This window comes from Rutidosis leptorrhynchoides, chromosome 4 (genome assembly GCF_046630445.1).
Source record: "Rutidosis leptorrhynchoides isolate AG116_Rl617_1_P2 chromosome 4, CSIRO_AGI_Rlap_v1, whole genome shotgun sequence".
Lineage (NCBI taxonomy): Eukaryota > Viridiplantae > Streptophyta > Magnoliopsida > Asterales > Asteraceae > Rutidosis > Rutidosis leptorrhynchoides.
The window spans coordinates 539886484-539958572 of record NC_092336.1 but is presented as its reverse complement, the minus strand read 5'-3'; the positions used below and the strand labels follow the sequence as shown (position 1 = coordinate 539958572).

Genomic DNA, 72089 nt, shown 5'->3' with positions numbered 1-72089 from the left:
ATTGAAAAGTATTCTTTATTACGATTCTAACGATAGTTTATTCATCAAAAACGGAGTTACGTTTTGAAAGTTACGCCCGTTTCAATTTCATAAAAGGTACCGTAGCAAATAGTGGCACTGTAGCAACTCGGTACTGTAGCAAATAGCGACACTGTAGCAACTCGGTACTGTAGCAAATAGTGACACTGTACCAACTCTGTACTGTAGCAAATAGTGAGACTGTAGCAACTCGGTACTGTAGCAAAATACTGTAGCAACTGGGTTTCGAACAGTTGCTGATTTCGAACATTTTTCGCCCAAAACTCGATTTTTGGGCGATTTTGATCAAATTTTAAGCACATGGAAGCTACTAAACATATATACAACCTATTTCTAACATCAATTAAGCATAACAAACACCAAACATGAAGATTCAAGCTTAAAATCACACTTTTTATTCAAGAACACAAAACCCATTTAATCAAGAATCAAAACAAGGATTCAAGTAAACAAACATGATTAGATGATCACAGGGATACAAGAAATTAGTCACTTATGCTACTAGATCCAATTTCTAATCTTGAATTAAACTAGGGTTTGTGTAGGAGATGAAGTTAGGTACGAGCAAGTTTTGAGAAAAATTTAGAAATGGAAATAAAGAAGCAGTTTACACTCTTAAATGGGTATTAAAACTCATACTCCACAACCCACGGGTATTTATCAGTTATCTTATCTGATAACCTTTCGTATCTCCTTAGGCGGTCCTAACGGAGTCCAAATTAAATAAACTAACATGTTCTGGGACCCTTGTCACAAACTGGTCACCACACAAATATAATAAAACACTAATAAAATAATTAAAATAAAAGCACTTAAAACTAAGCACAAATCCTAAGAGCAAAATAGGCAACTTACAACTAGCCCGGGTTTCAGTCTGTTACACTAACACACATAGAATCGCCTCTGCATATAGCAACAAACGGAGTGCGTTAATGATTTGAGCATGAAGATTAGTATATAGTTATAATAGAAAGTAGTAGATTTATATAGCAAAAACTACATAATTTTTACTAAACAAGCTAGTGGGTTACATATGTTACAGAAAGACGAACCGTACAAATGAATTTTGTTACTTCAAAGAATAATAAGTATCAAAATGAAATACTGGTTAAATTAACTACAACTTTAAACGGTCAAAATGCGATGGCTTCCGGGATGCTTTGAAGAGCAGGCCTCCAATAACTCCGGCAATTTCCTTTTATCTGCCGGCCTCGAGTTCTTTTCATATCCTTAATCCGTTGTTCTAACGACGAATTTAATGCTGTCGATCTCGACAATCTTCCGAGTTTAACATGACTGTGTTTGTTATTATCTGATTTTTTCACCTTAACTTGTTCAAGAACTTGTTCCAGTTCTTGCCTCTTCATTAAAATTTTCATTCTCACCACTCCATTTTCTACCGTATGTGTAACTACTCCCCCTTGAGCCCTGATCTTGTTAAGAATTTCGACACTTTTTGTAGCCATTTGATTGATTTCAACCTTTTGATATATGAAGAAAAATAATTGTGAGTGTATGGTAATTAATAAGAACTGCGAGGTTTATATAGATGTGGGAATGTACCTAACTAGTGATTTATTTATGTTTGATTGATAAAAAAACTAAAGCACAGCACATGTGAGGTTGTTGATCAACGGAAAGGAAGAATGTCAAATCTATTAACTGTATAACTATTAAAAAACACATCAACCAAACTACACATATATACCTGTAGCAACAACGATATACAACATGTAATGGTTAATATATATGTTGTTGTTACCAGAACTCAGGCGCCATGCTAGGTCACTGATATATCATTTTCAGTCTTTATTTTTCCCTTAGAATGAACTTGTCTTAATCTATCTATAGTTTCTATTAAAAATGATGTCATTACTAGGCTAATTCCTTGGTTAAGAAAAAATTAAAAAAGAAAAAAGAAAAAAATCTAAGTCATTAAGGTGATGTCATTAATCTAATTAATGGCTAATTAAATTAAGGGTTAAGGCTATTCAAGGGCCATATACTTTTTGTTTTGTCCCGATGTAGTCCATATACCAAAAAAATAATATTATAGGCCATAAACTTTTAAAATGTGTATCGATGTAAACAAAAGGTAACCTGTTGCCGGCTAAATAGGTCACTTTTTGTTTACATCGATACACTTTTTGAAAATATGTGACCTACATCGATACACTTTTTGAGAGTATGTGAACTACATTAGTACTTTTTTTTTTGTATAAAGCTTACATTGGAACAAAAAAAAATTATACTTTTTTGAAGATCAACCTACAAGATCGATCAACCTTATTTATCAGGTCAACGGTTTACATTAACACATTTTTTTTAAGTTTATGGCCTATAATAGTATTTGTTTGGGTATATGGACTAAATCGGGACAAAATAAAAAGTATATGGCCCCTAATTAGCCTTAACCCTTAAATCAAATCTACTTATTTATTTATTTCACGTTTTTCGAGAAAAAAAATAACTTTCATTAATTATTAATTATTATTATATCATTATTCAAATTCAAATATGAGTTGTCTTTACTAGATTAATCACGTTATATATGTATACGAAATACATGTCTCAATAAAAGGTTCTAATGTAGGCTTTTATGACAAGGAAAATAGTAACTGTGATGAAAATTGGAAGATGATAGTGAGAGAATAAATGTAGTTCATTTATTCCGACCAAGTTAAGTATATCAATGTATTTGAAGAAACAACAAGAAGTTTCTTAGTCGGAATCCGACGGGTCATTAAACTAAACGATTTTAGCGTTTAAATTCACTTAATACCTAAAATATACCATTAAACTATTTCGTTTAAATAAACCCGGGGTTCCACGGGTCATTTCACTAGTAAATTCATATAAGCCATATATGTTTGAGACATATATATGAGCTGTTTAAACGTTAAAGCTTTTTATACATATAAAAAGATAATATTACAAAAAAGTTATCATTATAAATAGCAATATTGTTTTCGAGATTTGTCAATCAAAAATAGCAAAATTTGAGCCATGCTCAATATCATATCTTGCACACCCTTAGAGACAACCAATACAGAACTTTTTGTAATTATAAGGAAAATAGCGAATTTTCGAGTTGGAAACTAGTGACTTTTGGGTAAATACATTTTTTGAAGAAAATCAAAGGTGGCCATGAAAGTACCCATGTGGCCATGTATATATTAGTATATTACTGTATTATTTTTGGCCATGACCAGTTTTTCAGACAATTCACAAGGTCCTCTTGCGAAATGCGAGGACTTATTCACAATTTTGTTATTATTATTTTTTTTGCAAATTGTTAAATTTCGTTAAAAAAAAATGAGCATTTTGATGATTTGCCTCTGTTTTTTATTGGAATAATTCAGTAATACGGACTATTCTATAAAAAAAGATATAACACCCAAATTACCAAGCAGCAAGTGTTAGTTCATTTTTTTTTTCTCCCAATTTTGGTGAAGTAACGAAACTCAAGACTAATATAATTCTATATTTTTTTTTGCCCAATTTTGGTGAAGTAACGAAACTCAAGACTAATATAATTCTATATAGTGATATAATATTTATTTTTGAACAACAAACACACACCTTTTTTGTGCACGGTGGAACTCAAACTCACAAACTTAAGATTGATGAGTTTCTTTAATACAGCTAAACCAGAAACCCTTTTATTAACGATTACTGTCATTATCTTTATTCTCACAAACTTGTCCAAGAACTTGCTAGGGTTCTCGTGTCTTCATTAAGAGTTTTAATATCATCAACTGTTTGTGAAACGACTCCACCCTGAACACATATCCTGGGTGTTTGGATCAGACTGCACATTGATTATCGCCTTTCAAAATCACAAATTATTAGTGCAGAAGAAAGTATTACTCGGTTCAGTATCCTGTTACCAGGTGTTTTGCAAAGTACAGATTTAATATCCACGAATACCTAACAATCTAGTAATCTCCTTTAAATCACAATCTTTCAACAAATGGACTTATATAGATTAGTAACCTAGTAATTTTCTGCAAAAGAACATCCAGGTGCTTCAAAACAGAACGGGTCAAACTACAGTTGGTTTCTATAAAAATAGAACCGGTCAAACTATATTGATTAAGCCAAAATGTATTGATGAGTTCGGTCCGTTTAGAATAGAGTCGCGAGGTATTTCAATAGTCTATAAATAGTAAAAATCTGTTATATCCTACAGAGTTTTACATTATTCAACAGAAATTTGACTAATATAGCAGCCAAACAAAGACAGTTTTAGGTCAACCCAGAATTCCAAAAATGTCCTGTTATAGCAATTTACCCGACCAGTTCATTTTGCCACATCTATCGCCATCTTTAAGAACTTGCTGAAAAAGAAGAGAACAATAACAAAAAAAAAAACCCGATTAATATTGCTTTCACAACGAGAGTTTGAAGGTCAACCCAACATGGCTATTTTGACCCCTACCAAAAAACTACCTGTTTGACTAGTTGAGTAACTAGTCCACTTTGCCACCTCTACCTTTAACTTAAATCATATTCTCGGACACTAAAAAGCGTCTATATAGCAACAACCTGAACATGTTAATGATTTGAAATAGCTACCACATCATTCAACTAAACAAACAGAGTAATGAATATTATATTATATCTCAGAGTAACAATAAAAAACTTAAATTGATATAATTATTTTTGGCATGTATCAGTACATCATTAAACTAAATAAGTCATTTTTCATGCAACCAGGAATAATCATATGTCAGACCAATAGAGTATATGTAACTTATTCGGTACCGACTTGTTGCTCCTTCCTGAGCCGTTTTGGATCCCATCTTGTGATTGATCGTTCTTCAACACTAAGAGCATCTAAAAAGGAAGGAGACGAAGAATCAATCACATTTTCACAGTTTTTGTACACATATAGAACCAACAATGTCTTATTAACACCACCACAAAGTCGAACAGTGGATCGAATATCAGACCAAACTCTCAATCGATCATCCGCATACGGTTTAGAGGACACCAACACGGAGTACTCAGAATGAACCAACGAAGGATGATGGCGATAGGCAACAAAGTCACCACCATATTGACCTCCCGACTTCACAACCAAATCCATGCTTCGCAAATGAGAATACGCCTTAAATATATAAGGAAAAGATTCCCCTTCGTTGGTAATCATGTAGTTCCATAATAACTCATTATTTGTTTTTGTACTATCACCATCTATGATGATATTTAGACATTTTAGAGAAAAACATAGATAAAAAGTTTCCACTAGAGTCAACTCAAAGCACCGATAATCATCATCAAGTGTAATACTTGGTTGACCAAAACAAGTTCGACTCAGCAAGTCAGTTAATTCGGGATTACAGTAAAGACATACGGTGCAGCCTGAGACTAAGACTTCGGGATTCAATTTGATTAGTGAAGTTTGAAGCTCTGAAATCGACGTTATAATAGGATTTGCAATTGCTTTTGTTTTTGAATCATATCCTTTCCATCTTGGCCCCATCATAGAACATTTCAAAAAACGAAGCTTGACATTGTCAAAAGCAAAGAAATCAATATGTCCACCTTCGAGGTAACAAAACATTAAAGGAACACCATCACATTGTGCTTCTAAATCTTCAATCTGCTCCCTTGTTGGTGGATAGTGACTAAAATATAGATAAAACAAAACAAGGTAAATGTAAGAAAATTGAACTTTGAGGTGAACATTTGCTGCACAATTATTATAGTTAAGAAGATTACTACTAATCAATATCAAAATCTTATACAGTTAATCTTACGGGTTAAAGTTAATGCAGAGAACAAACATCGGATTGCCTGGATTTGACTTACTAAACTTGCTACTTGGTTGATAAACATCAAAAACTGGTTTAACTTGCTTAATCTGAAGCGTACTGAACGATTCAGTGATATCGGTAATCGAACCGACATCACAGATTCAGCACCAACGGTGTTGTTAGCATGCTTTACACTCCAAAAAATACCATGTCTTTTGATTTTGTAACCCAAAAGCTTGAGGTGCTTGTATACTTTATATGACTTTAAACAAGATCCACCTACACCTTTTACAACCTTCTTATGAATATCTTTCAATGGAATTAACTTATCCTCATCGTCTAACAAATGCAAAACCCCGATCTCAGCCAAAAACCTACACATTAATTGCAACACCTCTTTACAAAATTACATATCATGTTTAGCATAAATATTTACATCCTAGGTAGTGAGTCTTATATACTTACAGTGTATCTTCAAGAAAACAATATGTTTTCCCCTCACGTACTATTCCTGTTTTTGACCACGTTTGACCTTTACAAGGAAACATCTCAGCCATTCCCAACTCTTCCTTCCAACGAGCCTTGGAAATTTTTTCCCAAGATCTGAAAAATATTCTCCACATTTTAAGCAAACTAACTACAAATGTTATATGTATATATAAAGTTCCGAGAGTACCAGGGTTGTAATTTGGATAAATCATTAGTCATACCAAAGATATTCGTTTTTGCCATCAGGTGAAGATACCTCCGAACCACTTGATTTTGCCCGGCCTTCAGTTTCTATTATCGTTTTAATATGTGAAAGTAACACTCTTGAGAATATATGCCATGGATCGTGAAACCTAGACGATTAAACCAATACTTGACTTAATGTTTATCTTCTCATACACACACAAACACACGTACACTCTCCGCACGCAATAACATCACCATGTGAAATAAAATTGAAATATTTGAGAAAGACAATTACCCCCCATTTAAATTCTTGTTGAAGATTTTGTTGAAAGCACGACAAAGTTCCAAGATGGTATACAGCTGAGACTGAAAGAGAGCACTTAAACAAATTAAATACATTTAATTCATGTTTATTAGGGCATCCAAAGGTACAAATATACTTACTCCAGCATCAACTGCAACTGGCCTCCCAATACGGTCCAACTCGGCTTCCATCATATAAATATTTTTGTTTAACAAAGAACCGATATCCGGTACTTTTTCTTTGATTACAGGTTCCAAATGCTGCGTATATAGACACATCGTATTATTGTTAAAATAATAATCATTATTTAACGGAAAAGAGCATTTAATCTCTTCTAACAAAAAACATTATAGTTAACCAAATACACATGATAACTATATAGTCCTGTAGACTGAACGTCAAGATGTGTATTAATTGGACGATAACTGAAAATAAGTATACGTCATACCAGTTTGCCGAACGTCATTGAAGTTAAAGTACCTACTAGAGGTGACTCCTTTAACCCATTCAGTTATAACTATTGATTTGAGACATGTTTTTATCTCTGAAGAGTCACAAGTGTAACATTAAAAAGAGTAACTTAAAAGAAAACCGGTTGAATATTTAGATGATTTTAGATAATCACCCAGAGAATATTTTTAAAGCATAAAACCTCCAAATTTGGATGTAATCAAAAACTTAATTATGAATATAATTGGAGTATATAAATGTTTATCGTACACAATTGAATACTGAGTTATTATTTGATTGATGCTGGAACATGATACATACAGACCATATATAGGCTAAAACCCTAACAATAATAAATTAGCTGAGCCCAAATAATGTAATACATAGGCTAATAATCACTAGGCTAACAATAAATTCCTAATCGCAAAATACTCAATATTTCTATTTAAGAAACAGTAAACAATTAAAAAAAAAAAAAAACACGCATAATAAAGAAAGAAATAAAATAAAATCTCACATCCAAACCATTAATTCCTTTGTCCATCGGATGTCACAACCCCAAATGCCCGTTCACCTAGTGTTGTTGTTGAATGTTGAGATAAAAAAAAAAAAAAAAAAAAAAAAAAACAAAAACAAAAAAACAAACTAGGCTTGTCTGAGTGGCCACTCTCGGTGACTAGAGGGTGCGCATAATGCAATTCACCCGGTATCAAGTCTCGCGCTCGGGGGCTTGATTACCCGAGTTTTTACCTTCTACGGGAGCCAATGTGATCTATGGTTCCTAGTAGAGTTTCCTCGCTTACCAAAAAAAAAAATATGTTGAGATAAAAAAAGAGATTACTAGAAAAATCACGAAATCTTTGTATACGATTGTCCTTAGTTGCCGTGATGATTAATAAATTAAATGGTAAGTAAATACTCCGTAGAAAATAATTTACAAACCCTAAAATATGAGAAAGGATCTTTAGTATACGACTTCGGATGCACAAAAATCAGAAACGAATAGAAACCCCACGAACTCAGAAGTTGACTTCTCCGATTCGTACGGTTCCTCCGATCAAAAGAGATGCTGTAACAAACGTTAAAACTAAATTGAGTGAATGAATGAATGGTAACTATTGTTAAGTGCTCGTAAAATAGATATATAAAAAAATAGAACGTGCAGGACAGCTTGGGGCTTAAGAAATGTTCGGCCCAATAATCAGCTAACTGCCACAGCTCGCGTTATTTAATGGGCTAACAACTCCCATAGTTATGGGCTAACCGATTGCAGTACATGACTTGGTAGATGCTTCATGCTTGTAAACATTCATAAAATCATCACGAGTATCTTTTTCCTTGCTAGAAAAAACTCCCTAAGACTATCGCAGCCTTCTTGCTATTCTTTTATAACATAGTACCGTTGTCCACATTAGGTCATTTCTAGCTGCTGCTAGCTTTTTACTGGCCCCTTAGTTCAGAATTACATGAAACCATCAACATAAAAGTTTTACTCCTTTTCGATACGAACAACTGACATTTTGAATCAACTCAATCCGAGTCTAGATAAAAAAGACTTGGACAAAATGATGACAACTCACAAAATCAAAGTATCCATTAAAAGTTCTCACATATGTCACCTCTTAGAGAAATTCACTTAAAATCAATTTCAAGCTATTTAAGTATTAAAAGTTCATGAAATTAACGTTGTTGATTTACAATTCTATACGAAATTGTCACCAAAAATTAAGTATAAATATTATCAATATAGGCAATCAACATGTTATAATTATGCAAATTCGTGGATTATAATCTGATTACTTGATAAAAAAAATCTTTAGTCAAACACCCCAGACACCCCAAAAGTAAAGTGCCAATATCTCACAAACTAGATTTGAATGGACAACATATGCACAAGAAGAACATATCAATCGATTTATTCCAATATCTGAATATGATCTAATTTAGTAATTAGTAATTTAGTAATAGTAATTAAAACTAGGATTTGAGAAATTCTATCATTATAAAATCTTTACAAATAAAAATTTACAAAATAACATGGATGTGTAAATCAACCAAATTATATTGGTTTTTGTTTTCAATTTCTTATTTCTCTCGTACATGTACAACTTTTTTTAAACATTTTGTAAGTATACAATTGTTGTTAGGATTTTGCATAATGACTTTTATAACTGTTATAAAAATTGCATGGTTAAATGGAAGGAAGTCCTTTTACCCTCTAAGGGGGGGGGGGGAGGGGGGGGGGGGGGGGGGGGTGTTAGCTTGAGTTCTTTAAAAAGTAAAAATATGACGTTGATCAACACGTGTTGGCAGTGGCGAAGCTTGAACATTAACATTGGGGGGACGGAATAATTCATACAAAATATGTGGTCTCTTATATATAGATAAAGCATACTTGAAGTTCAAAATAAACAAATATAATGCTTAATGTTGAGCACACAAATATTACAACTGAGCTCGACGACCCTTAAGGTCTTTAAACTCATCCATTAGACTCTGAATCAAACAATTCTGCAATTTCTTTTTCGATGTAAACCACCAAATTCGATGCAAGAAAATCATCAGACATCTTATTTCGAAGTCGATTCTTACATAACTTCATGGCTGAAAATGCTCCCTCGGTTGTAGCAGTGGAAACCGAAAGTGTCAAAATGAGTCGCGTTAATCTTTCAATCAAACCATATGCCTCACATTTATTACTTTTTACAAGGATTCTACATAGCTCAGAAATAGTAGAAATGTCAGATAGCTTTTGGTCATTTGACTTCTCAATATTGAACAACTCTAATTCATACCTCAACCGGATAATTTCTTGCTCAATAAAATCGAGGGGATAATACTTCTCAACAAGTGAGCAAATCTGATCAGTATTTAACATATCCGAGTCCTTTCTAGGGACTAAAGCAGAGCTAAGAGTTAATATCTCAGTGGCATTATTATTATTATCAAATCTAAAAGGCAACTCATGTGATTGTTTGTCCAGTGCACTAATAAATATATCTACTCGATAAAAATGCTCAACAGTAACATGATTGTCTTTTTGACGAGGGCGATATCGACCAGACTTATACATAGCACTAATATCAGGCATTTCAATATTTTGTTTGGCACATAAATCTTTTACATGTTTAAAGAAACATTCCCATCCATTCTTTCTGAAGTCGTTCAAGCTTACCTTTATTGTTGACACTAACTTAATGGCATTGCCAATATCTTGGGTTTTCTTTTGTAATTCTTGAGATAAAATATTAGTCCTTCCCATTATTTCCTTCATCAAGTGTAAGATAAAAACAAACTCAAACGATGTCAAATAAATGAAGGCCTCATCAGCATCAGCACGTTGAGAATATACGGAGCTGTCTTCAGTTATACCCTCCAAAACTACACGAGTAGCATTAAATGTGATGGCCCGCTAAAATCCATATTGACGCAGCACATCATTCATCGGTCACATTGCGAGGTTTGCCCTCTATATGATCCGTTTTACAAACATTGCATTCATTTCAAAAGTTTTTAGTGACACTTTTTCCAGTTTTGTTTAAATGTCTCCACACTCCAACAATCTCCCACTTGGAGACTTTGAACAAGCTCCATTCATATCAATGAATTTACCAAGAACATTAAACCACCTTCGATTACCGCCAAATATCATTTGGGACACGCACGCTCAACACATTCTTCGGATGAGTAGACTTTCGATAAAAGGTCTTCAATACTACTTGTTAAACTTGTAACACCATTCACATCTCTAGCTGGGGTCTTCTCTCATCAATTCATGAGAAGACCAATTGAGGTAATGCAAAACCTCAATTTCTCCGTTGTAACCACCTTAGTAAACATATCGGCAGGATTCTTCGTACCAAGGATTTTCTCCAAGAATAAAGTGCCATCATTTATATGTTGTCGAATAAAATGATACCTTATCTTGATGTGTTTCGTTCGACTATGAAACACCGGATTCTTCCCAAGATGAACCGCACTTTGATTATCACAATACAAGACGCAATAGTCTTGTCTTTTACCCAACTCGCCTAAGAAGTTCTTCAACCACACTAGCTCTTTAGAAGCTTCCGCAATAGCCATGTATTCGGCTTCGGTGGTTGACAAAGCAACACTCTTTTGCAATCGAGATAACCAACTAATCGCCGTCTTCCCCATTGTGAAAACATAACCCGTAGTGCTTTTCCCCGAATCATCACATCCATCCAAATTAGCATCCGCATAACCTCTAAGTATGAGATTGTTTTTGGAGAAACACAATCCCATATTAGAAGTACCTTTCAAATAACGAAGCAACCATTTGACCGCTTCCCAATGCTCTTTCCCCGGATTAGACATATAACGACTTACAACTCCCACTGCTTGAGCAATATCGGGTCTTGTACAAACCATGGCATACATAATACTACCCACGGCCGATGCATATGGAACCTTTTCCATATCCTTCTTGTCTCTTTCTGTTTTTGGTGATTGACTTTTCGATAACTTTAAGGTGCTTCCCAAAGGCATAGAACGAGCCTTTGAATCTTCCATGTTGAACCTCTCTATTACTTTCTCAATATATTTGGATTGAGACAAGTATAGAGTACCCTTCACACGATCACGCACAATACTCATGCCAAGTATTTGCTTAGCACCGCCAAGATCTTTCATCTCGAATTCTCGGGAAAGTAATCCCTTCAACTTGTTAATTTCGGACATGTTTGAACCTGCAAGTAACATGTCATCAACATACAACAATAAGATTATGTAAGAAGACTTGAATTTCTTCAAGTAGCAACAGTGATCCGCTTCACATCTTAAGAAACCAATCTTCTTCATAAACTCGTCAAACTTCAAGTACCATTGCCGAGGTGCTTGCTTCAACCCATACAAACTTTTCTTTAGCTTACAAACCCACTTCTCTTTACCCTTTACCTCAAAGCCCTCGGGTTGCCTCAAGTAGATCTCTTCAACAAGATCACCATGTAAGAATGCAGTTTTTACATCTAGTTGCTCAAGATGTAAGTCTTCGGATGCAACCATAGAAAGTACCAAACGGATAGTAGTCATTTTAACTACCGGTGAAAATATCTCTTTGTAGTCAACCCCTTCCTTTTGTTGAAAGCCTTTGACTACCAAACGAGCCTTGTACCTTTTCTTGCCATCCATCTCATTCTTGATTCTATATACCCATTTGCTTTGCAATGCCCTTTTATCATGAGGTAACTTCACTAGTGACCAAGTCTTGTTCTTCTCAAGTGATCCCATCTCTTCTTTCATGGCAAGTTCCCATTGTATGAATTCTTTTGTTTTTCTTGCCTCAAAGTAACTTTCGGGTTCACCATTCTCGGTATAGAGCAGGTAGTTTGCTGATGGAGAATACATAGGATTAGGTTTGGGCACTCTAGTCGAGCGTCTTAGTGTAGGATTAACCGAAATGGTTGGACCGGTTTCATTTGTAACCTCCTCATCACTAGAACTCGCACTATGTTCGGAATCATCACCGCTTTCCGAATCATCCCCATCATTAGCATTTCCCGACACCTCACCGTCATTCGGCAATTCATTGTTTCCCAAACTCCCACTAGAACCTGCAAGATCATCAATAGAAACATCGTCAAAAGTAACTTGACTCGGTTTAGGACTCCCCGTTTCCGGTTTGCCATAGACCGAATCTTCATAAAAAGTAACATCTCGCGAACGAATTACTTTTCTAGCTTGGTTGTCCCAACAACGATAGCCCATTTCATCCGACCCGTAGCCTATGAAAATACACTTCTTTAACTTAGCTTCAAGCTTGTCTTTATCCGCATCTTTGGTCTTCACATATGCATTACACCCAAAGATCCTAAGGTGACCATAACTCACCTTCTTGCCTTGCCATTCTTCCTCGGGAATTCGGAAACCCAACGGTGTTGAGGGTCCCCTATTTATCAAATAAGCCGCCGTGTTAACCGCATCCGCCCAAAACATTTTTGGGCAAACCGGCATGTAGTCTCATACTCTTAGCCCTTTCATTTAACGTACGATTCATACATTCGGTGACCCCATTGTGTTGCGGTGTCTCCGGTACCGTTTTCAACATTCTAATACCGAGCGTTGCACAATGGTCTTTAAACTCAAGACTACCATATTCTCCTCCATTATCCGACTTTAAGCACTTAACCTTTCGAGTGGAGTCGTCAATGAAGGTGACATAATAACGAGAACCTCCATGTGATTCTACATTAGTTGGACCAAACACATCCGTATGAACGAGCTCCAATTTCTCCAACTTAGGTGCATTCCCTGATTTCCCAAAAGTCACCTTCTTTTGCTTCCCATAAACACATGGTTCGCAAAACCCAAGTTCTACTTTCTTCAAATCCGGAATCCTCCCACTCGAAACAAGCATCTTCATACCCTTCTCACTCATATGCCCGAGTCTTCGGTGCCATAGAGTTGATTCGGACTCAACATTAACCGTAGCAACCACCGTGTCTTCATCAAACACTTCAACCATATAAAGTGTTCCCCTTTTATGTCCACGAGCCACAATACTACTACCCTTAACCACCTTCCATTGGCGGTTTTCAAAAGTAACCGCGTTACCTTCATCATCTAATTGACCAACCGAAATAAGTTTCCTTTTCAATTTAGGAATGTACCTTACGTTCTTCAAAGTCCAATTAGAACCAAGAGTAGTCTTCAAAACAACATCTCCAATGCCCTCTATGTTGAGTTGCTTGTTGTCCGCCAATCTCACCTTGCCTTGATATGAACGAAAATTCTTCATCATGCTTTTGATATGAGTAGCATGAAACAAAGCTCCCGAATCCAAGATCCAAGACTCCATAGAATTTTCAACACTACACAAAAGTGCATCATCACTTTCCCCTTCGGCCAAGTTTACACCTTTCGTGGAACCATTTTTGCAATTCCTTTGAAAGTGCCCTTTTTGATTGCAACCCCAACAAGTAACTTCACTTCTATCTTTCGATGGATGCCTCTTCTTAGACTTCTTCCTACCCTTCTTCTCACCGCGTTCAAATTTTCTACCACGGTTGTCGGTACTTAACAAAGAACCGGATGTCGATTCTTCCGAGTTTCTTCTACGAGTATCTTCACCAAGAATCAAATCCCTTATAGCTTCAAACGCTAGCTTAGTAGTTCCCGTAGAGCTACTAACTGCGGTAACCGTACCCGACCAACTTTCCGGTAATGATGAAAGCAAGATAAGTGCTTTTAGTTCATCATCAAACTTAATCTCTACCGATTCAAGTCTTGAAAAGATATTATTAAATTCATTGATATGATCCGTTGCACTCGTACCTTCCTTCATCTTAGTATTAAACAATTGACGCATGAGAAATACCTTATTTGCAGCTGTAGGTTTCTCATACATGTTAGAGAGTGCTTTCAAGCAAGCAAACGTCGTCTTCTCATTCACAACGTTGTATGCAACGTTCTTAGCAAGTGAAAGACGAATAGCACCCAAAGCTTGACGATCCAAAAGCGTCCAATCGGCATCGTCCATGCTTTCGGGCTTGGTCTCTAACAAGGGTTGGTGTAGCTTCTTTTGATACAAGTAATCTTCAATTTGCATCTTCCAAAAGCCAAAGTCTCTTCCATCGAATCGGTCGATTCTAAACTTCCCATCTTCCGCCATCGTTCCCTTAACGAAACCTTGTGCTCTAGATACCAGTTGTTAGGATATTAGGACCCAAACAACGCTAGTAATTCTACAAGATTACTAGCCGAGTAGTGATACTATCAAGATCACTCAACCCACTTAATGAATGAAAGATAATAAATGCGAAAATGTAAATCGACACAAGATATAACGTGGTTATATGCAATCGTTGTGATTGCTTTAGTCCACGGACCAACTAGAGATCGTTTATTTACTGAATATTTGAGAGTGGTGTGTTACAATGACTATGAATGAGCTCTATATATAGAGCAAACAAGAAACCAACCAAACTACAACTTGATCTTCAAGTGTGCTAGTAATCATGAAAGATAAACCAAGTAGCCATGCTTTACACCCACTAATGACATGATCACAGCCACAATTAGTGGTGTAAAGCAACCCACTAAGCACCTAAAGTGAAAGGAGAATCAATCAAGATCGGATCCCATGTGTGCAAGTTGCCCACTTGCTGCCAGACATCGTGCGCGCCGTGCACACTTAAACGTGCGCACCGTGCACACTCCCAAACTTCGAGCAAGCCTTCTGATCAAAACTTCTCTAGTGCGCGCAGGGAGCGCGCCGCGCACCATCACCGCGCACAATCAATTTGCTCTGTTTTTGATCTGTTTTTCTCTGTTTCACGCTTACCGAAATCTGCAAAATCCGTGTTTAAATGTCTCCACACTCCAACAGTTAATCTTACGTGTTAAAGTTAATGCAGAGAACAAACATCGGATTGCCTGGATTTGACTTACTAAACTTGCTACTTGGATGATAAACATCAAAAACTGGTTTAACTTGCTTAATCTGAAGCGTACTGAACGATTCAGTGATATCGGTAATCGAACCGACATCAACAGATTCAGCACCAGCGGTGTTGTTAGCATGCTTTACACTCCAAAAAATACCATGTCTTTTGATTTTGTAACCCAAAAGCTTGAGGTGCTTGTATACTTTATATGACTTTAAACAAGATCCACCTACACCTTTTACAACCTTCTTATGAATATCTTTCAATGGAATTAACTTATCCTCATCGTCTAACAAATGCAAAACCCCGATCTCAGCCAAAAACCTACACATTAATTGCAACACCTCTTTACAAAATTACATATCATGTTTAGCATAAAATTATTTACATCCTTGGTAGTGAATCTTATATACTTACAGTGTATCTTCAAGAAAACAATATGTTTTCCCCTCACGTACTATTCCTGTTTCTATTCCTGTTTTTGACCACGTTTGACCTTTACAAGGAAACATCTCAGCCATTCCCAACTCTTCCTTCCAACGAGCCTTGGAAATTTTTTCCCAAGATCTGAAAAATATTCTCCACATTTTAAGCAAACTAACTTTTTTTTTTTTTTTTTTTTTTGAAAGGCAAGGTTAGTTGTTAGTTGTTAGACTCGAACCTGGGTCACTCTCGAATCCATGAAACATGGATACCAATGAAGCAAGGCCTCATTGACTTTAAGCAAACTAACTACAAATGTTATATGTATATATAAAGTTCCGAGAGTACCAGGGCTGTAATTTGGATAAATCATTAGTCATACCAAAGATATTCGTTTTTGCCATCAGGTGAAGATACCTCCGAACCACTTGATTTTGCCCGGCCTTCAGTTTCTATTATCGTTTTAATATGTGAAAGTAACACTCTTGAGAATATATGCCATGGATCGTGAAACCTAGACGATTAAACCAATACTTGACTTAATGTTTATCTTCTCATACACACACAAACACACGTACACTCTCCGCACGCAATAACATCACCATGTGAAATAAAATTGAAATATTTGAGAAAGACAATTACCCCCCATTTAAATTCTTGTTGAAGATTTTGTTGAAAGCACGACAAAGTTCCAAGATGGTATACAGCTGAGACTGAAAGAGAGCACTTAAACAAATTAAATACATTTAATTCATGTTTATTAGGGCATCCAAAGGTACAAATATACTTACTCCAGCATCAACTGCAACTGGCCTCCCAATACGGTCCAACTCGGCTTCCATCATATAAATATTTTTGTTTAACAAAGAACCGATATCCGGTACTTTTTCTTTGATTACAGGTTCCAAATGCTGCGTATATAGACACATCGTATTATTGTTAAAATAATAATCATTATTTAACGGAAAAGAGCATTTAATCTCTTCTAACAAAAAACATTATAGTTAACCAAATACACATGATAACTATATAGTCCTGTAGACTGAACGTCAAGATGTGTATTAATTGGACGATAACTGAAAATAAGTATACGTCATACCAGTTTGCCGAACGTCATTGAAGTTAAAGTACCTACTAGAGGTGACTCCTTTAACCCATTCAGTTATAACTATTGATTTGAGACATGTTTTTATCTCTGAAGAGTCACAAGTGTAACATTAAAAAGAGTAACTTAAAAGAAAACCGGTTGAATATTTAGATGATTTTAGATAATCACCCAGAGAATATTTTTAAAGCATAAAACCTCCAAATTTGGATGTAATCAAAAACTTAATTATGAATATAATTGGAGTATATAAATGTTTATCGTACACAATTGAATACTGAGTTATTATTTGATTGATGCTGGAACATGATACATACAGACCATATATAGGCTAAAACCCTAACAATAATAAATTAGCTGAGCCCAAATAATGTAATACATAGGCTAATAATCACTAGGCTAACAATAAATTCCTAATCGCAAAATACTCAATATTTCTATTTAAGAAACAGTAAACAATTAAAAAAAAAAAAAAACACGCATAATAAAGAAAGAAATAAAATAAAATCTCACATCCAAACCATTAATTCCTTTGTCCATCGGATGTCACAACCCCAAATGCCCGTTCACCTAGTGTTGTTGTTGAATGTTGAGATAAAAAAAAAAAAAAAAAAAAAAAAAAACAAAAACAAAAAAACAAACTAGGCTTGTCTGAGTGGCCACTCTCGGTGACTAGAGGGTGCGCATAATGCAATTCACCCGGTATCAAGTCTCGCGCTCGGGGGCTTGATTACCCGAGTTTTTACCTTCTACGGGAGCCAATGTGATCTATGGTTCCTAGTAGAGTTTCCTCGCTTACCAAAAAAAAAAATATGTTGAGATAAAAAAAGAGATTACTAGAAAAATCACGAAATCTTTGTATACGATTGTCCTTAGTTGCCGTGATGATTAATAAATTAAATGGTAAGTAAATACTCCGTAGAAAATAATTTACAAACCCTAAAATATGAGAAAGGATCTTTAGTATACGACTTCGGATGCACAAAAATCAGAAACGAATAGAAACCCCACGAACTCAGAAGTTGACTTCTCCGATTCGTACGGTTCCTCCGATCAAAAGAGATGCTGTAACAAACGTTAAAACTAAATTGAGTGAATGAATGAATGGTAACTATTGTTAAGTGCTCGTAAAATAGATATATAAAAAAATAGAACGTGCAGGACAGCTTGGGGCTTAAGAAATGTTCGGCCCAATAATCAGCTAACTGCCACAGCTCGCGTTATTTAATGGGCTAACAACTCCCATAGTTATGGGCTAACCGATTGCAGTACATGACTTGGTAGATGCTTCATGCTTGTAAACATTCATAAAATCATCACGAGTATCTTTTTCCTTGCTAGAAAAAACTCCCTAAGACTATCGCAGCCTTCTTGCTATTCTTTTATAACATAGTACCGTTGTCCACATCTACGTCATTTCTAGCTGCTGCTAGCTTTTTACTGGCCCCTTAGTTCAGAATTACATGAAACCATCAACATAAAAGTTTTACTCCTTTTCGATACGAACAACTGACATTTTGAATCAACTCAATCCGAGTCTAGATAAAAAAGACTTGGACAAAATGATGACAACTCACAAAATCAAAGTATCCATTAAAAGTTCTCACATATGTCACCTCTTAGAGAAATTCACTTAAAATCAATTTCAAGCTATTTAAGTATTAAAAGTTCATGAAATTAACGTTGTTGATTTACAATTCTATACGAAATTGTCACCAAAAATTAAGTATAAATATTATCAATATAGGCAATCAACATGTTATAATTATGCAAATTCGTGGATTATAATCTGATTACTTGATAAAAAAAATCTTTAGTCAAACACCCCAGACACCCCAAAAGTAAAGTGCCAATATCTCACAAACTAGATTTGAATGGACAACATATGCACAAGAAGAACATATCAATCGATTTATTCCAATATCTGAATATGATCTAATTTAGTAATTAGTAATTTAGTAATAGTAATTAAAACTAGGATTTGAGAAATTCTATCAATATAAAATCTTTACAAATAAAAATTTACAAAATAACATGGATGTGTAAATCAACCAAATTATATTGGTTTTTGTTTTCAATTTCTTATTTCTCTGGTACATGTACAACTTTTTTTAAACATTTTGTAAGTATACAATTGTTGTTAGGATTTTGCCTAATGACTTTTATAACTGTTATATAAATTGCATGAGTTAAATGGAAGGAAGTCCTTTTACCCTCTAATGAGGGGGGGGGGGGGGGGGGGGGGGGGTAGCTTGAGTTCTTTAAAAAGTAAAAATATGACGTTGATCAACACGTGTTGGCAGTGGCGAAGCTTGAACATTAACATTGGGGGGACGGAATAATTCATACAAAATATGTGGTCTCTTATATATAGATAAAGCATACTTGAAGTTCAAAATAAACAAATATAATGCTTAATGTTGAGCACACAAATACTACAACTGAGCTCGACGACCCTTAAGGTCTTTAAACTCATCCATTAGAGACGTTGAATCAAACAATTCTGCAATTTCTTTTTCGATGTAAACCACCAAATTCGATGCAAGAAAATCATCAGACATCTTATTTCGAAGTCGATTCTTACATAACTTCATGGCTGAAAATGCTCTCTCGGTTGTAGCAGTGGAAACCGAAAGTGTCAAAATGAGTCGCGTTAATCTTTCAATCAAACCATATGCCTCACATTTATTACTTTTTACAAGGATTCTACATAGCTCAGAAATAGTAGAAATGTCAGATAGCTTTTGGTCATTTGACTTCTCAATATTGAACAACTCTAATTCATACCTCAACCGGATAATTTCTTGCTCAATAAAATCGAGGGGATAATACTTCTCAACAAGTGAGCAAATCTGATCAGTATTTAACATATCCGAGTCCTTTCTAGGGACTAAAGCAGAGCTAAGAGTTAATATCTCAGTGGCATTATTATTATCAAATCTAAAAGGCAACTCATGTGATTGTTTGTCCAGTGCACTAATAAATATATCTACTCGATAAAAATGCTCAACAGTAACATGATTGTCTTTTTGACGAGGGCGATATCGACCAGACTTATACATAGCACTAATATCAGGCATTTCAATATTTTGTTTGGCACAGAAATCTTTTACATGTTTAAAGAAATATTCCCATCCATTCTTTCTGAAGTCGTTCAAGCTTACCTTTATTGTTGACACTAACTTAATGGCATTGCCAATATCTTGGGTTTTCTTTTGTAATTCTTGAGATCAAATATTAGTCCTTCCCATTATTTCCTTCATCAAGTGTAAGATAAAAACAAACTCAAACGATGTCAAATAAATGAAGGCCTCATCAGCATCAGCACGTTGAGAATATACGGAGCTGTCTTCAGTTATACCCTCCAAAACTACATGAGTAGCATTAAATGTGATGGCCCGCTAAAATCCCTATTGACGCAGCACATCATTCATCGGTCACATTGCGAGGTTTTCCCTCTATATGATACGTTTTACAAACATTGCATTCATTTCAAAAGACGCGCTTTCTATATAAGAAAGTTTTAAAATCTGTATACATTTTTAAAACATGTATATAAATGTTTTCGACTTGTGGTGATTTCTACATATAGACAATCCCAATAAATGATAGTTCATAATAATACATCAATAGACTAAATAGTCAAAATATAATACATATTAATGCTTGAATGCAAAGTTTCCTTGAAAAATATGTCATGTAAGACTCCATGCACATAGCAGTTAAACAGCAGAAGCTTCTTTAATATCTGAGAATAAACATGCTTTAAAGTGTCAACCAAAAAGGTTGGTGAGTTCATAGTTTATCATAATCAATCATTTCCGTAATAGTAATAGACCACAAGATTTCAGTTTTCATAAATATCCGTACACTCGCAAGTGTATAAAAGTATTCTATAAGTTGTTGAGCGCTTTGGTAACCATACTTAACAATTAATGTGGCATATTCCCTTTATTATGAAATCTCCCTACAATGTACCAAGTGTAGTAAAAACGAAGTACTATGCAACCGTTTACGATACTAGAGCGACCAGCCCGGTTGGGGTTGTCAAACCCGATAGATCTATCAATAGGATTCGCGCTTACATTCTCTTACAACATGTAAATATTAGTTACCAAGCTATTAGGGAAAAATATGCAAAGTGGTACAACTCAACGTAGAATGTGTTTTTAGTACTTGTGTCCATTTCGTAAAACAGTTATAAAATACGCATGTATTCTCAGCCCCAAAAATATATATTGCAAAAGCATTTAAAAGGGAGCAAATGAAACTCACGTATCAATATTGTGGTTCAATATTGCAGGAAAAGTATGCAGACGCAACGGAAATGATAAATGCAAGGTTGACCTTTGATTCACGAACAATACCCCCGATCAATACCCATAACCTCTTTTTTTTAATACCCACGAATTCCTTAGCTTTAACCCATTTGAAAAATCCATTTTGAAATCACTTGAACATAACCCCGTCGTAGTATTTTATGTATATTACTAATACTAATATTAATGATACTACTTAATAATAATACTAATATTAATATTAAGAGTAATAATAATAAAAATAATAATAAGAATTTAGTACTACGGAGTAATATATCTATATCTATCTATGTGAATGAATTGAACCAGAAACATAATCGTTCCATATATATAGTATAAATATAATAATTTAATAATATTGAAATAAAATATAATATTATAATATTATAATAAAGTAATAATATAATAATACTAAAATAATATAATAATAAAAGGAATCAAACGTGTGAAATAGAATTCAATAATATCTAATAATTGACGGGTAAAAGTATGAGTAAAAGTATGAGTACTCTTGTTGCTAATAATTGACGGGTAAAAGTATGAGTAAAAATTCCACTTTTTATATTTGAATACATATATATCTGTTTTGGTCTTAAGCTTTATGAAATTAGTTGTAAAAAGGTTCATTTATAAAGTTTATAAGCGTAATATGTGTTTTTCTAGTTTTTGACTGGACAAAGATATATAATATAATATAAATTTTAATATAATAATATAATAAATATAATAATATAATAAATATAATAATATTGAAATAAAATATAATAATATAATAATAAATTTAGAATCAAATTTGAATCGTAAACTTTTAAAAAGTCGTATTTATTAAATACTTCAGGGGTATATTATGTAACTTATAATTAATAATTTCTATCATGTCACTTTCATGTGAATAGTAAATTAATTATTTCATTTCATTTACTATTCATATGAATAGTAAATGAATTAATTTCGATTCAACTATTTAAGCTACACGTTGTTGTACGTTGTGCTTTACAAATTGTACATTTTTAATTTAACTTCGTTTCTTAAAAAAATTACAAAAATTATATCATAAAAATAAAATGACTTAATGCTTAAAATTTTTAATTTGAAATAACATCATTTAATAGTAAATTTTTACCATTTCATATATAAATCATGACGGGTTCGAGTTTTAAATTATAGGTTGTTCGTGAATCGTGGGTAAAGTCCAATGGTTAATTAAATGTATGAATAAAAATATTTTAATGCAACACATTAATTTTCTTATCTTGTTGGAATAATCATAGTTTAAATTTGACCAAAATTTTCGGGTCATGACAGTACCTACCCGTTAAAAGAAATTTCGTCCCGAAATTTAGCTAAGGAAAGTTGATAACGAAAACAAGGATATTTTCGTATCACGAAATATGATATAACTTGAATTATTTAAAAGAATTCGATTGTTAGTATAATCATTATCAAAGAAAATGATAAGATCGATGAATGGAGTATTTCGAGTACCCTAAATGGGTCAGGTTCCGTTTTATGATAAGCACAAGTTCAATAAATTTCTCACTATTGAGAAATACAAATGAAATGATAAAGATTTCTCCGAAAATACGATATATAGGATTTAAAATGAGCATAACTAGTGTTATAAGCAGAACGAAAAATGTAATGGCATGATTATATTAGCAAACTACTGGAATCACGGAAAGTATAGAACTATCAAGAAAATACATTCTTGGTATGTTCATATGTTAAGTAAAATAAAAGAGTCGCGTAACATGGTACATGGTGAGGGTAATGTTGATCAAGTACTACCTTCATCATGTGCCATTAGAACTTCCGCATGACTTACTATAATATAATCACGTTGATCGGGCGTCATTATATTACATTAACTCATGCTTTCATTCCAAAACTACTCTATAATATCAATGAACATAAATTCGAATGTTAAAATTTTTTTGAAATTAAAATAGTTTCCGTTATGATGTAATACAGATAAAGCAAAGAGATAATTAATTTTAGACAAGAATAGTTATGGAGGTATTTTTCAGAAATATTGAGGATATTTATAATGGAAGATACTGTGACAACCCGGAAATTTCTAACCAAATTTAAACTTTATCTTTATATTATTCTGACATGATAAGCAAAGTTTGTTAAGTTAAATCTCAAGAATTTTAAACTGTGTTCATACATTCATTATAACCTCGACCAAATTCTGACGATTCACGAACCGTTATATATAAATAAATATGTATATATATTTATATATATATATATATATATATATATATATATATATATATATATATATATATATATATATATATATATATATATTATAACTTGAGAATATTAATAAAGTATTAAACGTATAATACTTTACATGAACGTATTGTTTCAATATGTTTATAGATGGAATTAGAAGATAATATCAAATGATTGATTTATCAGATACATTGTGATATGATTACGGGTCTATGTTACGAGGTCCACTGTGATTTAAGAAATCTATTCTTTTTGACAACATTCGAAAAATGGTAAAGTGATTTATAAGTAAGAACGTGAAGTGTAACTAACTTAGATGTTGGATATCGACAAGTTAAGTAACTCGACATTTTTCATTAAGATGATTTCATACGTTTATTTAACCTTTGAACTTTATCCATGCTTCACCAACAGACTGTAATTTAAAAACTTGAAACCTATTATGAATATATATGATTCTACTTTTCTAAAACGTTTTATGATATAACGATTTCCATTATTTTAACCTTTAAACAAAATGATTCTTAAAAATATATTTGGTTTTGGAAAACAAAATTATTATATTTATTTGATTTAGTTTCAAACGTACAAAAACATTTTCAGTTTAAAAAGAACTTTATTATTAAAACGTATATAACTTTTATAAATATCTAGAACCACTTTTGACAACTCATTACTTAACCAGTATGATAAAGATAACGATATTTATATTTTATTTTATCAAATATATATAACGATTTAAATTAATATTATATATATTTATACGCGTATTATACGTACATAGTTTTATACTTTTACTATACTTAAACTTTACCTTTACTTTATTTTTAATTTAACTTTAATAATTCACTTTAATAATTCATACTTTAATAATTCACTTTAATAATTCATACTTTAATAATTCATACTTTAATAATTCACTTTAATAATTCATACTTTAATAATTCACTTTAATAATTCAAAAATCTATTATAAATAGAATTCAATAGGTTTCATTATTTCATAGAAACTTGAAAATATTTTTCTCTAAACTCTCTCAATCGATTTACATATATATATTTACTCCGTATTATTTCAAGATATTATTAGTATACATAAAATATTACGTCGGAGTGCTGTCCGAGTGATTTCGAAATTGTTTTTCGAGTGAGATTGGATTAAGGAAATTATGAGTTATAGCTATGGAGGTGATTGGTTATGGTTCATGGGTATGCTCGTGAGGTCAATATAGTGTTTATCATCTCCGTTGTGTCTACTTACCTTTCCTGCAATATTGAATCTCAATATTGATACGTGAGTACTCATAATTTAACTTTTACATACTAATAGTGTATCCCTGACTAGTGCTCGAGTATATAAGATTATGCATGTTTGTACTTTTGATATTGCCTTTAGTTAGGTTATGTTGAATCCTGAATTAGTTATATATGCGACTGAGATAAGGTATAAGATATGCATGTCGTTGGAAAGCTAGCGAAAAAATTAAGAACTTTTTATTTAGATATCGAATGATTTCGATGAACGTATTTGAAGTTATAGTCCATCGAATGTTTGTATTATTATTAAAAATGATTATTATTATCGTTGTTATTATAGTCGTTCTAGTTTTATCTTATTATTATTATTATTATTATTATTATTATTATTATTATTATTATTATTATTATTATTATTATTATTATTATTATTATTATTATTATTATTATTATTATCTTTATCAATAAAAGGATTTATCATTAAAAATTGTTATTTTTATTATTATTACTATCGTTATTATCATTAAAGTTATAATTAGTATTATTATTATTATTATTATCTAATTATTATTATTATCTAATTATTATTATTATTATTATTATCATTATTATTATTATCATTATTAATATATATATCATTATTTAAAAATGGTTATTGTTATTATTATTATTATATTATCATTATCGTTAATAATGTCATAGTAATTATCATTATTAGTATTATTGTAATTAAAACTAATATTAGTAACACCTAATTATTTTGATTACTATTATTATCATTATTATGAACACGATATAAAAGACGATTAAAAGCTATTAAACGAAACGATTAGGAAATAATGAGTAAGAGTATCATGATAAAATTAAAATATTATAAGATATTGATTTAGATAAAATTATCGTTCTTATTATTTTTATCATTACTATTATTATTAAAAGTATCGTTAGTATCAAAACTATCATTTTAACAAAAATTATCATTTTAACAAAAATAATCATTTTAATAGAAATGTCATTGTTACTATAAAATATCATTTTTATTATCATTTTAAATAGAATTATTATTTTAAAGATAATATTAAAAATTATCGTAAATATTAAAGTTATCATAATTAGAATTATCGTTTTTATCATAATATCATCTTAGTAATTATAAATATTGATATTTTTATAATAATAATTATTATTACAAAATAATACAACTTTTACTTACTAACATTATAGATATTATTTTATCAAATAAATATGTAATACAAACATATTTTACTACGTGTAATAAATTACTTTAATAATACCTATCATATTATCTTTATGATATTAAATGAACCCTATAAATTTTATTACTTAATATATATAAAAGTATATTTTATTATATAAATTTTAATATAAAATTTTATTTATTAATAAATGAATTATATTATTTACTCTAATAAATCTTTTAAAAATATTTAAAAATATAAAACGACGATATTTAAAATATATTATAATCATGTATAAATTTTGGAAATCATTTTGAGTCAAACTGACTTTTGTTGACTTTTGCATATTAGTCTCGAGCATTAGGATTGTGGTACACTATGACCTGACCTAATTGTTAGACAAATATTGACCAACATATAATTATATATAATTAATTTAGGTTCGTGAATCCGAGGTCAACCTTGCACTAGTTCAATGACGTTATATGTATTTTCACTACGAAATACAGTATGGTGAGTTTCATTTGCCTTTTTACCCTTTATATTTTTGGGCTGAGAATACATGCGCAATATTTATAAATGTTTTACAAAATAGACACAAGAATGTGAAACTACATTCTATGGTTGAATTATCGAAATCGAATATGCCCCTTTTTATTAAGTCTGGTAATCTAAGAATTAGGGAACAGACACCCTAATTGATGCGAATCCTAAAGATAGATCTATTGGGCCCAACAAGCCCCATCCAAAGTACCGGATGCTTTAGTACTTCGAAATTTATATCATTTCCGAAGGAGGATCCCGGAATGATGGGGATATTCTTATATGCATATTGTGAATGTCGGTTACCAGGTGTTCAATCCATATGAATGATTTTTGTCTCTATGCATGGGACGTATATTTATGAGAATTGGAAATGAAATTCTCGTGGTCTATTAAAATGATGAAAATGAATGATTATGATAAACTAATGAACTCACCAACCTTTTGATTGACACTTTAAAGCATGTTTATTCTCAGGTATTAAAGAAATCTTCCGCTGTGCATTTGCTCATTTTAAAGATATTAATTGGAGTCTTTCATGGCATATTTCGAAGAACGTTGCATTCAAGTCATTGAGTTCATTAAAGATTATTATTATTAAGTCAAGTTATAGTTGGATAGTGGATATTATGAAATGGTATGCATGCCTGTCAATTTTCGATGTAAAGAAAGTTTGTCTTTTAAAAACAAATGCAATGATTGTAAAATGTATCACATAGAGGTCAAATACCTCGCGATGTAATCAACTATTGTGAATCGTTTATAATGTATATGAACGGGTCCTTTCTGTTGGTATCAGAGCGGTGGTCTTAGCGAACCAGGTCTGCATTAGTGTGTCTAACTGATAAGTCGTTAGGATGCATTAGTGAGCCTGGACTTCGACCGTGTCTGCATGTCAAAAGTTTTGCTTATCATTTCTAGTCGGAAATCATCTGCTTATCATCCATAGGAAATTACCTGCTTATCATTATTAGTCTAGACACGTCTTGCTACATTAATTGCATGAGTAGTGTATAGATAAAATTCATATCTTTGCGTATCTACTAAATCATATCTTATCGTATCTGTTACTTTAAACTTTTCCTGACATATCCCGCAAATTCCTCCGTAATCTATGAAATCTTTTGATCTCTATATATAGATATCCTATGTAAATAGAATACCACCCGATAGCCGAAAAATCATTTTATATCGAAAAATCCTTTATCCAATCGTACGAAATGGAATTTGTCATCAGTTCAAGTCACTCGGATTCCGAAATGGAATCTCACTCAAGCTCCGAAAGCAGTGTGACCGGAATGGATCAACCAATCAGTCATCACCTATTCTGGATGAATTGGGGATGGGTTCGTAGCCTCCTCAATCATTGGAAACAAGAAGAAGGCGATCCTTTCCATCCACCACATTGCCCTCTTGGCGAAGAACCTGAAGCACTTACCGGCGAACCTGTTCGAGACACCATTTTCTCTTTCATTTCCAGGGTATCTCGTCACGATTATATACTACATCAACTTCTAGATTTTATTTATCCGCTCGTTCCGACCGACAATCATCTTGGAATAATAGAAGAAGTCAACGAATTTCGCGCTCGGGTAGTGGCTTTGGAGAATATGGTGCAGAGATTACAAACACCAGCAGCAGCACCAGCAGCATAACCAGTACCACCATCATCAACGCCAACAGTACCATTACCACCTCCAACCACAACCGCGTTGTAAACCTCAACTTCACAATCTGTCCCACGAGCATCAACGTCATACGCACCATAGATACTAAGGAGTACCAACAACAATAACTGACGAAGTATTAATTCTTAACTTCATTGGATAAACATTCCGCGGCGATTATATAATCTCTAAAGTCTTAGAGATTATCTAATCTAGCCCTAACCATAAATCAGTTAAGCGAACCAAAATGATAGAAGGAAGAGTAGAAACCCTGACAAAAATGGTGTGTGATTAACAAGTTAAACTTGTTTTACCAACATCATCAACAGTACCGTCAACGTCACCAGCATCGTCAGTACAGTCAACATCAGAATCAACAACACTTATAACATCACAAACTCCATCAGTTCAAGAATCACTGTGGACATCATTACGAATCAATAACGTGTATATTGTATCAACAAGTTATGAAGAATTAACTCATTCCCTCTCAAGAAATTATATATATATTTTATATATATATATATATATATATATATATATATATATATATATATATATATATATATATATATATATATATATATATATTGAAATAAAAAATAAATCTTTCCGTGCTAAGCTATTGTGTGTGAATCTTAACTACTCGGTTAATTCATATTACAAATATGCAATAATGTACATCCCTCGCCCGCGACTTAACCATCGTTAACTACAATCTCTGTCTCAATTCAACAAATTCCAATTCCTAATAAATCAAGTATATATTTGATTTTACACTTCATCATTGATGTAACCGAAACTTTTCAGATAACATCATTCGTACTTTGCGAAGTTCACAAGAATTTAACGAAAACCAACATCACATCTCAACAAATAATGAAGTATTGATTCATAATTTCAATATTATTGAAGAAATACTTATGTAACCTCTAAAGCCTTCAAGGAATTATTCAATTCTAGTTCCAACCGTAAATCGAATGAGTTTAATTTAGTATTAACTCATTAAAATCTATGTTACATCTGAGGAGAATATATACATATATATTTTCATAAAGACTGTAATAAAATTCTTATGTACAAAATATTAATTGTGAAAAAAATTTTAACGGGTAGGTAATACCCGAGAGATATATAAAAATTCACAATTAATATGTTACATTCTTCGAATCAGATTAAGCAAATTATCAATTATACTTCCTACTTTCACAATAATATACATTCTTTCATAGAAATCAAAACAACCATACTCATTCAAACCCAATTACATATTCTGATTTTAAAATCTCAGAATTCAATTTGAGATATAACCGGTACCATCACTTTTAGATTCCTATATCTTTCGAAGCTATACTTTGACTTCAAAAGTGTGTTAGAACATCAAATGTATACAAACGATTACAATCTGTGTTCAAACCCTTCGAAAATCTCTGAAGACACTTCAAATAATGAGCAATCGAGATGATGATCCAACCACATATTACCCACAGTTATGTACTTAAAAAGCTCTCGAAACCAAAGTCATAATTCAACACATATCTGTGTCAGATCTTTTGGCATTTATTAGCAAAAATAACCTTGCAATTCCTTTGCAAAGTAGCAAATTATATCACAGCTCCAGCAAGACAACTTCGATTTTTTCATTCGGAGTAGCCTTATCATAATTTTGATATATGTGATTACCCTTTTGTTACCGGAGAACCTTTCATATTCCACCACATTAGCAATAAACTTACCAACAACTTCACTGATCTTGGGCATTCCGAAGAATCATTATATTTATCGAAACCTCATCATTTACTCATCTACCTCTTGTAACGAGAATTGCCATACGAATCATTGGGAATTAGCAATCAGTATTTTGAAATCGCACAGCATGTTGACGCCAACAGTTATACACAACGTCTATTTCCAAGGCTTACATACTTCGAATGTGAAGTTTCTGAAAAACACTCTGAACCGCGAACTAGTTCTCGAAATGCTGATGAAGCAACAAAAACTGTAAACGACCTTAGCAGTAAAAAGTTTGATGATAAATATTAGTGTATTAGCAAAGCTCAGAAATAGAGAAGTTTTGGAACTGGAAAACGGATTGAGCAAAGTATGAAGGAGGCTGTGGACAAATCACAAAGACTGAACCTGCCTTTAAAGAATCCAAATGATTCAGTGTCTGCTGAAGTCATTAACGAATACCTTGCTCCTGACACTAAACCCTTACAGACAATATACTTCATCATCCTCTGATATTAGAAATTCTAAGATATCATCGTATCTTTCATTATAAATATCCTCCATATTTCTGAAGATATTTTCATAACTATTCTTATCTGGAATCATATATCTCTTTGCGCTATCTGTATTACATAAAAAGGAAACTGTTTAGTTCCTATACTTTGTAAACCTTTGAGTTTAAAATATGAATGTTTTTGAAGTAGTGTTGGAAACTGAAGCATGAGTTAGTATAATATAATGACACTTGATCAACGTGATTATATTACAGTAATTCATGCTGAGTTTCTAAATGGAACGTGATGATTCACAGATCATAACATCATCATGTGCCATGTTATATGACTCTTGTATTCTATTTAACCTCTAAAATATCAAGAAAATATTTCTTGATGATTCGGCTTTTTCTGAGGTATTCTGGTAATTTGACAAGTCAAGATCGTGCCATTACAATTTTCTTCCTAGAACATTAACAATGTTCATTCCAAAATTCATATCTGCAAATTCTGGACCATTACAAGCGGTACTTAATCGCAAGAAGAAGAAATGAAAGGACAAAACTCCGAAATAGAAATTGGGGTATAAATTGCAGTAAATAAAAGAGAGCATTAACTGTGGATGACAATGATTATAGAAGATAGAAACAGAGACTTTGAAATATAAGGGAAGATATAAAGCGACAAACCAAAAGTTATAAACCATATATATCGATGCATATAGCAATATAAAGACACGGGATAACTAGAAAGACTATAAACCCAAGAGTATAGTAGAAGTAAATAGATTCTTCCGGCGGTAGATGAAAAAGAAGAATGACCGATATGAAAGTTAGAAGTATATCGAGAATCAGAACTGGATGGAGCATATTGATGAATACTTTAAAATATGAGTTGAGGGGGAAAGAATAGAAGGTGATGAAACATGACTAGGAACTTAGAAATCAACAGATTTAACTCACACAATGACGAAATAAGTGAATCAAAACCTCTAGTGAATAGGTTAAGCTTTTTGGGATTAATTTAGTCATACCACAACTAAATCAAGTGTGATTAGATCAGCACCTAGAGCTATTATTCACCACTTGGGTGATTTGGGTTGAGAGAGAATCAGAGGAGCTCACCAGATCTGAGTGTGTGTAATAAATGAGAGGCTTAACCTAAAATGAAGAACATAAGACTTTATATACCCCTGCTGTTGACTCACCCGTACGATTCATCCATCACACATACGAGTTGGCTTCATCAGCCGTACGAGTGATCATTCACTCGTGTCTTCTCATTTAGGTTGTAATTGTGATTTAGCTCAGCATTAACCGTGCGTATGAGCCTGTCAGCCGTACGAGTGAGGCTTCACTTGGAAGTCTGACTAAGTTTAACATAGTCAAACATCCAAATCTCGTTCCTGCAGTTCCTGTAACCACATACAAACATGGATAGGATAATAACGAACGATCATGGTGGCATGTAAACTGTTGTACCTGCAATGGACGTGGGTAGATGTCTAGGGACTTGCATAAAATGCATCAACAGAAGGTGTGAGTTGTAAGAAAATGAAGGAGGTGAATTTATAAGAAAATCTCCGACAGAACAATTAAAATGGACGATCGCATTTAAAGCGGATCCTAATTCCCTTTGTTACAGGAGAATCAAATCTTATTACAAAGATTTTCTTCAAATCCCTTGAAATCTGGAAATCAACCATATCTACATCAAATGATAAGATGAATCTACACTTACTCATTTCACTCTTCTATGTTAGCTTCATTCGTACTCTTCATATAAATGGATTGGTTATCCAAATTATTCGCTGATGATAAAACTCTAATTTTCAGCCTGTATACATCATGAAAACATACTTATTATCATTCACGACCTTTCCACTCAAATTTCGAGACGAAATTTCTTTAACAGGTAGGTACTGTGACAACTCGGAAATTTCTAACCAAATTTAAACTTTATCTTTATATTATTCTGACATGATAAGCAAAGTTTGTTAAGTTAAATCTCAAGAATTTTAAACTGTGTTCATACATTCATTATAACCTCGACCAAATTCCGACGATTCACGAACCGTTATATATAAATAAATATGTATATATATATATATATATATATATATATATATATATATATATATATATATATATATATATATTATAACTTGAGAATATTAATAAAGTATTAAACGTATAATACTTTACATGAACGTATTGTTTCAATATGTTTATAGATGGAATTAGAAGATAATATCAAATGATTGATTTATCAGATACATTGTGATATGATTACGGGTCTATGTTATGAGGTCCACTGTGATTTAAGAAATCTATTCTTTTTGACAACATTCAAAAAATGGTAAAGTGATTTATAAGTAAGAACGTGAAGTGTAACTAACTTAGATGTTGGATATCGACAAGTTAAGTAACTCGACATTTTTCATTAAGATGATTTCATACGTTTATTTAACCTTTGAACTTTATCCATGATTCACCAACAGACTGTAATTTAAAAACTTGAAACCTATTATGAATATATATGATTCTACTTTTCTAAAACGTTTTATGATATAACGATTTCCATTATTTTAACCTTTAAACAAAATGATTCTTAAAAATATATTTGGTTTTGGAAAACAAAATTATTATATTTATTTGATTTAGTTTCAAACGTACAAAAACATTTTCAGTTTAAAAAGAACTTTATTATTAAAACGTATATAACTTTTATAAATATCTAGAACCACTTTTGACAACTCATTACTTAACCAGTATGATAAAGATAACGATATTTATATTTTATTTTATCAAATATATATAACGGTTTAAATTAATATTATATATATTTATACGCGTATTATACGTACATAGTTTTATACTTTTACTATACTTAAACTTTACCTTTACTTTATTTTTAATTTAACTTTAATAATTCACTTTAATAATTCATACTTTAATAATTCACTTTAATAATTCATACTTTAATAATTCATACTTTAATAATTCACTTTAATAATTCATACTTTAATAATTCACTTTAATAATTCAAAAATCTATTATAAATAGAATTCAATAGGTTTCATTATTTCATAGAAACTTGAAAATATTTTTCTCTAAACTCTCTCAATCGATTTACATATATATATTTACTCCGTATTATTTCAAGATATTATTAGTATACATAAAATATTACGTCGGAGTGCTGTCCGAGTGATTTCGAAATTGTTTTTCGAGTGAGATTGGATTAAGGAAATTATGAGTTATAGCTATGGAGGTGATTGGTTATGGTTCATGGGTATGCTCGTGAGGTCAATATAGTGTTTATCATCTCCGTTGTGTCTACTTACCTTTCCTGCAATATTGAATCTCAATATTGATACGTGAGTACTCATAATTTAACTGTTACATACTAATAGTGTATCCCTGACTAGTGCTCGAGTATATAGGATTATGCATGTTTGTACTTTTGATATTGCCTTTAGTTAGGTTATGTTGAATCCTGAATTAGTTATATATGCGACTGAGATAAGGTATAAGATATGCATGTCGTTGGAAAGCTAGCGAAAAATTAAGAACTTTTCATTTAGATATCGAATGATTTCGATGAACGTATTTGAAGTTATAGTCCATCGAATGTTTGTATTATTTTTAAAAATGATTATTATTATCGTTGTTATTATAGTCGTTCTAGTTTTATCTTATTATTATTATTATTATTATTATTATTATTATTATTATTATTATTATTATTATTATTATTATTATTATTATTATTATTATTATTATTATCTTTATCAATAAAAGGATTTATCATTAAAAATTGTTATTTTTATTATTATTACTATCGTTATTATCATTAAAGTTATAATTAGTATTATTATTATTATTATTATTATCTAATTATTATTATTATCTAATTATTATTATTATTATTATTATTATTATTATCATTATTATTATTATCATTATTAATATATATATCATTATTTAAAAATGGTTATTGTTATTATTATTATTATATTATCATTATCGTTAATAATGTCATAGTAATTATCATTATTAGTATTATTGTAATTAAAACTAATATTAGTAACACCTAATTATTTTGATTACTATTATTATCAATATTATGAACACGATATAAAAGACGATTAAAAGCTATTAAACGAAACGATTAGGAAATAATGAGTAAGAGTATCATGATAAAATTAAAATATTATAAGATATTGATTTAGATAAAATTATCGTTCTTATTATTTTTATCATTACTATTATTATTAAAAGTATCGTTAGTATCAAAACTATCATTTTAACAAAAATTATCATTTTAACAAAAATTATCATTTTAATAGAAATGTCATTGTTACTATAAAATATCATTTTTATTATCATTTTAAATAGAATTATTATTTTAAAGATAATATTAAAAATTATCGTAAATATTAAAGTTATCATAATTAGAATTATCGTTTTATCATAATATCATCTTAGTAATTATAAATATTGATATTTTTATAATAATAATTATTATTACAAAATAATACAACTTTTACTTACTAACATTATAGATATTATTTTATCAAATAAATATGTAATACAAACATATTTTACTACGTGTAATAAATTACTTTAATAATACCTATCATATTATCTTTATGATATTAAATGAACCCTATAAATTTTATTACTTAATATATATAAAAGTATATTTTATTATATAAATTTTAATATAAAATTTTATTTATTAATAAATGAATTATATTATTTACTCTAATAAATCTTTTAAAAATATTTAAAAATATAAAACGACGATATTTAAAATATATTATAATCATGTATAAATTTTGGAAATCATTTTGAGTCAAACTGACTTTTGTTGACTTTTGCATATTAGTCTCGAGCATTAGGATTGTGGTACACTATGACCTGACCTAATTGTTAGACAAATATTGACCAACATATAATTATATATAATTAATTTAGGTTCGTGAATCCGAGGTCAACCTTGCACTAGTTCAATGACGTTATATGTATTTTCACTACGAAATACAGTATGGTGAGTTTCATTTGCCTTTTTACCCTTTATATTTTTGGGCTGAGAATACATGCGCAATATTTATAAATGTTTTACAAAATAGACACAAGAATGTGAAACTACATTCTATGGTTGAATTATCGAAATCGAATATGCCCCTTTTTATTAAGTCTGGTAATCTAAGAATTAGGGAACAGACACCCTAATTGACGCGAATCCTAAAGATAGATCTATTGGGCCCAACAAGCCCCATCCAAAGTACCGGATGCTTTAGTACTTCGAAATTTATATCATTTCCGAAGGAGGATCCCGGAATGATGGGGATATTCTTATATGCATATTGTGAATGTCGGTTACCAGGTGTTCAATCCATATGAATGATTTTTGTCTCTATGCATGGGACGTATATTTATGAGAATTGGAAATGAAATTCTCGTGGTCTATTAAAATGATGAAAATGAATGATTATGATAAACTAATGAACTCACCAACCTTTTGATTGACACTTTAAAGCATGTTTATTCTCAGGTATTAAAGAAATCTTCCGCTGTGCATTTGCTCATTTTAAAGATATTAATTGGAGTCTTTCATGGCATATTTCGAAGAACGTTGCATTCAAGTCATTGAGTTCATTAAAGATTATTATTATTAAGTCAAGTTATAGTTGGATAGTGGATATTATGAAATGGTATGCATGCCTGTCAATTTTCGATGTAAAGAAAGTTTGTCTTTTAAAAACAAATGCAATGATTGTAAAATGTATCATATAGAGGTCAAATACCTCGCGATGTAATCAACTATTGTGAATCGTTTATAATGTATATGAACGGGTCCTTTCTGTTGGTATCAGAGCGGTGGTCTTAGCGAACCAGGTCTGCATTAGTGTGTCTAACTGATAAGTCGTTAGGATGCATTAGTGAGCCTGGACTTCGACCGTGTCTGCATGTCAAAAGTTTTGCTTATCATTTCTAGTCGGAAATCATCTGCTTATCATCCATAGGAAATTACCTGCTTATCATTATTAGTCTAGACACGTCTTGCTACATTAATTGCATGAGTAGTGTATAGATAAAATTCATATCTTTGCGTATCTACTAAATCATATCTTATCGTATCTGTTACTTTAAACTTTTCCTGACATATCCCGCAAATTCCTCCGTAATCTATGAAATCTTTTGATCTCTATATATAGATATCCTATGTAAATAGAATACCACCCGATAGCCGAAAAATCATTTTATATCGAAAAATCCTTTATCCAATCGTACGAAATGGAATTTGTCATCAGTTCAAGTCACTCGGATTCCGAAATGGAATCTCACTCAAGCTCCGAAAGCAGTGTGACCGGAATGGATCAACCAATCAGTCATCACCTATTCTGGATGAATTGGGGATGGGTTCGTAGCCTCCTCAATCATTGGAAACAAGAAGAAGGCGATCCTTTCCATCCACCACATTGCCCTCTTGGCGAAGAACCTGAAGCACTTACCGGCGAACCTGTTCGAGACACCATTTTCTCTTTCATTTCCAGGGTATCTCGTCACGATTATATACTACATCAAATTCTAGATTTTATTTATCCGCTCGTTCCGACCGACAATCATCTTGGAATAATAGAAGAAGTCAACGAATTTCGCGCTCGGGTAGTGGCTTTGGAGAATATGGTGCAGAGATTACAAACACCAGCAGCAGCACCAGCAGCATAACCAGTACCACCATCATCAACGCCAACAGTACCATTACCACCTCCAACCACAACCGCGTTGTAAACCTCAACTTCACAATCTGTCCCACGAGCATCAACGTCATACGCACCATAGATACTAAGGAGTACCAACAACAATAACTGACGAAGTATTAATTCTTAACTTCATTGGATAAACATTCCGCGGCGATTATATAATCTCTAAAGTCTTAGAGATTATCTAATCTAGCCCTAACCATAAATCAGTTAAGCGAACCAAAATGATAGAAGGAAGAGTAGAAACCCTGACAAAAATGGTGTGTGATTAACAAGTTAAACTTGTTTTACCAACATCATCAACAGTACCGTCAACGTCACCAGCATCGTCAGTACAGTCAACATCAGAATCAACAACACTTATAACATCACAAACTCCATCAGTTCAAGAATCACTGTGGACATCATTACGAATCAATAACGTGTATATTGTATCAACAAGTTATGAAGAATTAACTCATTCCCTCTCAAGAAATTATATATATATTTTATATATATATATATATATATATATATTTTGAAATAAAAAATAAATCTTTCCGTGCTAAGCTATTGTGTGTGAATCTTAACTACTCGGTTAATTCATATTACAAATATGCAATAATGTACATCCCTCGCCCGCGACTTAACCATCGTTAACTACAATCTCTGTCTCAATTCAACAAATTCCAATTCCTAATAAATCAAGTATATATTTGATTTTACACTTCATCATTGATGTAACCGAAACTTTTCAGATAACATCATTCGTACTTTGCGAAGTTCACAAGAATTTAACGAAAACCAACATCACATCTCAACAAATAATGAAGTATTGATTCATAATTTCAATATTATTGAAGAAATACTTATGTAACCTCTAAAGCCTTCAAGGAATTATTCAATTCTAGTTCCAACCGTAAATCGAATGAGTTTAATTTAGTATTAACTCATTAAAATCTATGTTACATCTGAGGAGAATATATACATATATATTTTCATAAAGACTGTAATAAAATTCTTATGTACAAAATATTAATTGTGAAAAAAATTTTAACGGGTAGGTAATACCCGAGAGATATATAAAAATTCACAATTAATATGTTACATTCTTCGAATCAGATTAAGCAAATTATCAATTATACTTCCTACTTTCACAATAATATACATTCTTTCATAGAAATCAAAACAACCATACTCATTCAAACCCAATTACATATTCTGATTTTAAAATCTCAGAATTCAATTTGAGATATAACCGGTACCATCACTTTTAGATTCCTATATCTTTCGAAGCTATACTTTGACTTCAAAAGTGTGTTAGAACATCAAATGTATACAAACGATTACAATCTGTGTTCAAACCCTTCGAAAATCTCTGAAGACACTTCAAATAATGAGCAATCGAGATGATGATCCAACCACATATTACCCACAGTTATGTACTTAAAAAGCTCTCGAAACCAAAGTCATAATTCAACACATATCTGTGTCAGATCTTTTGGCATTTATTAGCAAAAATAACCTTGCAATTCCTTTGCAAAGTAGCAAATTATATCACAGCTCCAGCAAGACAACTTCGATTTTTTCATTCGGAGTAGCCTTATCATAATTTTGATATATGTGATTACCCTTTTGTTACCGGAGAACCTTTCATATTCCACCACATTAGCAATAAACTTACCAACAACTTCACTGATCTTGGGCATTCCGAAGAATCATTATATTTATCGAAACCTCATCATTTACTCATCTACCTCTTGTAACGAGAATTGCCATACGAATCATTGGGAATTAGCAATCAGTATTTTGAAATCGCACAGCATGTTGACGCCAACAGTTATACACAACGTCTATTTCCAAGGCTTACATACTTCGAATGTGAAGTTTCTGAAAAACACTCTGAACCGCGAACTAGTTCTCGAAATGCTGATGAAGTAACAAAAACTGTAAACGACCTTAGCAGTAAAAAGTTTGATGATAAATATTAGTGTATTAGCAAAGCTCAGAAATAGAGAAGTTTTGGAACTGGAAAACGGATTGAGCAAAGTATGAAGGAGGCTGTGGACAAATCACAAAGACTGAACCTGCCTTTAAAGAATCCAAATGATTCAGTGTCTGCTGAAGTCATTAACGAATACCTTGCTCCTGACACTAAACCCTTACAGACAATATACTTCATCATCCTCTGATATTAGAAATTCTAAGATATCATCGTATCTTTCATTATAAATATCCTCCATATTTCTGAAGATATTTTCATAACTATTCTTATCTGGAATCATATATCTCTTTGCGCTATCTGTATTACATAAAAAGGAAACTGTTTAGTTCCTATACTTTGTAAACCTTTGAGTTTAAAATATGAATGTTTTTGAAGTAGTGTTGGAAACTGAAGCATGAGTTAGTATAATATAATGACACTTGATCAACGTGATTATATTACAGTAATTCATGCTGAGTTTCTAAATGGAACGTGATGATTCACAGATCATAACATCATCATGTGCCATGTTATATGACTCTTGTATTCTATTTAACCTCTAAAATATCAAGAAAATATTTCTTGATGATTCGGCTTTTTCTGAGGTATTCTGGTAATTTGACAAGTCAAGATCGTGCCATTACAATTTTCTTCCTAGAACATTAACAATGTTCATTCCAAAATTCATATCTGCAAATTCTGGACCATTACAAGAGGTACTTAATCGCAAGAAGAAGAAATGAAAGGACAAAACTCCGAAATAGAAATTGGGGTATAAATTGCAGTAAATAAAAGAGAGCATTAACTGTGGATGACAATGATTATAGAAGATAGAAACAGAGACTTTGAAATATAAGGGAAGATATAAAGCGACAAACCAAAAGTTATAAACCATATATATCGATGCATATAGCAATATAAAGACACGGGATAACTAGAAAGACTATAAACCCAAGAGTATAGTAGAAGTAAATAGATTCTTCCGGCGGTAGATGAAAAAGAAGAATGACCGATATGAAAGTTAGAAGTATATCGAGAATCAGAACTGGATGGAGCATATTGATGAATACTTTAAAATATGAGTTGAGGGGGAAAGAATAGAAGGTGATGAAACATGACTAGGAACTTAGAAATCAACAGATTTAACTCACACAATGACGAAATAAGTGAATCAAAACCTCTAGTGAATAGGTTAAGCTTTTTGGGATTAATTTAGTCATACCACAACTAAATCAAGTGTGATTAGATCAGCACCTAGAGCTATTATTCACCACCTGGGTGATTTGGGTTGAGAGAGAATCAGAGGAGCTCACCAGATCTGAGTGTGTGTAATAAATGAGAGGCTTAACCTAAAATGAAGAACATAAGACTTTATATACCCCTGCTGTTGACTCACCCGTACGATTCATCCATCACACATACGAGTTGGCTTCATCAGCCGTACGAGTGATCATTCACTCGTGTCTTCTCATTTAGGTTGTAATTGTGATTTAGCTCAGCATTAACCGTGCGTATGAGCCTGTCAGCCGTACGAGTGAGGCTTCACTTGGAAGTCTGACTAAGTTTAACATAGTCAAACATCCAAATCTCGTTCCTGCAGTTCCTGTAACCACATACAAACATGGATAGGATAATAACGAACGATCATGGTGGCATGTAAACTGTTGTACCTGCAATGGACATGGGTAGATGTCTAGGGACTTGCATAAAATGCATCAACAGAAGGTGTGAGTTGTAAGAAAACGAAGGAGGTGAATTTATAAGAAAATCTCCGACAGAACAATTAAAATGGACGATCGCATTTAAAGCGGATCCTAATTCCCTTTGTTACAGGAGAATCAAATCTTATTACAAAGATTTTCTTCAAATCCCTTGAAATCTGGAAATCAACCATATCTACATCAAATGATAAGATGAATCTACACTTACTCATTTCACTCTTCTATGTTAGCTTCATTCGTACTCTTCATATAAATGGATTGGTTATCCAAATTATTCGCTGATGATAAAACTCTAATTTTCAGCCTGTATACATCATGAAAACATACTTATTATCATTCACGACCTTTCCACTCAAATTTCGAGACGAAATTTCTTTAACAGGTAGGTACTGTGACAACTCGGAAATTTCTAACCAAATTTAAACTTTATCTTTATATTATTCTGACATGATAAGCAAAGTTTGTTAAGTTAAATCTCAAGAATTTTAAACTGTGTTCATACATTCATTATAACCTCGACCAAATTCCGACGATTCACGAACCGTTATATATAAATAAATATGTATATATATATATATATATATATATATATATATATATATATATATATATATATATATATTATAACTTGAGAATATTAATAAAGTATTAAACGTATAATACTTTACATGAACGTATTGTTTCAATATGTTTATAGATGGAATTAGAAGATAATATCAAATGATTGATTTATCAGATACATTGTGATATGATTACGGGTCTATGTTATGAGGTCCACTGTGATTTAAGAAATCTATTCTTTTTGACAACATTCAAAAAATGGTAAAGTGATTTATAAGTAAGAACGTGAAGTGTAACTAACTTAGATGTTGGATATCGACAAGTTAAGTAACTCGACATTTTTCATTAAGATGATTTCATACGTTTATTTAACCTTTGAACTTTATCCATGATTCACCAACAGACTGTAATTTAAAAACTTGAAACCTATTATGAATATATATGATTCTACTTTTCTAAAACGTTTTATGATATAACGATTTCCATTATTTTAACCTTTAAACAAAATGATTCTTAAAAATATATTTGGTTTTGGAAAACAAAATTATTATATTTATTTGATTTAGTTTCAAACGTACAAAAACATTTTCAGTTTAAAAAGAACTTTATTATTAAAACGTATATAACTTTTATAAATATCTAGAACCACTTTTGATAACTCATTACTTAACCAGTATGATAAAGATAACGATATTTATATTTTATTTTATCAAATATATATAACGGTTTAAATTAATATTATATATATTTATACGCGTATTATACGTACATAGTTTTATACTTTTACTATACTTAAACTTTACCTTTACTTTATTTTTAATTTAACTTTAATAATTCACTTTAATAATTCATACTTTAATAATTCACTTTAATAATTCATACTTTAATAATTCATACTTTAATAATTCACTTTAATAATTCATACTTTAATAATTCAAAAATCTATTATAAATAGAATTCAATAGGTTTCATTATTTCATAGAAACTTGAAAATATTTTTCTCTAAACTCTCTCAATCGATTTACATATATATATTTACTCCGTATTATTTCAAGATATTATTAGTATACATAAAATATTACGTCGGAGTGCTGTCCGAGTGATTTCGAAATTGTTTTTCGAGTGAGATTGGATTAAGGAAATTATGAGTTATAGCTATGGAGGTGATTGGTTATGGTTCATGGGTATGCTCGTGAGGTCAATATAGTGTTTATCATCTCCGTTGTGTCTACTTACCTTTCCTGCAATATTGAATCTCAATATTGATACGTGAGTACTCATAATTTAACTGTTACATACTAATAGTGTATCCCTGACTAGTGCTCGAGTATATAGGATTATGCATGTTTGTACTTTTGATATTGCCTTTAGTTAGGTTATGTTGAATCCTGAATTAGTTATATATGCGACTGAGATAAGGTATAAGATATGCATGTCGTTGGAAAGCTAGCGAAAAATTAAGAACTTTTCATTTAGATATCGAATGATTTCGATGAACGTATTTGAAGTTATAGTCCATCGAATGTTTGTATTATTTTTAAAAATGATTATTATTATCGTTGTTATTATAGTCGTTCTAGTTTTATCTTATTATTATTATTATTATTATTATTATTATTATTATTATTATTATTATTATTATTATTATTATTATTATCTTTATCAATAAAAGGATTTATCATTAAAAATTGTTATTTTTATTATTATTACTATCGTTATTATCATTAAAGTTATAATTAGTATTATTATTATTATTATTATTATCTAATTATTATTATTATCTAATTATTATTATTATTATTATTATTATTATTATTATTATTATCATTATTATTATTATCATTATTAATATATATATCATTATTTAAAAATGGTTATTGTTATTATTATTATTATATTATCATTATCGTTAATAATGTCATAGTAATTATCATTATTAGTATTATTGTAATTAAAACTAATATTAGTAACACCTAATTATTTTGATTACTATTATTATCATTATTATGAACACGATATAAAAGACGATTAAAAGCTATTAAACGAAACGATTAGGAAATAATGAGTAAGAGTATCATGATAAAATTAAAATATTATAAGATATTGATTTAGATAAAATTATCGTTCTTATTATTTTTATCATTACTATTATTATTAAAAGTATCGTTAGTATCAAAACTATCATTTTAACAAAAATTATCATTTTAACAAAAATTATCATTTTAATAGAAATGTCATTGTTACTATAAAATATCATTTTTATTATCATTTTAAATAGAATTATTATTTTAAAGATAATATTAAAAATTATCGTAAATATTAAAGTTATCATAATTAGAATTATCGTTTTATCATAATATCATCTTAGTAATTATAAATATTGATATTTTTATAATAATAATTATTATTACAAAATAATACAACTTTTACTTACTAACATTATAGATATTATTTTATCAAATAAATATGTAATACAAACATATTTTACTACGTGTAATAAATTACTTTAATAATACCTATCATATTATCTTTATGATATTAAATGAACCCTATAAATTTTATTACTTAATATATATAAAAGTATATTTTATTATATAAATTTTAATATAAAATTTTATTTATTAATAAATGAATTATATTATTTACTCTAATAAATCTTTTAAAAATATTTAAAAATATAAAACGACGATATTTAAAATATATTATAATCATGTATAAATTATGGAAATCATTTTGAGTCAAACTGACTTTTGTTGACTTTTGCATATTAGTCTCGAGCATTAGGATTGTGGTACACTATGACCTGACCTAATTGTTAGACAAATATTGACCAACATATAATTATATATAATTAATTTAGGTTCGTGAATCCGAGGTCAACCTTGCACTAGTTCAATGACGTTATATGTATTTTCACTACGAAATACAGTATGGTGAGTTTCATTTGCCTTTTTACCCTTTATATTTTTGGACTGAGAATACATGCGCAATATTTATAAATGTTTTACAAAATAGACACAAGAATGTGAAACTACATTCTATGATTGAATTATCGAAATCGAATATGCCCCTTTTTATTAAGTCTGGTAATCTAAGAATTAGGGAACAGACACCCTAATTGACGCGAATCCTAAAGATAGATCTATTGGGCCCAACAAGCCCCATCCAAAGTACCGGATGCTTTAGTACTTCGAAATTTATATCATGTCCGAAGGAGGATCCCGGAATGATGGGGATATTCTTATATGCATATTGTGAATGTCGGTTACCAGGTGTTCAATCCATATGAATGATTTTTGTCTCTATGCATGGGACGTATATTATGAGAATTGGAAATGAAATTCTCGTGGTATATTAAAATGATGAAAATGAATGATTATGATAAACTAATGAACTCACCAACCTTTTGGTTGACACTTTAAAGCATGTTTATTCTCAGGTATTAAAGAAATCTTCCGCTGTGCATTTGCTCATTTTAAAGATATTAATTGGAGTCTTTCATGGCATATTTCGAAGAACGTTGCATTCAAGTCATTGAGTTCATTAAAGATTATTATTATTAAGTCAAGTTATAGTTGGATAGTGGATATTATGAAATGGTATGCATGCCTGTCAATTTCCGATGTAAAGAAAGTTTGTCTTTTAAAAACAAATGCAATGATTGTAAAATGTATCATATAGAGGTCAAATACCTCGCGATGTAATCAACTATTGTGAATCGTTTATAATGTATATGAACGGGTCCTTTCAGATACGATGATATCTTAAAATTTAAATAAAAAAATTAAAATCAAAGGATGATGAAGAAAATTCTTCCGCAAGGATTTAGAATACTTAAAGAGATTGCATATCTTCTGAGATTTCCATCAGAAACTGAATTATCTAAATTCTTTAGGTACGAGTTTAGTCCTTGTGATTTGTCAACAGCCTCCTTCATAGTTTGCTCAATCCGTTTTTCAGTTCCAAATTTCTTTTCTAACATACTTTTCTTTATTATCAACTTTTGACTATGAAGACCATCAACAGTTTTGGCTACTTCATCCGCATTCTCATATATAACGAGTCTGATTCGTTGATTTTCAATCTGAGGTGCTTTCAAGAATTTTGAATTGGAGTGTTTGAACGCAGGTTGTATCCGTTAGTATATAATGGTTGAGGTGAAATCATCGCGAATTATGAAAGATACGAATAATATTCTCCTCGGTTTTATGAATAACATTTTGAATTCAAAGTACGGTTTCGAAGGATGTAGGAATTTAAGATTGATGATAATTCTTAAATCTTGACTTGGATTTTGATTTGTCAAAATCAGAATATGTAATTGAATTGGCATGGAAAATGGTTGTCTTGATTTTTGTGAAATGATGTATATTGCTATGAAAGGAGAGAGTATAATTAACAATTTTTGAAACATCGGCTTAACATATTAATGTAAACTTAAGTATTTCTCGGGTATTACCTACCCGTTAAAATAAAATTTCACAAGTAATATTTTGTACAAAATTTTTTTTATTACAGTCTTTATGAAAATATATGTATGTATATTTTCTTCAGATGTAATATGAATTTAATGAGTTAATATTATATTAATCTCATTTGGTTTACGGTTGGAACTAGAAATGAATAATCCCTAAAACTTTAGAGATTACATAATCTTTCGGAGTATTTCACTAATGTAATTAATACATCATTATTTATTCTTATTGATATTCCTTGGTGAAGGATGTTGATGCTCATGAAATACTTGTGAATTCCGCAAAGTACGAATGATGTTTTCTGGAAAGTTTCGAGTATATCGAAAATGGGAGTATAAAATCAAACATGTAGTTGAATAATACACTTGGTTTATTATGAAATGGAATTCATTGGTTTGAAACAAAGATTGTAGTTAACTAAGAATGTACATCATAGCATATTAGTAATATGAATTAACCGAGTAGTATCTACCCTTTTTCAATTCATACTTAATAGCTTAGTACGAAAAAATATATTATGGTTTCCAAAATTCATATATATAATATATAAATTCTTTGGAAATAATGAGTTAATACTTCATAACTCGTTATTCCAATATACTCCTCGGTGATTGTGGTGTCGATATCGTCGGTGGTTATGGAGTTGGTGGAGCTTGTGGTGCTACAGGTGTTACTGGTGTTGGTGATGCTAATGGTGATGCTGGTGGTACTTCTGGTGGCGCTTGTATAACCAGTCTAGCTTGTAGATCACACACCATTCTTGTCAGGGTTTCCTCTATCATCTCTATCCATCTACTCTTCTGGTTTATGGTTAGAACTAGAATAAGTAATCTCTAATTTTTTTTTAAAAATTACATATTCTCTGCAGAATATTGCTTCAATGAAGTGATGAATCGATACTTCATCGTTTGTTATTGTTGGTACTCCTTGGTACCTATGGTACGTATGATGTTGATGCTCGAAGTACAGATTTTAGATGTGATATTGAGGTGTGGGATGCGGATGTGGTTGTTGGTGGTGGTAATGATACTGTTGATGTTGATGATGGTACTGTTGATGTCGATGATGTTGCTGGTGTTTGTGGTATTGAGGCTTCCGATGTGGATGTTGTTAGCGGTACTGGTGTTGTTGATGGTGCTTGTAATCCTTGCACCATATTCTCCAAAGCCGTCACGCGATCGCGAAGCTCGTTGACTTCTTCTATTACACCGGGATGATTGTCGGTTCGGACGAGCGGATGAATAAGATTCAGAATTTGGGATAGTATATAATCGTGACGAGATACTCTGGAACTGAGAGAGAAAAGGGTGTTTCGAACAGGTTCGCCAGTAAGTGCTTCAGGTTCTTCGCCAAGAGGTGAATGTGGTGGATGGAAGGGATCACCTTTTTCTTATCTCCAATGGTTAAGTAGATTACGAACCCATCCCCAATTCATCCAGAATAGATGATGGCTAATTGGTTGATCCATTCCGGTTACGCTGCTTTCGGAGCTCAGGTCGAATTCCATATCGGAATAGCTGTCGAAATCCGAGGAATTTGAACTAGATGTGGGATCCATCTTGTATAACCAGGGAAAGAATTTTTGGTATGAAATAGATTATAGGACTTAGATTTGATATTCTTCAATACATAATTTACATATGTATATATAATATCAAAATGTCATAAATTACGGAAGAATCTTTGGAAGATGTCAGGCAAAGTTCGCAGTAATAGATATGCTAAGATAGGAATTCGTCTATACACTATTCATGCAATAAATGCAGGAAAACGCGAAGAACGATAAGCAGGTAATTTCCGACAAGAAATGATAAGCAAAATTTATAATATGCAGATACGGTCGAAGTCCAGACTCACTAATGCATCCTAACAACTACTGGTGAGACACACTAATGCAAATTCTGGTTCGCTAAGACCAACGCTCTGATGCCAACTGTGATGGCTCGCCAAAATCCCTATTGACGCAGTACATCATTCATCAGTCCCATTGCGAGGTTTGCCCTCTATATGATACGTTTTACAAACATTGCATTCATTTCAAAAGACGCGCTTTCTATATAAGAAAGTTTTAAAATCTGTATACATTTTTAAAACATGTATATAAATGTTTTCGACTTGTGGTGATTTCTACATATAGACAATCCCAATAAATGATAGTTCATAATAATACATCAATAGACTAAACAGTCAAAATATAATACATATTAATGCTTGAATGCAAAGTTTCCTTGAAAAATATGCCATGTAAGACTCCATGCACATAGCAGTTAAACAGCGGAAGCTTCTTTAATACCTGAGAATAAACATGCTTTAAAGTGTCAACCAAAAAGGTTGGTGAGTTCATAGTTTATCATAATCAATCATTTCCGTAATAGTAATAGACCACAAGATTTCAGTTTTCATAAATATCCGTACACTCGCAAGTGTAAAAAAAGTATTCTATAAGTTGTTGAGCGCTTCGGTAACCATACTTAACAATTAATGTGGCATATTCCCTTTATTATGAAATCTCTCTACAATGTACCAAGTGTAGTAAAAACGAAGTACTACGCAACCGTTTACGATACTAGAGCGACCAGCCCGGTTGGGGTTGTCAAACCCGATAGATCTATCAATAGGATTCGCGCTTACATTCTCTTACAACATGTAAATATTATTTTCCAAGCTATTAGGGAAAAATATGTAAAGTGGTACAACTCAACGTAGAATGTGTTTTTAGTACTTGTGTCCATTTCGTAAAACAGTTATAAAATACGCATGTATTCTCAGCCCCAAAAATATATATTGCAAAAGCATTTAAAAAGGGAGCAAATGAAACTCACGTATCAATATTGTGGTTAAATATTGCAGGAAAAGTATGCAGACGCAACGGAAATGATAAATGCAAGGTTGACCTTTGATTCACGAACAATACCCCCGATCAATACCCATAACCTCTTTTTTAATACCCATGAATTCCTTAGCTTTAACCCATTTGAAAAATCCATTTTGAAATCACTTGAACATAACCCCGTCGTAGTATTTTATGTATATTACTAATACTAATATTAATGATACTACTTAATAATAATACTAATATTAATATTAAGAGTAATAATAATAAAAATAATAATAAGAATTTAGTACTACGGAGTAATATATCTATATCTATCTATGTGAATGAATTGAACCAGAAACATAATCGTTCCATATATATAGTATAAATATAATAATTTAATAATATTGAAATAAAATATAATATTATAATATTATAATAAAGTAATAATATAATAATATTAAAATAATATAATAATAAAAGGAATCAAATGTGTGAATTAGAATTCAATAATATCTGCCGACAGTTTTCACGGATCGGTATTTCGTACTCTTGTTGCTAATAATTGACGGATAAAAGTATGAGTAAAAATTCCACTTTTTATATTTGAATACATATATATCTGTTTTGGTCTTAAGCTTTATGAAATTAGTTGTAAAAAGGTTCATTTATAAAGTTTATAAGCGTAATATGTGTTTTTCTAGTTTTTGACTGGACAAAGATATATAATATAATATAAATTTTAATATAATAATATAATAAATATAATAATGTAATAATATTGAAATAAAATATAATAATATAATAATAAATTTAGAATCAAATTTGAATCGTAAACTTTTAAAAAGTCATATTTATTAAATACTTCAGGGGTATATTATGTAACTTATAATTAATAATTTCTATCATGTCACTTTCATGTGAATAGTAAATTAATTAATTTCATTTTATTTACTATTCATATGAATAGTAAATGAATTAATTTCGATTCAACTATTTAAGCTACACGTTGTTGTACGTTGTGCTTTACAAATTGTACATTTTTAATTTAACTTCGTTTCTTAAAAAAAATTACAAAAATTATATCATAAAAATAAAATGACTTAATGCGTAAAAATTTTAATTTGAAATAGCATCGTTTAATAGTAAATTTTTATCATTTCATATATAAATCATGACGGGTTCGAGTTTTAAATTATAGGTTATTCGTGAAGCGTAGGGTAAAGTCCAATGGTTAATTAAATGTATGAAAAAAAATATTTTAATGCAACACATCAATTTTCTTATCTTGTCGGAATTATCATAGTTTAAATTTGACCGAAATTTCCGGGTCATGACATTAAACATCCTAAGTAAGCTACAAAATGAATTAAAGTGAGAACCCCAACGCGTATCACCTGATCGTTTCAAGGTCCCAATCTGATTTGCACCCTTACATGCTTGAATTTCACCATGTTCCAATAAACGTTTAATCTCTAAAGCCATAGATTTTTGTAGCTCATCGTGACGCTTACTAGAAGCACATATTACATTAATAATACTACCAAGTTTATTAAAAAACTGATGAACCGGAATAACTTCTCTTGAAGCAATAATTAACGCAAGTTGTAATCTATAAGCGAAGCAATGAACATAGTACGCATATGGGCACCCCTTAATAACAAGTGCTTGTAACCCGTTCCATTCTCCTCTCATGTTACTAGCACCATCGTAGCCTTGACCCCGAATTTTACTAGTATCAAACTCATATTGAAGAAGTATCTTCCACAAATTTATTTTAAGAGTCATTGCGAATGTGTCCATAACGTGTACCAAATCTAAAAACCTCTCTCTAATAATCCCATCTTTATTTACAAATCTTAAAACTATGGCCATTTGTTCCCGTTTACCCTCATCACGTGCCTCATCAACCATAACACAAAAGTAAGAATTACCCACTTCATTCCAAATATGTTTCTGAACCTTATTGACAATAATACTCAATATTTCTTTTTGAATGTCACTCGAAGTGAATTTTGAGTTATACGGAGCATTCTCTAATACGACCTTAGAAACTTCATCATTATATGAGGCTAGAAGTTTTAACAACTCAATAAAATTTTCACGATTGTTTGAGTTAACAGTTTCATCATGCCCTCTAAAAGCACAAGCTTGGAATGTCAACCAACGAACTACATCCACTGAAGCTTTCAATCTTATACGATTCTTTAAGACTTCCTCTACATTTTTCTTTACTATCAAATTTTCAATGTGTGCTTATGTGTTCAACAAATTCTGACAAAATAGAAGTGCATCTCTATGTTGTGCACTACCAATATGCTTTAAAAATGAACAATTGTCTCCATCATTAACTTTTTTTCAATTGTTGAGTCCTTTAACTGTAAAAGCATCCGTACCATTTCGAACATTTGGTTTGTCACTATATAAGTAACAAATGAAGCAATAAGCAGAATCTGGTGTGGGTGAATACTCTAATTAATTCTTGAAAATATTGATCCACGAGTATTGAAATCTACATTTATCTTTGCCTTTAAAGGGATACTCATTCAAACGAACTTGAAAAGGCCCTTCTTTTAAATAATGTCGCCTTACTAGTTCTTTTTGACTGAATTGATACTTCCAAATTGGTTGCCGTTTCCCAGGATCTCTTTCTAAAAAATTAGAATTCACTTCCACATTATTGAGCCTTTCAGTAGGATGCTCACTTGATTGATTTTGATGTTGTGGCTCATTTGGTTGATTTGGGTGCTTAACTTGCTCCTCATCCGTGGAAGATTTGGAACGTTTAGCCTCCTGATTTTCATCTTGTGATGACCCAGAAATTTCTGACCAAATTTAAACTTAATCTTTATATTATTCTGACACAATAAGCAGAGTCTGTAATGTTGAAATCTTAAAAACTTTGAACTGTGTTTAATATATTCATTTGACCTTCGACTGCTCTCGACGATTCACGAACAATTAACTGTAAATAAATATGTGTGTGTGTGTGTGTGTGTATATATATATATATATATATATGTGTGTGTGTGTGTGTGTGTGTGTAACATCCCGCCTTTTTCCGTTTACTTTTCCGTTTAATGATTTAAATTCCATTATATGTTTATGACATCCCTCGTTAATACGCGTTTTAAAAATATCTCGTTTAGGTAATTCACGGACCCGCAACCAAACTCGAGGGACTAGTTTCGCCAAAGTGCCAAGGAGGTGACTAGCTTTTGACTAGTCAACCCCACCTCCCATCTTTTTCATTTCATTTCTTTTTTCTTTCATTACTTCCTTATTTTCTTTCAAATCTCCATTACAAGAATCATCATCTAATTCCAATTGAGCAAGCTTCAATCAAAACAAATTACATATTTGGAATCCTTGCAACTTCCTCTTCGATTCCATACCGATTTCATTACATTTGGGTAACTTTCCTAAAATCACTAGATTTTGTGTTCTTGATGTTTTTAACTTATATAGTTGTTAATTAGTGTCTATGGCTCAAGTCTAACATGAATATATGATTTATATGTTCGATCTTGTTATTTTTGATAACTAGCATGAACTTGAAAGTTTGGTGTGTTTAATTGATGATTTGGTTGCTTAAATGTTGTTAAATGTTATAAATGCATGTATTAAATGTGTTCCTAACATCAATAGCTTCAATTTGATGTGTAGGTTGTTTTAGAAAACTTCATAAATATGATTAGTGATTTTGATGTTATTGGTTAGGGTTTGATAGAATTGAATGTGAACATTTAATGTATTGAATGCCATGAATTGTGGTTGGTAAGTAGTTAGTTATATGCATGCATTAAGTTCCCGAATCCTATTTTGTGCATTTATGAACTTGAGCATTTATGATGAACATTAATTGATCATTTATTTTGGAAATTCGATTGTTACAAATGATGTTTTTGGTTGTTGAAATGTACTTAGTTGTTTTCCTTGTCAAAAGAGCTTTCCAACGATATAAGATGCGAGTTCTAAGTGATTGCGGTTTGTGTTTTATGCATAAAAAGGTTTTGGTTTGAGACTTAGAAAACTGAAACTGGCCAGGTACCAGCTCGCGTGTATTGCCGCGGCGCGGCCAGCCTATGTTGCGGCGCGACATTAGGCGTGTCCAGCTTCTGACCTCCTTGTCCAATATACGAAAAATGTGTGGCATGCTATGGACCTCCGATTCACATGAAACTTGTTCTAACATGCTTATATATGAATAACTAGCACAGAAAAATAGTTCGGGACCCGACCCGAACGTGTTGACTTTTTCGTTGACTTTGACCCGGCCAAAGTTTGACTTTTTATCAAACTTAACCAAATGATTGTGCAATCTTTCTAACTTGTTTCTATACTAGTATCTTGCATGAAACTTGACAATTTGATTCACATGCTACATAATCGAGTCGTAACGAGCCATAGGACTAATTGAACAACTTTGACCTATCGTGTTTACCGTTATTGATACGACCTATTTGTTTAGGTCAAGACTAGCATTGTCCTTTGCACATGTTACTTTGTGAAGTACTTTTCATACGTGCACTTAAGGTGAGATCATAGTCCCATCTTTCAAACAACTTTTATGCTTTAAACTATGGGATGAGAAACATATACGTATCATGCTTTTACACTTTGAACACAAGTACGAAAACGAACATTCCACGTACGGGTTTGAACAAAAAGCCTCAATTCAATTATCATTAGTTACACTTGCAGGGTGTAAACGTGAACTTATATTATGTGTAAACGTAAACGTGAACAAAAGCCTCATTCGGACGGTTCGCTACCGTTAGCGGATGAAATATATTTTCGGGTCTAGTGTATGTTCTAACACTACGCAAAGGGTGTAAAACAGTTAAGTTTGATAATTGGATGCCCGCGAAACAAATAACAACTTTGGAATGCAAATGATTTTGATAATCATAATATATTAAATCTTGTGGTTCAAATGCAACGTTTACTAAAACACCTATGATTTCACCAACGTTTTTGTTGACAGTTTTCTATATGTTTTCTCAGGTCCTTGAACGCTACTTGATACATGCTTCCGCACTCTTTTTGATACTTGCTTGGATGTCAAGTATACATGCATAGTTGGAGCGTCTTTTGACAACTTTTAAATTGTGTCGCATATGTTTCATTCGTACGTTAAACTTTGTAATGTAACTAGTCTTTGAACTACTTTTGTAAACTTGAAACATCCTTTTACTTATGAAATGAATGCGACATATTTTGGTCAAACGTCAAGTTAAAGACTTATGACCACGTAACGGGACCTAAGTAGTCGGCGCCGTCAAACATGATTTGGTCGGGTCGCTACAGATGGTATCAGAGCGTTGGCATTCACTATGACATTCTATATATAAATATCGATCAGCTAATCAAGTCTATATATATTAGTACCCAAATTTACACTAAACTCAGAGCCATTATATTACAAACCATCGTGAAACTACCTTAAGAACTTCTACAAGGCTTCCGTGTTTCTTTGCTGTTCGATTTCCTTTTTCTATAAACAACCACCACTTAAAACCGCTGCTTGAATGCTTACATTCCTGCCTAAAACCAAACCCACAACAGTCGCAAACCACCTCGCTGCTAAACTGCTACTAGTTTCTTCTGTTTTGAACGATTGAACCTCACCACAAACCAACATGATCATTGTCCCTGCTGTCCGTTTATTTCTGTCCCATTGAATCTACCATAAGGATTCCTATAACTCGTTTCCTTCTAATTGTAACTCGAATAAACCACCTTATTCGAAGTCATTTGTGTAAATCACCATACCACCATTTCAAAACCCATTTCATCACCATGAATCAGTTTATGTTTACAGTCACCATCACCATGAGCAACACTCTATTTTTATTAAACTTCTCGACTTATTGACTGCTACTACTATCGTACCTTCTATAACATGATTTATCAAACCAAAACACCACCTTCGATTTACATATTTTTTTTTCTCTTTCTTTCTTCTTTTCGTTCCTATGTTAATTTGTTTCTGTTTAGACCACACACACATGCGTAAACTGCTACGGTTTTCCTAATCGAATGAGTTCACCCAACATCCGCCATCTCTATCTATCTCTGTTCGAAAACATCAACCACCTAGAACACCACAACCATCTGAAGGTTCCGGTTAAAAATACAAACAATTCAATTAAAAATACAAACTATATCGAGTTCATCAACAACGCTAGTTCACCTTTAAGACTGCTATGATGATAACTGTTTCCCGTTTCCTGCTCGTTGAATGCCGACTGGTACTGCACGTTTTAATTATATATTTTTCTCTTTCTTTTTGAACTCTTGTTTACAGCCTGCTGCTACTGTTGCTTGTTGTATTCGATCAATCGAAAAACCCTTTGCTTTTCGCTGATGTCTTCATTATTCGAAAACTTGCAGATGATGATAGAATATGATGATGAAATAAATGATGGGATGATGTGATGATATTGATGATGAATCGATGATCTACTAATCATTGGTGATTGTTGCTTGATCGATTGTTGATGAATGAATCGAACAAACCCTTGAACTGTGATATTTTTCTCCTGCATTTTTTTTATTTTCCCCAATCTGGTTGAACAATCGACAAAAGCAGATCCCCTTTTATTTAGGTATATATATCGAGTATTATTATTATTATTATTATTATTATTATTATTATTATTATTATTATTATTATTATTATTATTATTATTATTTTAATTACTAAAAATAGGTATTAGTTATCATTTACTATATTATCACAATTATAATTACAAACATGATTATTGTTAATATTATTGTGGGTACTAATATTAATATCATTTAAAATCTTATTTCAATTATCTTAATTATTGTTTTATTGATTATCATTTATAACCATTATTATTATTAACATAGTAATCAGTATTGTTATTAATAAATTTATTATCAACATTATCATTAAGTAGTAAAATTATTATATTCATAATTGCTATTATTATTATTAGTGTTATTATTATTATTATTATCGTTATTATTGTCATTCTTATTATTACTAGTATTATTACAAACAGATATTTTTTTTATAAAAGTACATTATTATAATATTAAAATTTCATATCACCATACTGCTATTATTAAAATGATAATTACTAAACTATATATGTATAAAATGTATCAGATAATACGTAAATATATATTGTTATCATATATAAACCCTAATGTATATTTTAACATATTACAAATAACGATAAATATTAGTTATACTATATATATGTAAATTAAATATATTAAATTAATCTAAATAACAAATACTATAACGAGTATATTATTAATAGTAATTTATATAAACCTACTCGATTACGATTACATATTTTAATAAATATACAATTGATATAGGTTCGTGAATCCGAGGCCAAACCCACACTTATTCCATGTTGTCATATGTATTTTTACTACAAAATAGAATAGGTGAGTTTCATTTGCTCCCTTTTACTCTTTACATTTTTGGGACTGAGAATACATGCGTTATTTTTACAACTGCTTTATTAAATGCTTTTGAAATATAATTTTAACTGCGATTACATGAAATGCTTTTATAAATGTTTGACGAGATAGACACAAGCAAAACATTCCTCGAATGAATTATTATGCAGACAGAAGTTCTGCGAATTATTATTGAATTATGTGGACATGATAATTGCCACCATTGAATTATGTGGACATGATAATTGCCACCATTGAATTATGTGGACATGATAATTGCCACCAGTTGATGTGAATGTTATATACCGAGAGAATGATTTTATACACAGGTTATGTGTATGTTATTTTTGTGCACAAGATATGTGTACAGTTACTATGATTTATGAAAATGGTTTCGTACACGAGAAAGATGTACTGTATTTAAAATATATCGCATGTACATTACAGGTGGGTATAGGATTCGAGCCCATTTGTACCATGCAACATTTAAATCTTGTGGTCTATCAAAATGATGAATTTTATTGTTTATGATAAACCTATGAACTCACCAACCTTTTGGTTGACACTTTAAAGCATGTTTATTCTCAAGTATGAAAGAAACCTTCCACTGTGCATTTGCTCATATTACATGGAGTCATTCAGGGCATATAGAGGTCCGTTCATCGCAATGGTACCAGATGTTATTGTATTCGTTCATGAAGATTTTGGACGGGGTATGACATGTGGTATCAGAGTCGTGGTCTTAGCGAACCAGGTCTTGCATTAGTGTGTCTAACTGATAGATATTAAGATGTATTAATGAAGTCTGGACTTTGACCGTGTCTGCATGTCAAAAGTTTTGCTTATCATTTCGTGTCAAAAATCATTTATTACCATCCTTAGGAAATTACCTGCTTATCATTCCTAGTCTAAACATATCTTACTGCATTGATTGCATGAAAAGTGTATAGACAAAATTCATATCTTAGCGTACCTGATAATTCATATCCTAGCGTATCTGTTACTGTTGATTTGCCTGACATATGCCGTAAATTCCTCCGTAATTTACGAAATCTTTTGTTCTATATATATAGATATTCTATGTAATTAGAATACCATCCGATAGCCGAAAATCATTCATATCAGAAAAAAAAATCCTTTACTCAATCTTATGAAATGGAACTCGTCACTAGTTCAAGTTCTTCGGAACCCGACAGCTATTCCGACATGGATGTTCACCTAAGCTCCGGAAGCAACGTCACCAGCATGAATCAACCAATCAGCCATCCCCAATTCATCTGATTGGTTCGTAATCTACTTAATCATTGGAGACAAGAAGAAGGTGATCCTTTCCATCAACCAAATTCATCTCTTGGCAAAGAACCTGAAGCACTTGCCAGTGAACCTGTTCGTGATACTATTTTCTCTCTTATTTCCAAAGTATCTCGTCACAATTATATACTATCTCAAATTCTAAATCTTATTCATCCACTTGTTCCAACCGACAATCATCCCGGTGTAATAGAAGAAGTCAACGAGCTTCGCACTTGAGTAATCAATCTAAAAGATATGGTGCAAAATGTACCAGCTTTAGCAACATCACCGGCACCAACAATACCATCAGTAACAGCACCAGTACCATCAACAATCCATGCCTCAACATCTCATTCTATACCTCGAGTATAATCATCATTCTACGTATCGTTCTACATCATTTATCTTCGTTCTACCTGGCGATTATGTAATCTCTAATGTTTTAGAGATTATGTCTTCTAGTTCTAACGATAAATTAGATGATATTAATATCATATAAATTCATCAAATCCAAGATTACTTCTGAAGAAAATATATATATGTATATATATTTTCATAAAGATTGTAATTAAAAATTCTTTTGTATAAACTGTTAATGGTGAAAATATTTTAACGGGTAGGTAATACCCGAGGAATATTTAGATTTCACATTAATGAGTTATACTGTACATTCTTCGAATCTGATTCAACGGTCATTTACTATCCTACTTACACCCACAGATATACGAATCCGTTCATCACAGAATAACCATTTTCATTCAATTTCATATTTGGATTTTGACTTCTCAGAATCCAACAAGTGGCATAAAGAAGAAAACATTGGACAAATAAAATCCGTTAGAAACAAACAATTTAACTATGAGAAGAATTTTGTTAAGAATCCACGCTAACTGTTCCTAGCTAACTGGTTACATTTTAATTATCGCAATTTACATTCTCGTAATTTACATTCTCGCAATTTACATTCTCGCAATTTTATTTATCGTCATTTAATTTCTGTTATTTATTTTATGGACTTTAAATATCAGGACACGTATACAAAGTTTTGACATATCATATCGACGCATGTATATATATTATTTGGAATCACCATAGACACTCTATATGCAGTATTGATCGAGTTCTCTATACAGGGTTGAGGTTAATTCTCAAATAATATATATACTTTGAGTTGTGATCGAGTCTGAGACATGTACACGGGTCACGATACGTATTAATTAATTCGAATATTATAAACTGTATATGAATTAATGAATTAGTAACTGTGGACTACTAACTGTGGACTACCAATATTGGACAATTAAAATAAATTAAAATATTGATTATAACATATGAAACTAAACAATTCTTCAAGTCTGCCACTTGATTTCATCTTAAAACCTCATTTGTATCTTGACGATTCCAATCTGCGTTCAAACATTTCATAATTCTTGAAAACACCTCAAATGAGAGGATGAACCAACCGCACTTCATCTACGGAAGAAAAGATTGATGCATGTAGTTATGCATCTAAAAACACTCGGAATCTGGGTAAACGTTTAACACGTAGCTGTGCTAATTCCTTTAGTGTTATTATTACCCAAAATAACCTTGCAATTCCTTTTCAAAGTAGCAAATTTTGTCACAGCTCCAGCAAGTCAACTTCGACTTTTCGTTCAAAACAACCTTATTATCACTTTGATATGTATGTGTGCTCTTTTATTGTTACCAGAGAACCTTTCATATTCCACCATATTACCATCATCGTTTAATCATCTAAAAACACAATTCTCCTAAAACCACCTCGGATTGATAACCGATGATTCAGATATCATAGCATTGAATGCAGATGAAACAGAAAAATGATAGATGGTCTAAACGGCCAAAGGTTTGATGATAAAGAAAGGAGTGTTGGGAACGCTCGATTAAAAATTTAGTACTGAAAAACGGATCGAGCTAACCATCAAGGAGACCAAGGACAAATACAAGGACCAAACCCTATATTCAAAGAATCCAGGTAATTCTGGATCCGATGAATCTTTAGAGAATATCCTGTTCTGAAGTCATGTTAAAATCTTGCGGAAAATTCTTCTTCATCAACCTTCGAACTTAGAAATTCCAAAATATCATCATAAATATCTTCGATATTTCTGAGGATATTTTCATAAATATTCTTGTCCGAAAATTATCTATCTCTTCGTGTTTTCTGTATTTCATTATATTGGAAACTTCTGTAAAATCTAAGTATAAATTACGAATGAATTGTGGAGAAGTGTTGGGAATTAAAGCATGGATTAGTATAATATAATGACGCTTGGCCAACGTGATTATATGACAGTAAGTCATGCTGAGTTTCTAATGAAACGTGATGATGGTTCACAGTAGATCATACCACCATCATGAGTCATGTTACATAACTCTTTCATTCTACTTAACTTATGAACATATCAAGAAAATGTATTCTTGGTGGTTTTATCTTTCGTGATGTTGATAAATTTGAAAATCAAATCGTGCTATCACGTTCCTTCCTGTTTAGAACATTATAATCATTCGAAACTCTATATCTACAAATTCTGGAACATTATTCGCTTGACTTGAAGTCGGGAAGAGAAAACAAAAGCATAGAGCTTCGAAATATAAGGGAGAATATAAAACCCGATAACAACACATAAATTACAAACCGTGTATATCAATGTTTATCGCAACATAAAGACACGGGAGAATTAAAAACACTATAACTCCAAGGGCGAAATAAAAGAAAACAGATTCCTCTGGTGGAAGTTGAAAAAGGAGAATGATTGTTGCGATATTAAGGATGAGGACAAGGATCAGAACTGGATTAAGCATTTTCACAATCTTTTAGATGTATGAACTAAGGAAGAAAGTATAGGAATGGTGATAATAATGGAACGGAAGAGCTTAATTTATAATGGACATATCAGACAGAGTAATCGAGGCAGATCACCGTATTTAAATATAGAGATCTTAATTTCCTTATTCGTCGAAGAATCAAATCTTTTAGATTTCGAAGATTTTCTCTTAAATCCCTTGAATTCCGGAATTCAACTTGACTACGTCAAAAGCTAAGACAAATATTTACTTATTTACTTCACTCTTTTGTGATAACTTCATTCGTACTCTTCGAATAATCGAATTATTTTATCCTTATTATTCAAGGGTAAGGAAACTCTATTTATCAACTCATATTCGTCAAAAAAACATGTTTATTGTTAATTATGACAACCTCACTCAAATTTCAGGACGAAATTTTTTTTAACGGGTAGGTACTGTGATGACCCGGAAATTTCCGACCAAATTTAAACTTAATCTTTATATTATTCTGACACGATAAGCAGAGTCTGTAATGTTGAAATCTTAAAAACTTTGAACTGTGTTTAATATATTCATTTGACCTTCGACTGCTCTCGACGATTCACGAACAATTAACTGTAAATAAATATATGTGTGTATACTTATATATATATATATATATATATATATATATATATATATATAGAATTGATAAAATACATTTTAATCATTTAAATTAAATATGTAAAATATAGTTGATATAGTAATATTATTATTACTTTCATGATTATTATTATCTTAATCAATATTAGTATTATTAATATCATTATGGTTATTATTATTAGAAAATAATACAATCTATTATTAATATCATTAATAAAATTTGTATTCCTATTATTACAAATCAGTATTTTTAATTATAATTAATCAATGTTAATATTACTAGTATGTTTAATTAATTATTAATAATAATTATAAAAATTATAAAAATAATGAAAAGAGTACGAGATTGTTACAAACACCTTTCTTACAATCATAGAGGCAATGGATTTAAATATTAATAATATTATTCAATCACTGTATGTTAAAAGTTTGAGATAAAGATTTATACTGTGTTTGATAATTAGTATTAGTGAGTTACTCTGTGTGTTTGTATGTTATCATCCACCGAACCTATATATCTTTATTTATTTCATGATATCATTCTCTATAGATACATTAGATATACATATACATGATATAACAAACAAACCCATCACCCCAACTTGCATTCCTTCCTTTCTTTTCTATCGACATCCAAATAATTCATTTTGTTTTTATGCTTTTGAATTCTTTTATGATTGTCAAAACATCAATTTCTTTCTTCTCTCATCTACCTAATGTAAACTCTCTTTACATATATATACATACATAACCATATGTAGATATATAGATTATATACATATATACATATATATATCCACACATTCAAGATCAAACATATTATATTCATTTTCAACAATCGGACACCGAGAATCCTCACCACTTTTCACCACCTAAATCACCAACCCAAAACTTCTGTTTTCCTGCTTTTGACTTCCTTTACCACCTAAACCCCACCTTAGGAAAAACCATCGATATTTTTATTTATTTATTTGTCTATGTTGATTAAATTGGTAACATCCATATGAAAGACAAAACGTTAGGTCTCATTATCACCAATCAAATAATGGAACATGGGACCAAACTGTATGTTGAGTCACAGACGGTTAATTAAATAGCATAAACTATACTTCACTATGACATTCTATATATAAATATCGATCAGCTAATCAAGTCTATATATATTAGTACCCAAATTTACACTAAACTCGGAGCCATTATATTACAAACCATCGTGAAACTACCTTAAGAACTGCTACAAGGCTTCCGTGTTTCTTTGCTGTTCGATTTCCTTTTTCTATAAACAGCCACCACTCAAAACAGCTGCTTGAATGCTTACATTCCTGCCTAAAACCAAACCCACAACAGTCGCAAACCACCTCGCTGCTAAACTGCTACTAGTTTCTTCTGTTTTGAACGATTGAACCTCACCACAAACCAACATGATCATTGTCCCTGCTGTCCGTTTATTTCTATCCCATTGAATCCACCATAAGGATTGCTATAACTCGTTTCCTTCTAACTGTAACTCGAATAAACCACCTTATTCGAAGTCTTTTGTGTAAATCACCATACCACCATTTCGAAACCCATTTCATCACCATGAATCAGTTTATGTTTACAGTCACCATCACCATGAGCAACACTCTATTTTTATTAAACTGCTCGACTTGTTGACTGCTACTGCTTTCGTACCTTCTGTAACATGATTTATCAAACCAAAACACCACCTTCGGTTTACATATTTTTTTTCTCTTTCTTTCTTCTTTTCATTCCTATGTTAATTTGTTTCTGTTTAGACCACACATACACGCGTAAACTGCTACGGTTTTCCTAATTGAACGAGTTCACCCAACATCCGGCATCTCTATCTATCTCTGTTCGAAAACATCAACCACCTAGAACACCACAACCATCTGAAGGTTCCGGTTAAAAATACAAACAATTCAATTAAAAATACAAACGATATCGAGTTCATCAACAACGCTAGTTCACCTTTAAGACTGCTATGATGATAACTGTTTCCTGTTTCCTGCTCGTTGAATGCCGACTGGTACTGCACGTTTTAATTATATATTTTTCTCTTTCTTTTTGAACTATTGTTTACAGCCTGCTGCTACTGTTGCTTGTTGTATTCGATCAATCGAAAAACCCTTTGCTTTTCGCTGATGTCTTCATTATTCGAAAACCTGCAGATGATGATAGAATATGATGATGAAATAAATGATGGGATGATGTGATGATATTGATGATGAATCGATGATCTACTAATCATTGGTGATTGTTGCTTGATCGATTGTTGATGAATGAATCGAACAAACCCTTGAACTGTGATATTTTTCTCCCGCGTTTTTTTATTTTCCCCAATTTGGTTGAACAATCGACAAAAGCAGATCCCCCTTTTATTTAGGTATATATATCGAGTATTATTATTATTATTATTATTATTATTATTATTATTATTATTATTATTATTATTATTATTATTATTTTAATTACTAAAAATAGGTATTAGTTATCATTTACTATATTATCACAATTATAATTACAAACATGATTATTGTTAATATTATTGTGGGTACTAATATTAATATCATTTAAAATCTTATTTCAATTATCTTAATTATTGTTTTATTGATTATCATTTATAACCATTATTATTATTAACATAGTAATCAGTATTGTTATTAATAAATTTATTATCAACATTATCATTAAGTAGTAAAATTGTTATATTCATAATTGCTATTATTATTATTAGTGTTATTATTATTATTATTACTATCGTTATTATTGTCATTCTTATTATTACTAGTATTATTACAAACATATATTTTTTTTTTATAAAAGTACATTATTATAGTATTAAAATTTCATATCACCATACTGCTATTATTAAAATGATAATTACTTAACTATATATGTATAAAATGTATCAGATAATACGTAAATATATATTGTTATCATATATAAACCCTAATGTATATTTTAACATATTACAAAGAACGATAAATATTAGTTATACTATATATATATAAATTAAATATATTAAATTAATCTAAATAACAAATACTATAACGAGTATATTATTAATAGTAATTTATATAAACCTACTCGATTACGATTACATATTTTAATAAATATACAATTGATATAGTTTCGTGAATCCGAGGCCAAACCCACACTTGTTCCATGTTGTCATATGTATTTTTACTACAAAATACAATAGGTGAGTTTCATTTGCTCCCTTTTACTCTTTACATTTTTGGGACTGAGAATACATGCGTTAATTTTACAACTGCTTTATTAAATGCTTTTGAAATATATTTTGAACTACGATTACATGAAATGCTTTTATAAATGTTTGACGAGATAGACACAAGCAAAACATTCCTCGAATGAATTATTATGCAGACAGAAGTTCTGCGGATTATTATTGAATTATGTGGACATGATAATTGCCACCATTGAATTATGTGGACATGATAATTGCCACTATTGAATTATGTGGACATGATAATTGCCACCATTGAATTATGTGGACATGATAATTGCCACCAGTTGATGTGAATGTTATATACCGAGAGAATGATTTTATACACAGGTTATGTGTATGTTATTTTTGTGCGCAAGATATGTGTACAGTTACTATGATTTATGAAAATGGTTTCGTACACGAGAAAGATGTACTGTATTTAAAATATATCGCATGTACATTATAGGTGGGTATAGGATTCGGGCCCATTTGTACCATGCAACATTTAAATCTTGTGGTCTATCAAAATGATGAATTTTATTGTTTATGATAAACCTATGAACTCACCAACCTTTTGGTTGACACTTTAAAGCATGTTTATTCTCAGGTATGAAAGAAACCTACCGCTGTGCATTTGCTCATATTACATGGGGTCATTCAGGGCATATAGAGGTCCGTTCATCGCATTGGTACCAGATGTTATTGTATTCGTTCATGAAGATTTTGGACGGGGTATGACGCATCTTCTGTTATGTTACTAGATTGTCTCTTGAAGAATGATGTAATTTTTTTTTTTGTTGTTGTTGTGTCTTTTTACCTCCATACAAAAATAGGGTTAAAATATTAGTTAAGTAAAAATAGCTGACTGTGAACAATTCATACTTAAAGCATGAAAAATCATGAGGAATATATTAATATGACAATATAACTAATAATAATAATAATAATAATAATAATAATAATAATAATAATAATAATAATAATAATAATAATAATAATAATAATAATAATAGATAACAACAATCATCAATTCATCATCAAGCATCATCGTTATAAAGTTTTATAATTAAATTGGGCATATGGCAAATTAGGTTAGTGGCTATAACTAAATGATATTATACATTTATACTAATAAATATAAGCAATAAATAATAATACTATACTACTAACAAATAAATGGAGATAAAAAGATAAAGGAGATGAACCTGTAGACATTGTCAAGTGATCTGCACAATAACCGATGAAGGCATGAAGAAAGGACAATCGGTGGTGTTTTTGTATTCTAACTTTTGTGATTTATGAAAATTTTTGATCTGCATAATGTTTCATTAATTAAATTATTTTGGGAGGGCAAGAATCTAGACTTGCTATATACAGTCCCTAAATAAACATATATTGCTACTAAGTCCAAAAGTTGTTGGGGTGGCTGGTGTGATGACCTGGAAAATTTCGACTTATTTAAACCAATTCTCTATATGATTTAATATTTTCGGCATGATAAGCAATGAATTTTGACAAGTTTTAAAACTTTTGAAAATGATTTTTTTTATATAACGGTTGACCACCCTGTTTGTCCAACGATTCACGAACGTCATAACATGTATTATATACATATTTTAATAAATATAAGAGTTTTCGATATATACGGAATCATGCGAATAATATTTATATACGAAATGATTAAAAATTTACTATTAAACGATGTTATTTCAAATTAAAATTTTTACGTATTAAGTCATTTTATTTTTATGATATAATTTTTGTAATTTTTTTAAGAAACGAAGTTAAATTAATAATGTACAATTTGTAAAGCATAACGTACAACGTGTAGCTTAAATAGTTGAATTTAAATTAATTCATTTACTATTCACATGAAAACGACATGATAGAAATTATTAATTATAAGTTACATAGAATACCCCTGAAGTATTTAATAAATACGACTTTTGAAAATTTTAATATTTGATTTACGTAATATTTTATTATGTCGACGAGGAAGAAGTTAAACACAAGTGAGCTGGAAAATCACTCCATGCGATCGCATGGAAAATGGCTAGGGAAGCCATGCGATCGCATGGCACCCTTTTGCTGGCCAACTACTATAAATTGATCGAATTCGCGACTTGTTTCTTCACACTCTCATCTCTGTATATATTTAAATTATTATTATTATTATTATTATTATTATTATTATTATTATTATTATTATTATTATTATTATTATTATTATTATTATTATTATTATTATTATTAAGATTATTATTATTATTAATCTTATTATTATTAGTAGTATTATTATACATAAAATACTACGACGAAGTCATGAGCGTGTCACTTTAAAAATGAGTTTTACGAGCGGGATAGAGCTAAGGAAATTATGTGTTATTACTAAGGAGGTTATGGGTATTGTTCAAGGGTTATGCTCTGTGACGATGGCTCCAAATCCATATGGACAAACACGTCATTCATCGATTTCATTGCGAGGTATTTGACCTCTATATGATACGTTTTGTAAACATTGCATTCTTTTGAAAAGGCACACCATAAATGAATATTTAAATCAAAGGTTTTCGACATCTGATGATTTCTACATATAGACAATCACCATAAATAATAGTTTACAATAGTACTTCCGTTGACAATGCAGTCAAAATAAGATACATGGTGATGATTTGGTGAATGCAACGTTTCCTTGAAAAATATGCCATGAAAGACTCCATGCACATAGCTTGTCTAACGTATAAGCAAACAGCGGAAGACTTCTAGAGAACCTGAGAATAAACATGTTAACAAGTGTCAACACAAAGGTTGGTGAGTTCATAGTTTTAATGTTTCGTATAATCTGTATATAAAGGTGGATCATAAGATTTCAGTTGTTTCATCCAGAAATGTTTATCAAAATATTCTACAAGATTGAGCACCCTGGTAACTTAACTTTAACGTCTATATAATAAGTACCCTTTGTATAATCATCTTAATAATACACGCAAACTAACGTGTACGCTTCTCAAATAGCATACGTCCGTTAAAAGGCTAGTGCTCTAGCTCGGATGGGGATATCAAGCCCTATGGATCCATATACTACTACTCGCGCCCACCAGTTCTTATAACCGGCAGTTACTAGTTACCAAAGCTAAGGGATTTTCGGTTCAAACTCGATGTAGAATTTAGTATGTACTTGTATCCATTGCGTTTAAAATAAAGTGCATGTATTCTCAGCCCAAAAATATAGATTGCAAAAGCAATTAAAAAGGGAGCATATGAAACTCACCTTAGCAGCACATAAAGTTGTTCATCGTAATGTGATCGAAACTCAGAATATCAAATAATCGTAGATCTCAACCTAGAGAACATATGTTGGTCAATAAATGTCTATCAAGCTTGGTCAGGTCATAGTGTATCATAATCCTAATGCTCGAGATCGACATACAAAAGTTTATCAAAAAGTCATTTTTGACAATAGTTCAACAAAACGAGACGTACCTTGTATAAGGATTCATTTACTCGGTTGGTAATATTCAAAAATCCATTTTATCAATCTCGTAAACAAGTTGTTTAAATCTTAATTGCAGATTCAAAAGCAATTTCAATTAACGTCAGTCATAATTCAGTTGATCATATCTTTTAATCCGTTCATCGAAACTATTCGGTGTCTAAATGAAAAGTTACTGATTTTTCGCCAGCTTTCCAAAAATATGTATATCATATACCTTTTACCAGTAATATTTGTATTTAATTCGGGATTCATTATAAACTGTTTAACGACAAATTTAGCATACAAATATGTATAAATATATATACTCGAGCACTAGACATGTATACACTATTAATATATATAAAAGATAAAATATGAGTGCTTACGTATCAGTATTGAGATTCAATATTGTAGGAAAGTACGTAGACGTAACGGAGATGATAAACACTAGATTTGATTCACAAATATACCCCCAAACATTACCCATAACCTCCTTGGCAATAACCCATAATTTCCTTAGCTCTATCCCGCTCGAAAACATATTTTGAAAGTGACACGCTCATGACCTCATCGTAGTATTTTATGTATAAATAATAATACTCATACTACTAATAATAATATTAGGATTAATAATAATAATAATAATAATAATAATAATAATAATAATAATAATAATAATAATAATAATAATAATAATAATAATAATTGTAATAATAATTATAATATAAATATATATAGAGATCAGAGAGATAGTTTGATGAAAATATGAAATGAATTCAGCACCAGACTTCGCATTTTATAGTACTTGGCCTGCAATCTCAGCTCATGCGATCGCATGAGAAGAGTATGGGGAACTCATGCGATCACATGAGGTCCCTGTCCAGCTCAAAATGTGGTTTATCACTTTGTTTGTCGACATATTAATTTAATATATATATAATATATTTAATTTATATAATTAATTATATATTATATTAAATTCACATGCATAGTTGACTTGTAATTTTTGTTCCGATAAGTCGTACATTGTCACTCAACTTATGTCCCGGTTCCGGTTTTTCGAACGTCCTATCGTATACTGAGAAAACTCGTACTTTACGTTTCGTGAATCGTACCTTTGTCAAAATATAGTCTTAAATCATCCATAAACTATAACACTCGAGGTATAACTTATACATTTGAGTGTTTTGGTCATTTACTTCTATAAATCATCGTCTCGCTATTTGTTAACATATAATACATAAATTTTCATTTTGAAATAGTGTTTTACTGTAGCAATTCACTGTAGCAAGTCAATTTCACTGTAGTAAATAGTGATTTTCGAAAACACTATAGCATTTTGGGTACTGTAGCAATTTGAAAATACTGTAGCAAATTAGTGTTTTACTGGTTCATCTTAAACGCATTAGTTAACTTATCTAAATATCAATCGAATCAACAAACGAATGTTACTATCGTTTACTAAATAACTTGAAATTATATATATGTATATATCTTTTTAATATACATAAATCAGTTTTTAAATACACATTGCAAGTTATTTATGAATAATTAATATTCCAATTTATATATATATATCTATTTTCAAATAGATGTTCCTGAATCGTTGGTCAATAGTCAAAGGTTAACTGAATATATAACATTAGTTCAAAAATTTTGAGAATCAATATTACAGACTTTGCTTATCGTGTCGGAAATGTTAATCATACAAAGATTAAGTTTAAATTTGATCAGAAATTTTCGGGTCATCACAGTACCTACCCGTTAAAGAAATTTCGTCCCGAAATTTGAGTGAGGTCGTCATGGCTAACAATAAAAATGTTTTAATGACGAATATGAGTTGATAATAGAGTTTTATCTATGTTTGAATAATATGGATAAAATAATCCAATTACTCAAAGCGTATGAGAGAAGTTATCGTAATCAAGTGAAATGGAGAATAGATATGCGTCTTATCTCTTGATATAGTAACGATTGATTTCCGGATTTTAAGGAATAGAAAATCTTCATAATTTAAATAAGATTTGATTTTTCGGAATTTGCGGAAATTAGTATTTTCTTTGATTAAATGTGTAATCTGCCTCTATTGTTGCGTCCGATATTTTGCTATAAATTGACCTCTTCCGTTTCATTATTTTCACTACTCCTACATCTTCTTCCTCATTTCATACCTTCAAAAGATTGTGAAATGCTTCATCCAGTTCTGATTCTTGATATACTCCTAACTTTCATATCTGTCATTCTTCTTTTTCATCTACCACCAGAGGAAGTTATTTTCTTCTACCATTACCTTGGGGTTATAGTGTTTTTCATTCTCCCGTGTCTTTATATTGCTATACGCATTGATATACACGGTTTGTAATTTCGGGTTGTTATCGGGCTTTATATTCTCCATTATATTTCGGAGCTTCATGCTTTCGTTTTCTCTTCCCGACCATAAGTCAAGCGGATAATGGTCCAGAATTCGTAGGTATGAAGTTTCAGATGAACATAACTAATGTTCTAAGAAAGAAATGGTAATAGTACAATCTGACTTGTCAAATTACCAGAATACCTCGAAAAAGACCGAATCATCAAGAAATATATTTTCTTGATATATTTAGAGATTATATAGAATGAAAGAGTTATGTAACATGGTTCATGATGAGGGTGGGATCTGTGAACCTTTATCACGTTCCATTAGAAACTCAGCATGACTTACTGTAATATAATCACGTTGATCAAGTGTCATTATATTATACTAATTCATGCTTCAGTTCCCAACATTACTTCAAAACATCCATTTTTCGAATTTTTCAGATTTTAGAAACTAAAATAGTTTCTTTTATGATGTAACAAAGATAGCGTGAAGAGATAAATGATTTCAGATAAGAATAGTTATGAAAATATCTTTAGAAATATGGAGGATATTTATAATGAAAGATATGATAATATCTTAGAATTTCTAATATCAGAGGATGATGCGGAAAATCTGTCTGTGAAGGTTTAGAATAAGAAGTAAGGTTCTTACTAATGGTTTCAGCAGACACTGAATCATTTGGATTTTTTGAAGGTAGATTTCGTCCTTGTGATTTGTCTACAGCTTCCTTCATACTTTGCTCAACCCGTTTTTCAGTACCAATTTTTCTCTTTTTCTCAGCTTTACCACCATACTATTCTTTATCATCAAACTTTTGACTGTTAAGGTCGTTTACAGTTTTTGCTGCTTCATCAGCATTGTTCCAAATTTCAGAGAACTAGTTCATAGTTTGGGATATTTTTCAGAAACTTCACATTCGAAGTATGTAAGTCTAGAAGATAGATGTTATCTATATATAACTGTTGTGGTAGAAAATGCTGCGAGATTCAAAATACTGATTGCTAATTCCTGGAAGTTGTTATGGCAATTACCGTTACAAGATGTGGATGAGTACATGATAGGGTTTCAATGAGCATAAGGATTTTTTGGAAGGTCAAGGATAAATGAAGTTGTTGGTAAATTTACTGCTAATGTGGTGGAACATAAAAGGTTCTCCAGTAACAAAAATGTATATGTCAAAGTTATAATAAGGTTAATCTGAAAAGTCGAAGTTGACTGGTTGGAAGTGTGATAAAACTAGATACTTTAAAAAAAGGATTGCAATATTATTTTCAGTAATGACAATGCTAAAGGATCTTTCACATTTTTGAAGTCAAAGTATAGCTTTGAAAGATGTAGAGATCTAAGAATGATGTCACCCGTTAAATCTTGACTTGGATTCTGATCCGTCAATATCAGAATATGTAATTGAATTTGTATAGAAACGATTGTATATCGCTATGAACATACTTAATAATTTTTTTTTTGAATCAAAGTTGAAGAATGTACAGTATAACATATTAATTGCGAACTTAAATATTTCCCGGGTATTACCTACCCGTTAAAGATTTCACAATTAATATTTTGTACAAAAGAATTTTTATTACCTTCTTTATGAAAATATATGTATGTATATTTTCTTCAGATGTAATACAGATTTAATGAGTTAATATCATATTAAGCTCATTTGATTTTCGGCTTGACTTAGAAATAATTAATCTTTAAATATTAAAGATTACATAATCTTTGTGGAGTATTTCGCTAATGAAATCAATACTTCATTATTTATTCTTATTGATATTCCTTGGTGAAGAATGTTGATGCTCGGGGAAATTTTGTGAAATTTACAAGGCACAGATGATGTTTTCTAGAAAGTTTCGAGTACATCAAAAATGAAAATGTAAAATCAATTATGTAATTGAA

The 72089-nt window shown here is 31.2% G+C and overlaps 6 protein-coding genes across 6 annotated transcripts; all 6 read right to left on the bottom strand.

Moving 5' to 3' along the window:
* Positions 1–4669: 4669 nt before the first annotated feature.
* Positions 4670–6318, bottom strand: LOC139845087 (tRNA-splicing endonuclease subunit Sen2-1-like). Its single transcript, XM_071835310.1, has 3 exons — positions 6267–6318; positions 5805–6175; positions 4670–5672 (listed from the first exon to the last, which is right to left on the bottom strand). Exons 2-3 carry the CDS (start codon positions 5831–5833, stop codon positions 4796–4798), a joined length of 906 nt encoding a protein of 301 aa, XP_071691411.1. The 5' UTR covers positions 5834–6175; positions 6267–6318; the 3' UTR covers positions 4670–4795.
* A 167-nt stretch (positions 6319–6485) lies between these two features.
* On the bottom strand, positions 6486–8315 carry LOC139903922 (phragmoplastin DRP1E-like). Its single transcript, XM_071885845.1, has 4 exons — positions 7748–8315; positions 6921–7040; positions 6772–6842; positions 6486–6643 (listed from the first exon to the last, which is right to left on the bottom strand). Exons 1-4 carry the CDS (start codon positions 7772–7774, stop codon positions 6502–6504), a joined length of 360 nt encoding a protein of 119 aa, XP_071741946.1. The 5' UTR covers positions 7775–8315; the 3' UTR covers positions 6486–6501.
* A 1397-nt stretch (positions 8316–9712) lies between these two features.
* Positions 9713–10492, bottom strand: LOC139842616 (uncharacterized). Its single transcript, XM_071832735.1, has one exon. The coding sequence runs from the start codon at positions 10490–10492 to the stop codon at positions 9713–9715; it is 780 nt and encodes a 259-aa protein (XP_071688836.1).
* A 5929-nt stretch (positions 10493–16421) lies between these two features.
* LOC139904090 (phragmoplastin DRP1E-like) lies at positions 16422–18244 on the bottom strand. Its single transcript, XM_071886024.1, has 4 exons — positions 17677–18244; positions 16850–16969; positions 16701–16771; positions 16422–16572 (listed from the first exon to the last, which is right to left on the bottom strand). Exons 1-4 carry the CDS (start codon positions 17701–17703, stop codon positions 16431–16433), a joined length of 360 nt encoding a protein of 119 aa, XP_071742125.1. The 5' UTR covers positions 17704–18244; the 3' UTR covers positions 16422–16430.
* A 1354-nt stretch (positions 18245–19598) lies between these two features.
* LOC139842615 (uncharacterized) lies at positions 19599–20243 on the bottom strand. The gene has a single exon (XM_071832734.1). It carries the CDS (start codon positions 20241–20243, stop codon positions 19599–19601), a length of 645 nt encoding a protein of 214 aa, XP_071688835.1.
* Positions 20244–20393: 150 nt separating this feature from the next.
* Positions 20394–51325, bottom strand: LOC139842613 (uncharacterized). The gene is made up of 3 exons (XM_071832733.1): positions 51260–51325; positions 50324–51155; positions 20394–20533 (listed from the first exon to the last, which is right to left on the bottom strand). The coding sequence occupies exons 1-3, from the start codon at positions 51323–51325 to the stop codon at positions 20394–20396; spliced, it is 1038 nt and encodes a 345-aa protein (XP_071688834.1).
* Between the last annotated feature and the right edge of the window lie 20764 nt (positions 51326–72089).

What these genes read in the sequence shown, in the direction of transcription:
- LOC139845087 (XM_071835310.1), bottom strand. Translation starts at nt 5,833, where the DNA reads ATGTTTGTTCTCTGCATTAACTTTAACCC. An exon ending in CTCTGCATTAACTTTAACCC is followed by an intron (nt 5,673 to 5,804) that starts GTAAGATTAACT and finishes TCTATATTTTAG; the next exon opens with TCACTATCCACCAACAAGGG.
- LOC139903922 (XM_071885845.1), bottom strand. Translation starts at nt 7,774, where the DNA reads ATGGACAAAGGAATTAATGGTTTGGAT. An exon ending in AAGGAATTAATGGTTTGGAT is followed by an intron (nt 7,041 to 7,747) that starts GTGAGATTTTAT and finishes CTATATACGCAG; the next exon opens with CATTTGGAACCTGTAATCAA. An exon ending in CAGTTGCAGTTGATGCTGGA is followed by an intron (nt 6,843 to 6,920) that starts GTAAGTATATTT and finishes GCTCTCTTTCAG; the next exon opens with TCTCAGCTGTATACCATCTT.
- LOC139842616 (XM_071832735.1), bottom strand. Translation starts at nt 10,492, where the DNA reads ATGGGAAGGACTAATATTTTATCTCAAGAATTACAAAAGAAAACCCAA.
- LOC139904090 (XM_071886024.1), bottom strand. Translation starts at nt 17,703, where the DNA reads ATGGACAAAGGAATTAATGGTTTGGAT. An exon ending in AAGGAATTAATGGTTTGGAT is followed by an intron (nt 16,970 to 17,676) that starts GTGAGATTTTAT and finishes CTATATACGCAG; the next exon opens with CATTTGGAACCTGTAATCAA. An exon ending in AACAAGAATTTAAATGGGGG is followed by an intron (nt 16,573 to 16,700) that starts GTAATTGTCTTT and finishes TTAATCGTCTAG; the next exon opens with GTTTCACGATCCATGGCATA.
- LOC139842615 (XM_071832734.1), bottom strand. Translation starts at nt 20,243, where the DNA reads ATGCCTGATATTAGTGCTATGTATAAGTCTGGTCGATATCGCCCTCGT.
- LOC139842613 (XM_071832733.1), bottom strand. Translation starts at nt 51,325, where the DNA reads ATGGTACGGATGCTTTTACAGTTAAAGGACTCAACAATTGAAAAAAAG. An exon ending in AGTTAATGATGGAGACAATT is followed by an intron (nt 51,156 to 51,259) that starts GTTCATTTTTAA and finishes TTGATAGTAAAG; the next exon opens with AAAAATGTAGAGGAAGTCTT. An exon ending in TGGGACCTTGAAACGATCAG is followed by an intron (nt 20,534 to 50,323) that starts GTGATACGCGTT and finishes CTACTCATGTAG; the next exon opens with TTTTGGAGGGTATAACTGAA.